General features: G+C 35.7%; 5 protein-coding genes and 1 pseudogene across 5 annotated transcripts; 3 read left to right on the forward strand and 3 right to left on the reverse strand.

Annotated features, from left to right (window-relative positions):
* The first annotated feature begins 19,772 nt into the window (after positions 1-19,772).
* Positions 19,773-22,362, forward strand: LOC104099057 (peroxidase 27-like). Its single transcript, XM_009605934.4, has 4 exons — positions 19,773-20,061; positions 20,704-20,892; positions 21,026-21,191; positions 21,840-22,362. Exons 1-4 carry the CDS (start codon positions 19,840-19,842, stop codon positions 22,244-22,246), a joined length of 984 nt encoding a protein of 327 aa, XP_009604229.1. The 5' UTR covers positions 19,773-19,839; the 3' UTR covers positions 22,247-22,362.
* Positions 22,363-28,076: 5,714 nt separating this feature from the next.
* On the forward strand, positions 28,077-30,519 carry LOC104099054 (peroxidase 27-like). Its single transcript, XM_009605930.4, has 4 exons — positions 28,077-28,306; positions 29,001-29,189; positions 29,280-29,445; positions 29,954-30,519. Exons 1-4 carry the CDS (start codon positions 28,094-28,096, stop codon positions 30,358-30,360), a joined length of 975 nt encoding a protein of 324 aa, XP_009604225.1. The 5' UTR covers positions 28,077-28,093; the 3' UTR covers positions 30,361-30,519.
* Positions 30,520-32,375: 1,856 nt separating this feature from the next.
* Positions 32,376-38,538, forward strand: LOC104099055 (peroxidase 3-like; annotated as a pseudogene).
* A 3-nt stretch (positions 38,539-38,541) lies between these two features.
* LOC104099056 (DNA repair protein XRCC3 homolog) lies at positions 38,542-39,517 on the reverse strand. The gene has a single exon (XM_033656842.2). It carries the CDS (start codon positions 39,409-39,411, stop codon positions 38,566-38,568), a length of 846 nt encoding a protein of 281 aa, XP_033512733.2. The 5' UTR covers positions 39,412-39,517; the 3' UTR covers positions 38,542-38,565.
* A 2,415-nt stretch (positions 39,518-41,932) lies between these two features.
* LOC104099053 (peroxidase 27-like) lies at positions 41,933-43,442 on the reverse strand. Its single transcript, XM_009605929.4, has 4 exons — positions 43,169-43,442; positions 42,894-43,082; positions 42,651-42,816; positions 41,933-42,546 (listed from the first exon to the last, which is right to left on the reverse strand). The coding sequence occupies exons 1-4, from the start codon at positions 43,379-43,381 to the stop codon at positions 42,140-42,142; spliced, it is 975 nt and encodes a 324-aa protein (XP_009604224.1). The 5' UTR covers positions 43,382-43,442; the 3' UTR covers positions 41,933-42,139.
* Positions 43,443-55,538: 12,096 nt separating this feature from the next.
* Positions 55,539-56,330, reverse strand: LOC117273601 (uncharacterized). Its single transcript, XM_033652783.2, has one exon. It carries the CDS (start codon positions 56,328-56,330, stop codon positions 55,539-55,541), a length of 792 nt encoding a protein of 263 aa, XP_033508674.2.
* Positions 56,331-72,089: the final 15,759 nt, after the last annotated feature.

Below are 72,089 nucleotides of genomic sequence, written 5' to 3' on the forward strand. Positions count from 1 at the left end.
CTCTTCTTACTTTTTGGAGCAGCCTCTTCAACGATGTTCTCTCCCATAATCGTTGAATTTTCACATGACTTCTTCTCAGCTATTTTGTTATCTTCCTCAATCTTGACACGAATCACAAGATCCTCTAACTTTATTTCTTTGCGCTTGTGATTTAGATAATTTTTGAAATCTCTTCACGAATGAGGCAATTTTTCAATCATTGCAGCCACTTGAAATGCTTCATTCACTATCATACCTTCAGCAATAAGGTCGTGAAAAATAAGTTGAAACTCTTTAACTTGGGTTCCAATAGTTTTGTTGTCTATCATTTTATAGTCTAGAAACTTGGCAACCACAAATATTTTCAAGCACGCATCTTCAGTCTTATACTTCTTCTCAAGTGTATCCCATAATTATTTTGAAGTATTCATAGCACTGTAGACATTGTACAAATCATCCTCCAAAGCACTTAGGATGTAGCCTTTGCAAATATATTTTCACGCCTCAACAATCATAAACTTTTCATTGTCTGGCATGTCGGCGGCAGACACTAGAGGGTCTTCACTTGTGAATTTTTGCATACCAAGCATGGTAAGCCAAAAGAACATCCTTTGCTGCCATCCTTTGAACTTGGCTCCAGAAATATTTTTCGGTTTTTCGGCCAGTGGCAAAGCAGTTCGGCTTGACGAGACTATTGCCGTTGCCGCAACAGTCGCAGAAGGATTTCCATTTTCAATTGCAATTTCTCGCTGTCAATAACAAAACAATTTAATTAATGGTAGAAAATATAACAGTAAACAGTACTGTAATTAATAATAAACAGTACATTTAATAAACAAAAATTGAAGTTTTTATATATTGTTTCACAAGAAAACGATGAAATTTTTATGTTCTTTAAATCGTTTCTGAATTTTAATACTCCGATGAAGTTTTTATATCTTCAAAACAGAAATAGAAAAATTCAGAAAGAATAGAAACCAGAAAGGTTTTAATCTCTAGAAAATAGAATACAGATTAAAGTATAAAATAATTTCCTTAAGATTTTAATAATCTGTATTTACTATAATATGATGAAACAGTAAATTTTCTGTAGTAGAAAACAGAAACAGAAAATCAGAAGTAAAGTAGAATCTCGAAATAATTAAAACAGAATCGAAAAAATAAATTTTGGAATGAAATCGAGCCCACTGAATGCACAGTGTGTCCTTAAGGAAAAGAAATTATTCCCCTCAAGTATTCGAGGTTTATCCAACTAGGATAGAACCACTTAATGGCTGTAAATCACATTGAAATCCGAAGCCGAGCAACGACAGCGACGACAACGCGAGACTTATTTTTTTTCCAACTCATTTAACTCCAAGAGAAGTGTTTTCTTAATATAAACTCATTCTCTTTTCAATTGCTCTTTCCAAAGTATAAGGGAACAACTCACTTTCCTCTCACATTTCTTCCCTTCATTTTCCATTCACCAACTTTCAATCCCAACAAAGTGTTTCGAAAGCAACTTTACAGCTTCTTCCCGTTTCTGTAGAAATAAATGGAAAAAGAGTGTTGTTCAGATATGAACTACTGCACTTTTTTACTTCTCATGCTGATTTAATTATTCACCGGAAAATTTTCCTAAGAAAAAGAAAACAAAAGAACTATGCTGGCATAAATGACTTTATTTTTAAAAAGGTATTAGGAAGAAATGAACTCGTTTTTAAAGGGTGTTGAAATAGCTATCACCAAGGATTGAAGTCTATTTTTAGAGGATCATTCGTTGATTCACTTTCTTGCTATTATTCGTAGAGAGCACATAAATCAAGATGGCAAAACGTAGCAATTCATACTACTGGAAATATTTCGCGGTAGGACATGAATACTTTGTCGTAGGGATTTAAAAACAAATTGGCGTTAGCATAATAGATTAAAAGAACAATTAACCATAGGGAAATACAAAACTAGCTACGAAGATTGATTGCAAAATAGCATCATGTGTTTCTTTCAAAACCACCAGGGGTGGTCGAATTTCATTAATAAAAGGAAAAAAAGAGAGAAGAACAACTGTTAGAGGATGGACTAGGTCAAAACCCTATGGAAATACAAATAGATATAGATATAGATAGATACCATACACATTTTCAAATCTTTATATACTTGGAATATGTGTAGTTAACATGTACTGCAGAATAGTTACTTCCGAAATCTGTCTCTGACTTCCAAGTAACTCCTGAACAATATTGTATTCGGTGTTAATTAAGATTCATATCCTACAAGATTACTAATGATACTCCCTTTATTTCAATTTAGATGACACACTTTCCTTATTAGTCCATTCAAAAAAGAATGACATATTTTTATAATTGAAAATAATTCAACTTTAAACTCTTTATTTTACCTATTTTAGTCTTAATGAGAAGCATTTATAACCACACAAATGTCATGGCTAAGAAAGCTTTTACCCCGTAAGCTTTTAACACCACAAATTTTAAAGATGTTTTTTTTTTTCTTAAACTCTGTACCAAGTCAAACCACCTCATCTAATTTGAAACGGAGGATAAACAATGAAAGATCTAGACACAAGAACAATCTTTATAGTACTATTAGATCAAGAAAAACATTCGAAAGGCATAAATTAAGAAGTATCTATTATAAAGAAATATGGCATGATATTGTTAGCTTCAAGGTTTCACGCATTGATTTTGATGATAACAAACCAACATAATTATTAATCAAAGAGCATTTACTTGTGCTAATCTTATTCTTCCACAGGTTTATTCAAGAAAGAAGATGCTGGTAAAGATCCAAACAAATATGGAAAAGAGAATATCATGTGATGAATTTATCAAGAAAGATTATTCTCAGAGAATTAATCTACAAGCGTCATGGAAGGAATAATATTTGAAAGTCATATTTTAAATATTGAATGGTTTACTACAATATTAGAAGAAGACTCTACGGAAATTATGGAAGGAAAGTTCTCAAATATCTTGAAAGGAAGGTTGCTAGAATTCTGGAGAAGATCTATTATTTTGTGGAAGGAAGATACTACATGGAAAAGATACTACAAGGCCAATGAAGAATACATTTTCTATGGAAAGAAAATATATTATGGATATAGTACAATCTATATTATGGAAAAAGATTATTTTTTAAGATCAAAAAAGAAATATTTCCAATATAATATGAAGAATATATTTTTTATGGAAAGAAAATATATTATGAATGTAGTACAATCTATATTATGGAAAGAGATTAATTTTCAAGATCAAGAAAGGAATACTTTCCATATAATAGAAGTTCAAATATTTTTTGAGATCTGTTCAAAAGGAAATATTTTATATATTGAAGATCTACTGTCTTATGAGAGGAAGATTGGACAGAAGATCGATACTACAGTTGGTAAATAGTATATTGACAATTACACGATGTATCTAGTTAAGGAAGAAAAATCAAAGAAGACAGTGATACTACATTGTGAATGGAAAGATACTATTTTCTACAGTCAAAGAAGGAAACAAGAGTTATTAGTATATGGGATATTGAAGAATATATCTTTGGTGCTAAAAAAGGAAAAGAAATAAAGAAGGCTCAAGAAAGAATATGAATGTGATATACAGCTGGATGGCATAAATTAAGGATCCTAGAGCATCCCCATCTAGAATTAACAGAATGATTGACAAGATAGGTTTCAAATATTGTTAGTTCCCAATCACCTACTTGGGATGCCCCATTTATGCCGGTATAAAGAAAATTGCTTATTTTGATGATCTGGTCAGCAAGATCACCAAAACATTATCTGGTTGGCATGGGAAATACCTGTCTTATGGAGGCAAAGTAGTCCTTATTAAACATGTATTGCAGGCTATCCCTACATATACATTAGCTGCCCTGACTCCGCCAAAAAGCACCTTTAAGCTTATTGAGATGCACCTAGCCAATTTTTCCTGGGGAGCTGAAAATGACAAAATGAAGTACCATTGGAGTTCTTGGAGCAAGCTTTGTTGTGCAAAGGAGGAGGGAGGAATTGGTATAAGAAAGCTTGAGTAAATTGGCGACGGTTTTGCCTATAAAAGATGGTGGAACCTAAGAACTCAACCGTCCTTATGGTCCTTGTCACGATTCAAAATTTCACTTGTCGCGATGGCGCCTATCTCAATACTAAGCAAGCTGAAAATCTCAATAATCCACCATATCATTTAAATTTGAAAATAAATAATTAAATTCAGCGGAAGAAATCTCACAATTTCAATTATAACACTCCAAAAACTCGGTGTCACTGAGTACATGAGCATCTACTATTAGTACAATGATTGACTGATAAAACCAGTCTGAAAATATAGAACAGTACAATAACTGAAGGAAAGAGAGACAAGGTCAGCGGACACCAAGCAGCTATCTTGATAGTCTCCAACTGATAGTACTCTGAAATCTAACTATATCCGTGTCTAAAAGCACCTAGATCTGCACAAGAGGTACATAGTGTAGTGTGAGTACAACTAACTCAATAAGTAACAAGAGTAACCTCTGGGCTGAAAGGAATGATGAGCTCTGCAAGTACAGTCCAGTAAAAGTAATGGTACAAAAATGTAGGCATGCTTTCAAGTTCAACAGTTAAACTCAGTACAAGTGAAAAAGATCAATACTGCATGATATGAGGAATATGATATCTCAGTAGAAAGACCTCATATAAATACTGGTCACATATTATCCAGTCACTCGGTACCGTTTATGGCCACTCTAGCCTAGGGGTATTCCAACCCGTATATAAATACAAATCGACTGACAGTCAGTCACTCAGTACCATATAAGGCCAATCCAGCCCTAGGATAATTTATCCATATAAATAAATAATACTGACAATATCCATATCCAGATAACTCATTACAATACAAATAAGTAAGGCAAGTCCATACCCTGTGAAGTCCATCCCGAATATCGATGATCATCTACACTCACTAGGGGTGTGTACAGACTCCGGAGAGGTTCCTTTAGCTCAAGCGTAATATAAAGCCAATGTGGCCTACTGCAAACGGGCAGTCCCGATCCGTATAATAACAAAGCCTATAAGGCCTGCTGCAGGCGGGCAGTCCCAATCCATAAAATAGTAAAGCCAATAATGCCTGTTGCAGGCGGGCAACCCCGATCCAGAACAATAATAATGTATAAAGCCATTCTGGCCTGCTTCAAGCGGGCTGCCCCGATCCATTTAATCATAACATATATAGAGCCAATATGGCTTGCTGCGTTGCGCACCTCAATCCTATAAATATACTCACAATGGACAATTATTATTGAGTATGAAATGTATATTTTTGAATAATTTATTCAATAGCAATACGACCCCATGAGTCTCAAAATTTTGGCACGTAGCCTAAATACGATCTTTAATAGGAGCCTCCGCTCAATTTCTTTAACACATAGAGAATGTTCAGATAATAACATGATTCATTAATTTTACAACTTCATAGGATTTATTCAAGACACAATTTCTATGGTGTACGTCTACATGTTTGTCACCTATCGTGTGTGTCACCTTCAAACAATTCATATCATACCATATTAGGCGATTCATACCCTCATAACCAAGTTTAAAAATGTTACTTACCTCAAACCGTGTAATTATTTACTTCGCTATGTCGTTGCCTCGTGAATTGGCCTCCAAACGCCACGAATCTATCCATAATTAATTTGATTCAGTCAATAAAATTTATTGAAATTAATTCCATAAGAAAATACTAATTTTCCATAAAATCCGAAATTTAGCTCAAAAATTGCCCGTGAGTCCCACATCTCGGAACCCAATAAAAGTTACAAAATCGGGAAGCCCATTCAACCACGAGTCTAACCATATAAATTTCACCAAATTCCGACATCAACTCGACCCTCAAATCTTCAATTAAAGTCATTGAAGATTTTTACCATTTTCAACCCAATTTTTACCCATTTGAACTCAACACTCTTTTCATAAACCTTATTGATACGTATAAATAATACTCTTACATGCATGAATCATACTCTTAATCACCCATCATTATCCAAACTCAAAATTGAAGATTATGGGTTAGAACCTTACCTCTTTGATGAAGAACTTGAGGGATTTCTTGTTGGATTTCAAGGCTTGGATAAAAATTTGATGAACAAGATACTTTATCTACTTCCTCTCTCTAGAACACTCCCACTTCTCTCTAAAATCATCAGATAATTGCCCCAAAATATGCCCTAAAACCTATTTATCAAAATGAGGTCGGGTTATGAAAATAGAAAAATTACCCCTCCGAAAATAGGTATGCGGTCGCACAATAGACCGCACAATGGGTATGCGGGTCGCACAATGGACCGCAAAATCACTGCCGAAAACTGGACTGCGCTGGGCATATCGGCGACCATTTTGCGGTCGCACAATGTGTCATTATGCGATCGCATAATGATTTTGCGGTCTCACATCTGACCGCAGAATCGCATATTTTCAGCCTTTGGTAATTTGGTCATAACTTCTTGTAAGAATGTCCAAATGACAAACGGTTTGAAGCATTGGAAACTAGACACATAGACCTTTATTTTAAAAGGTAATACATCATATAAATCTTCATATCAAGAGAGATATGATCATTTGAAATTAAGTCTTGTGCGAACTCACTTGAAACTTTAGTCTTATGAAATTTTCAACTTCTACATTTGATGCCGAAACCTACCAAATCAAGTCCGATAGACCTCAAATTTTGCACACAAGTAATAAATGACATAACGGAGCTATGAAATTTTTCGGAACTGAATTCCGTCTCCGATATCAAAAAGTCAACCATATGGTCAAACTTCCCAAAAATACAACTTCCGACATTTCAAGCCTAATTCCACTACAGACCTCAAAATAATTTTTCGGACATGCTCCTAAGTCCAAAATCATCATACGAAGCTATTGGAATCATCAGAATTAAATTTCGAGGTCGTCTACACATAAGTTAATATTCTGTCAACTTTTTCAACTTAAGCTTCCAACATGAAATTCATTCTTCCCAGCTAACTCTGAAATACCTTAAAACCCAAACCGACAATTCACACAAGTCATATTACCTCGTAGGAAGTTATGCAAGACCTCAAATAGTTTAAAGGAGCGTAAATTCTTAAAACGATTGTCCGAGTCGTTACAATCTCCCTTACTTAAACATACGTTCATCCTCGAATGTGCCAAGAGTTGTTCTTAACCTTCAAATATCTATTCCACCTTACCACGCACATACCCAAGGGTGATCTCACATCACCCTATTCTATATAGGCATGACCACACAACATAACTGAAAATCATTAATTTAACATTAGCCCAAAAACCTTGGAGCCAAATTTCTAACATCCAGAATTCTTTCCAAGATCTAAATATTACACACCGTATAAGTCTGAACAAGTTGTATCAATCCATAGCCATAAACCCAGATATAATCACATTACATACTGCACAACTCACATGCTCGCAACATCATTCTCCATCAGAATCACAGTAATAACTCCAAACCAACCAAGTACAAGTATTAAAACCCTGCATCCAATAGAACCTTATTCCAAAATCTTTGTGCACTGCCAATGATGAAAGAAACAATTAAAAACTCATAACCACTCATCAGATCAACTAACTATGGAGCTCTCTCACCCCAACCAGAACCGTAATCACTTTCTAAGTCGTATCAATATTATACTCCTGAATATACCCTAATCAAACCTAATAGTACCCATTCTAGGTCCAAGGACCTTATTTTATTAAACACAACTATCCTATTGACATGCCACAACAATACAACTCAATCCACAACTGCTCAACCTCGTATCCAAAATGGAAGATGTCTCAAAGTAGAGAATTGTATTGTAAGTTCAACAAGAACCGCCACAACTGTGATGCTATAAGCTTATTATATATAGTGGAACCTATACACACAAGTTTAATAACAGTAACCAGCTCTTCTAGAGCTCACATTAACATCCCTCGCACGGACAACTCATGTGTTATGGTATTAATATCTGGACCTGCACGGACAACTCACATGCCAATAATATCGATAATTTGACTATCAACAATCTATCAACTAAAAGAGTATCGTAATACCAATGAATATCTATAAATCAAAATAAAAAGCCCTTTTCAAACACACACTCTTCTCAAGGATTATCGAGCAACTATAACATTCATCTAAATATATAACACTGACCATTCCGTTCAAAATTTGTGATCTTCCTTTCAAGAATGAATTGCCACATCGTACCTATAAATCTAAATCCCTTACAACACACCGTTATGCTCAAATTTAAATTGTACCTCCCGAACAAGTCGAAGGACATGTGCTCCTTTAGCTCAATCAACACTCAAATAAGTAACCCTACCTTAACACGACCAATCAAATTCATACTTCGTGTGCACTACATCCTTCAAAATAACAACTCACTCATCCCATAATTTTCATATTTTTATAAAGTTCAATGTAACCCGTATCCAGAAATTTACTTACCCGAGTCATCCTCAATCTCCACCTCTGTAAGTCATAACTAACCCACAAGTATGCCTCAAACTAAAACTAAAATCTAACATATATCCATGAAATTGAATTGTCAATAGCGGACTCCCCCACTTGGCTCAAATTCATAGAACAAAACACTCAATAACTCATAATACCCATACTTCATTACTGCCATAATACTGCAGTTAGTTTAACGAAAATTCTTCTCAAGCTTATGCAACACCCATCATAAAATACCTCAATCATCCGCTAAGTTAGCATTTATTCTCATGAAAATCAAGTCAACTTTCTCAACCCGATTCAAATTCAAATCTCAACACATACGCCCCGTTGGCAGAAAAGAAACTCTCTATTCACATCATAAGGAGCACACCTACATAGATTACTGCGCAGGAGACAACCCACCCGCTTAGTATCAAATTGGCATCTTGTTATACCCTTTTTGCAGCCACAATTACTATGCAATCACTTAATCTTTCTGAGTCCAAACTCATTAACCAAACACGAAAATTTAATTTGCCCCAAAATTTAACAACGTAAAAGATCTTTCAAACAATTCACACTCGAGATTGTACGTCACATCAAAACGAAAAAAAAGCACCCAATGCCTTCCTTTACATTTCAAGGAAACACTTCTCATCACATTCGAATTGTCTTAACACATCCCGCAGTTACATCATACTCATCACAAAGTCATTTCACCGCTCATCGAGCCATAAATTTCACTCGTAGGGATATTACCGAACATATGAGTCCAAATGTACAAGTTACAACTGAAGCTACCGAGCCTAAGTTGTGGTATAAACCTAGTCTCAAGTCCTCCAGACTGGACCATCACCAATACACAGAATACAAATCTTGAACCTCGTTCATAGAATCACAAGTCGACGATGCACAGCTGATACCGAGTGCTCATATGTGCATACGAATGCGTGGAAGGAATTCAAAGAGATATGTTTCAAGCTAAATCAGTTACGCACGATAGAATACAAGAAAGTGAAATTTTCCTAAGGGTTTGGCGGCCTCTCGAAAATAAGTACAGACGTCTCCGTACCGATCCACAAGACTCTACTAAACCTGCTCATGACTCGTGAGACCTATGTTACCTAAAGCTCTTATACCAACTTGTCAAGACCCAAAATCTCACATGTCGTGATGGCGCCTATCTAAATTCTAGGAAAGCCGAAAATCTTAATAATCCACCATATCATTTAAATTTAAAAACAAAATAATTAAATTCAGAGGAAGAAATCTCATAATTTCAAATATAACACTCCCAAAACTCGGTGTCACTGAGTACATGAGCATCTAATATGAGTATAATGATTGATTGATAAAAACCATTGTCTGAAAATATAGAACAATACTATAACTAAAGGAAAGAGAGCCAAGGTCAGCGGACGCCAAGCAGCTACCTTGATAGTCACCAACTGATAGTACTCTGAAATCTAACTATCTACATGTCTGAAAGCGCTTGGATCTGCACACAAGGTGCAGAGTGTAGTATCAGTACAATTAACTCAATAATTAACAAGACTAACCTCTAAGATGAAAGAAATGATGAGCTATGCAGGTACAGTCCAGTAAAAGTAATGGTACATAAATGTAGGCATATTTTCAAGTTCAACAGTTAAACTCAGTACAAGTGAAATAGATTAATACTGCATGATTTGAGGAATATGACATCTCAGTAGAAAGACCTCACATAAATACTGGTCATAAATTATTCGGTCACTCGGTACCGTTTATGGACAATCCAGCCCAGGGGTATTCCAACCCGTATATAAATACACATCGACTGATAGTCAGTCACTCAGTACCGTATAAGGGCAATCCAGCCCTGGGATAATTTATCCCTATATATAAATGATACTGACAAGATCCATGTCCATATAACTCATTACAATACAAATAAGTAAGGCAAGTCCATGCCCTGGGAAAATTCATCCAAATATATATATAAGCAGTAAGTAAGGCAACTCCATGCCCTGAAAAGTCCATCCCGAATATTGATGATCATCTACACTCACTGTGGTGTGTACAGACTCTGGAGGGGCTCCTTCAGCCCAAATGTAATATAAAGCCAATATGGCATATTGCAGGTGGGCAGTCCCAGTCCGTATAAGGCCTGTTGCAAGCAGGCAGCCCCGATTCATAAATTAGTAAAGACAATAAGGCCTGCTGCAGGCGGGCAACCCCGATCCAGAACAATAATAATGCATAAAGCCATTCTGGCCTGTTGGATGCGGGCAGTCCCGATCCATTTAATCATAACATATATAAAGCTAATATGGCATGCTGCGTTGCGTAGCTCAATCCCATAAATATCTTCACAATGGATAATTATTATTGAGTGTGAAATGTATATTTTGAACAATTAATTCAACAGCAGCACGACCCCATGGGTCCCAAAATATTGGCAAGTAGCCTAAACACGATCTTTAATAGGAGCCTCCGCTCAGTTTCTCTAACGCATAGAGAATGTTCAGATAATAACATGATTCATTAATTTTACAACTTCATAGGATTTATTCAAGACACAATTTATGTGGTGTACGTCTACATGTTCGTCACCTATCGTGTGTGTCACCTTCAAACAATTCATATCATACCAAATTAAGGGATTCATACCCTCAGAACCAAGTTTAGATATGTTACTTACCTCAAACCGTGTAATTATTTACTCCGCTATGTCGTTGCCTCGTGAATTGGCCTCCAAACGCCACGAATCTATCCATAATTAATTTGATTCAGTCAATAAATTTTATTGAAATTAATTCCATAAGCAAATACTAATTTCCCATAAAATCCGAAATTTAGCTCAAAATTTGCCCGTGGGGCCCACGGCCCGGAACCCGACAAAAGTTATAAAATCTGGAAGCCCATTCAACCACGAGTCTAACCATACCAATTTCACCAAATTCCAACATCAACTCGACCCTCAAATCTTCAATTAAAGTCATTGAAGATTTTTTCCATTTTCAACCCAATCTTTACCCATTTGAACTCAACACTCTTTCCATAAACCTTATTGATACGTATAAATAATACTCTTACTCCCATGAATCATACTCTTAATCACCCATCATTAACCAAACTCGAAATTGAAGATTATGGGTTAGAACCTTACCTCTTTGATGAAGAACTTGAGGGATTTCTTATTGGATTTCAAGGCTTGGATAAAAATTTGATGAACAAGATACTTTATCTACTTCCTCTCTCTAGAACACTCCCACTTCTCTCTAAAATTATCAGATAATTGCCCCAAAATATGCCCTAAAACCTATTTATCAAAATGAGGTCGGGTTATGAAAATAGGAAAATTATCCCTCCGAAAACAGGTATGCGGTCGCACAATAGATCGCACAATGGGTATGCGGGTCGCACAATGGACCGCAAAATTGCGGCCGAAAACTGGGCTGCGCTGGGCATATCGGCGACCATTTTGCGGTCGCACAATGTGTCATTATGCGATCGCATAATGATTCTGCATCTGACCGCAGAATCGCATTTTTCCAGCCTTTGGTAATTTGGTCATAACTACTTGTAGGAATGTCGAAATGATGAACGGTTTGAAGCGTTGGAACTAGACACATAGAACTTTCTTTTGATAGGTAACACATCTTACAACCCTTCATATAAAGAGAGGTATACTCATTTGAAGTTAGGTCTTGTGCGAACTCACTTGAAACTTTAGTCTTATAAAATTTCCAACTTCTACATTCGATGCCGAAACCTATCGAATCAAGTCCGATTGACCTAAAATTTTGCACACAAGTCATAAATGACATAACAGAGCTATAAAAAATTTTGGAACTGAATTTCGACTCCGATATCAAAAATTCAACCCCGCGGTCAAACTTCCTAAAAATTCAACTTCCGGCATTTCAAGCCTAATTCCACTACGGACCTCAAAATAATTTTTCGGACACTCTCCTAAGTCCAAAATCACCATACAGAGCTATCGGAATCATCAGAATTAATTTCGAGGTCGTCTACACATAAGTCAATATCCGGTCAACTTTTTCAACTTAAGCTTCTAACATGAAATTCATTCTTCCAAGCTAACTCTCAAATACCTTAAAACCAAAATCGTCAATTCACACAAGTCATAATACCTCATAGGAAGTTATGCAAGACATCAAATAGTTGAAAGGAGTGTAAATACTTAAAACGACCGGCCATGTCGTTACAGTCTTCTTTTATAATGGCAATATATTGCTCGAGAGTTCATCGAGTAGCCAAATCTGTAAAGACACCTCAATCTAATACTTGGAGGAAGCTGATGCAAATCAAAGATAAAGCAGAAAATAGCATTGTATGGAGGATAATAGAGGTGACAATAATTTTTGGTGGGACAATTGGATTGGAAAAGGTGCCTTGGCCAAGATTTGTGATAATCAGTCCATCTATGCCAAAACTAAAGTTAAAGAGTTCATCCAAAATGGTTATTGGGATTTGGTGAAACTATCTGAAGTACTCCCTAGTCATTTGGTTCAACACATATCGAAGTTGACAATTGGAGATCAATGCAAGGAAGCTTTTGCCATATGGGAACCTGGAACTGATGGTCTCTTCTCAGCCAACTCTGCTTGGCACTATATTACAAAACATAAAGAGAACGATTATATGGCTAGTCAAGTAAGGCATCCTAATCTCACTTTCAAAATTTCTTTCTTGGCTTGGAGGGTAATACATAAGAAATTACCCTTGGATGATGTTTTATATAAGTTTGGGATTAATATAGTGTCAAGATGTGTGTGTTGTCAAAGCCCCAAACTGGAAACAATGCATCATGTATTTGTGGATAGTGCACCTGCTAAACATGTGTGGTTGGCATTCGGGGCACCTCCGGGCATCACAACAATCACTCATTGGTCTGTGGGGAGGACACTGAGGGAATGGTGGAAGACTAAAAATAAAAATGGGATACATAAAATGTTGATACACATTACTCCAATTGTAATTTATTGGGAATTATGGAGACAAAGGTGCTCACTTAAATATGGAACGCAAAGAACTATGTGGTACAGAAAAATGGAACATCAAGTCTGGTGGATTATCAGAATGGCATTGGGACAAGATTTCCCTAATTGTGTGTTAAGGAACACTTGAAAGGAACTATGTGACACTGTAGAGAAATTCAAACCTTTTCCTAGGTGGAGAATGGTTCAATGGATAAAACCTCCACATGGAGCTGGTATTGGAGGCATTGTGAGAGATCAAAATGGTGATATAATTATGGCCTTTGCTGCCTTTGTTCAGTGTGGCAATAACAACCTGGCAGAGGCCTATCCTGCTAAGTTCGGGCTACAATGGTGCTTGCAGCAAGACCTAAGAGACTGTATCCTAGAGGTTGACTCTCTGATCATTGCTAACATGCTGAAGGATAAAGGAACTACTAACCTAAAATTGAAGACACATTACAGACTTTGCTCCAAGTGAATTGCAGCATATATCACTGTCTGAGGGAGGCCAACCAAGTAGTTGATGCACTTTCCAAGTTTGCAACCACCATAGAAGATGCCCGTTTATTCTATGATTGGAAACATATCTCCAGGGATGCGAAGAGTCCTTTCCAACTCGACAAATGGCAATTTCCTAGTTTTAGGATTAGGAATGACAAAGCAAATATTTTTGTAAGCTAACTTAACTTCTACTGTAAGTAATGGCTAGGATAGTGATTATCCTAGCCTTTTGGGTAAGTTCCAATGGACTGATCACTGATACCACTGATGTAAGGTTTTGGCTGCGGGAATAAGATGCACGTCCAATGCTTGGGTGTAATTTTAAAAAAAAACAAGAAAAAGATATTGTAGACAATCAACCATGGAGATCAAGAAACTCCTGCCCATGAATACACCATATTCAAGAAGGATAAGATCAAGGCAAAATTCTATGATAAACAAATAGTACAAATCAGTACATGGTTTCCACAATTAGCTAAACTTTCTCTACGGATAGCAATAATTGTGAAGGCAATCTAAATCCCTTGGGTCATGCACAAGAATGAGCAATGAATACAGCAACAAGAGAAGAACCATGCACGCCAATTATGCAAGAAATCAGGGAACCAAATCAAGGAAGATTGACAACAAATATGGACCAATAGTCAGAACCATTGGAAGCAAGAAGAACAACTATTTAAAGAAGAGTTGAAGACATTTCTAAGCACGCAACATTCTATATAATTGTCTACCCAACTACAAGGTTTTTATTCTACTCTTAACAAGCATTGTAATTCACTTTTAGTAGATTTACTGTGTACACAAAAGAGATAAGAGTGACAGAAAAATATTGGAAAGGCAGTATGTCCTGAGAGGTTGTGTCATTGTTCGTTTCTTTGGTGAGCGAGTAAAAACCAAAGGGTCGTTGTTGGTGAGCGAGTGAAAACCAACCCTTGTTCGTTGTTGGTGAGCGAGTTAAAACCAACCCTTGTTCGTTGTTGGTGAGCAAGTGAAAACCAACCCTGTAAACGTTAGTGGTGAACATTAAAAATCACACAAGTTGTACTTAATCCAAATTACAAAGAGCTCAAGAGATAACATCCTTGCAACCCAAGGAGACTGGATTAGGATGGTGTCATTTATTTTATTGCTCTCATATTTTATTATACACCTTTACTGTTTGTTGTGAGTAGTACTTGTTTAAATTGAAGTACTAACAGTTTTGGTGCAGACTGTCTCCGCATTAGTCGACTAAGTCTGAAGAGTAGTCGATTATAAATTTAAAAGGGTTACAATTCACCCCTTTTTTGTACTTTCAATATAGTTACCACGTTCGGTTGAGTTCTTGAAAGCGTTACTTGAACGATCTAAATCAACTCGTTCCAAAGACAAAGAGTAGTGATGAAGAGTTTAAGAATGAGTAGCTAGAAGCAAATATGAAGAGGAAGGGGTAACAGTGGAAGAAGCCTGTATTTAATAGGAGACACTACGAACACAGACAGCTACATGGTTCTATGGGACTGATTCAATTGAATTTTTTTCGTAGAAAAATTATATTATATAATGAGAGTAACAATTTTTTATATGTATTCAAATTGCTGACTTTCCTTGTCATAAAAAAAAGATTTTACATGTAACGTGTTTAAGGGAAAATGATATTGTATAGTTACTCGCAAAATAATAGTCGAATATATATATATACAATTGTCTCATACCTAAAAAAATACATAATATTACTAATAAAATCACATATTTTTATAATCAGAAATAGTTAAAGCATATATAAGCCATTACAAAAATAATTTACCAGTCCAAATGATAATACTATCATATAAAATTCGGAACGAGCGAGTATTTGATAGTGATGGGAAGAGAAAGGTAAACTTCCATTGTAAATAAGAACTGACAGGATAATTTTATCTTATTACATAACTGGTATCTAGCTAATTCAATTCAGATTAAACAATTAGTAAAAAATTTATTCCCTTTGTTTTAATTTATGTGGCTTTGATAATACACAAAAAAAAATCTTAAAACTTATGGTTTTAAGTATATCATGACATTTATAAAAGCATATTCAATAATGATTTGAGAAGTTTAAAATTAAATTATTTACAAATATAAAAAGGTAGGTATCATTCTAATAAGGAAATAGTGTCACAAATGGAACCGATGAAATTATTTGATACTCAACCACAAAAGTATGAATTTAATATTGAATTTTGTTAATACTCTTTTTTCGTACAATGCGTGAATACAATATATCTTTAATTTTGAAAAAACCTCCAAGAAGCGTCCGAGTAATTAAAAAAATAGCTCTTCATTCCAAAACAAAAAAACAAAAGCTATCCTACTTTCTTTCTTTTATCTGGTGTACCTTTTCTTGTTCTCTGTCTTCCCATTTTTAGTTAAACCATAGTGTATGATCAGGATTTTATTTCAATTCATTTATCAAGGTATTCGAATGCTAGATTATAAAGGAGGTCATAATTTAGGGGGAAAGTGCATATATAGCTATTATTAGGGATGATATTTAAAGATTAGCCACGACTTATTTTGTCTTGAATTTTTAAACTAAAAATTTTAACTTCAGATAATTCAGAACATTTATGTCCTGAAAATTTGAACTGAAAAATTAAAATTCAGGATGTACAAGCTAATATTTAAATAGCAGCCCTTTAGAGTAACTATATGGTGTTATTTCTCTAAAAAGAAAATTAGTGGGGTCAGAAATCAAGCCCAATCCTTTGATGGGCTCTTTAGGAAGCGCTAGTTAACTACGAATACAGGCCCATATAGTTTCTGCAGGCTCATATATCTAAGATCCTGAATGGGCTCTACTCTCAACACCCATATGACTACCTAAACATTTTTGGATTTAATTAAATACCGAGTAAAAACATTTTATGGGAAAATTACAAGACACATCAAATATTTATATTGTATTTATCATTTGTAACTATACTTTCAACAAATTTACCGTTCGTAGCAATATTTGAATTTTATAGCAAATCCATGAAATAAGAGATTAATTGCTTTGAACTAAAATAAGAGAGCAATAGGTCTTGAGTTCGGCTCTCAACATGAACATTTCATTTTCTTGTATTTCTGTATTTCGCCTTAGTTGTATTCGTTGGGTGAACAAATACAGTCAATACATCCTCATTCATGTCTTCAGCTTTTGGTTATTAATCTACATGGTAGGGGTCGATGTCAAACCCCATGTCATTACAAGATGACTTATATATATAAAAAAAAAATATACAGTCAACACATGTTGTATTCATTGTATACACCCATATATACAGTCAATACAAGTTGTATCATTTGTATATACCCTTGTATTTTGCATTGGTCATAGGGCTGCTTATCGGGCGGATTGGGCGGTTAATTACTCTTAACGGTTTGGCTTAACGGTTATCGACTTTTAAATGTATCAATCCGCTAGCCACCCGATAAGATATCGGACGGATTGGTATCGGTTTAGCTCTTATCGGGCGGTTATTGGGCGGTTTATCGGCCTAATTCAATCTATATTGCGTTTATTAATTGTTTGCTAACCGCCTAGCATAAAAATTCAAAATAGGAAATTATACGTTGAGTCCAAACATACATGTCTGTTAACGCCTACATAAGAATGATGTAGTGTGTCATGTGTTGTAGAGTGAAAAAAGATGTGGCACAACACTGTTGTTCTTCTATTAAACATAGACAACATGCATTAGTTTTAAAAAATAAAAGCAGAGGTGAACCATAGACATCAACTTAAACAATCTTGTTGTAGGGTGGGAGAATAAGCTAAGCTAAGCCAAGCCTGTGATCTTCTGATGCATAGTACGTAAGGGTTCTAATTATTTAGGAATTAGGCATTAAAACTTAGAGATAGAGTACTAGAAGAAGTGGAAGGGTTTTTTGATCTTTAATATATATATATATATATATTCTTAACGGGTTAACGGATTATCCGTTAAGAAAATTGAATAACCCGCCCCCAAACCGATAAGTCGTTAATAAAAAAATTTGAATCCGTTCCCCGTCCGTTAAACCGTTAACCCGATATCAATAAGCCATTAAGCTTCGGTTTCGGTTCCGGTTTGGTTTTGAACACCCCTAATTGGTCATACATTTGATACATATTGTATTCGTTGCATGAATGCATACAATTGTGCGAACAAATATAATTGATACACATTGTATTCGTTGTGCGAAGGAATACATTTGACATATCTTGTATTCGTTGCGCGCTTGAATACAAGTTATATAAGTTAGTAGCAATTAAATAGTAGCTACGGATGGTAACTAGGTAAATTATAGTTACTAGGCTCTAAACTATAGTGGTTTATGAAAAGTTCTTTTTTTTAACACTATCAATAAATTTTAATCTACGATTGTAGATCGATTATTATTTTTGCTAGGTTACTAATTAATGTTTATAAAGAAATTTACCAGTAATTATCTTGTATTTAACCTGATCGTTTGATCGGAGGAATTAAGTGGGCTATCCCTATATAAAAGTTGGGATTAAATGATCCTGTGTTTGGTTGAGATTATTAGTTAAAACCAAGATAACTTTTATCCTATATAGAAGGTGGGATCTATTCAAGTTTGTAATGAAGTTGATTGGAAAAAAACGGACTTCTCTACAGAGAATTAGAATTTCGATATGCTAGTGGGTTGCCCGGGATTCGAACCCGGAACTAGTAGGATGGAGTAGATAAGTTACTAACTTTGTTATAATCGTAGTTATGATCCCAGGATAACATGGTTTTAAACAAAGCAACACATTATGGAGTTGTTTTCAACTCTTCCATACATGGCCACATACCTTTCTGGTTAAACGGTATGGCACAAATATATTCGAACTTCATCCACAACTTCTAAATCCTGAAATATATTTTATTTTTTCTTCTATAAAATTAGGAAAGAAGTATTGAAATTGAGATATTATTTTTGAGAAAAAGAAAATACAGATGAAAAAAACACTACCAGATGTATCAAGTATGCATGTTTAGGCACGATGAACAAATGTAGAAGCTCTTGCATGTTCAGACACATGCCTCGATTGAATCTAGAACTGAAATATATCTGATCTAACTCATGTATGAGGCACTAAAACTTAGAAAAATGAAGATTATCCCAACTTAATTAACCTATCTAGGAAAACACACACACACAAAAAAAAGGAATTCATTCCATTAGGCTAATTAATTAATTAATTGGTAGAACATTTCTTTTAGCAAGTCAGAGCTAGGATGTCCTGAGTGCATTCTAAACAGAATGATTAAATACAAGCTGGAGCCTTACTGATTTAAACCTTTAGAAAAATGAAGATTCCTTGCACATCTCGTTCCTGCATGTTTTCTCTAGTAACATGCTAAAGTCAACCATTCTTAACATTTCTCTTTGCACTACCCATTATATATCAATCTGCTTGAAAAGAAAAAGAAAAAAAAGATAGAAATTGCTAATATTAGGGGCATACCTTTTGTCCATATTTTATTTGTCATTTAAGGTTTTTGTACAACGCTTAAGAACGACATTTAATAGCCTTAATTAATCATACGAGTGTCCGTCTAAACTTCTCTTTATCTCTTTAATTTGTTAAATATCTTACTTCATTAACACTAAACTAATTGGAGCAATAAGATTAGATTTGAAAAAAAAAAATTACTTCTTACTTTTTAAAATGTCAATTATTTAACACATTCAGTTTTCTAAAACGACTAATATTTGAGAGCAGAGTTAACAAGTAATAATTTTTGGCATGTTATTTGAATCAAGTCAAGTAGAATATCATCACTGGCATGAAAACTGCTAAGGGAGTAGCTCTATATCTGATTATAAATACCCCAATCTGTTTCACATACCTTCTACATTGGGAAATACAGAAAAACAAATCAACTTTATTTCCTACTTCTAACAATACAATGGCTTTCTCAAGGCATATTGTAGTGCTCATTCTTCAATTGATGCTTGTCCCTCTTGCTTTTAACCTTTGTAATGCACAAGGCTTGAAATATGGCTTCTATAGAAAAACATGTCCTAGAGTTGAATCAATTGTGAGAGAGACAACTGCTCAATACATATCTAAGGCACCAACTCTAGCTGCTCCTTTGCTTAGGATGCAGTTCCATGATTGCTTTGTTAGGGTATGTTTTTATTTCTTTCATTTTCTTGCAGCCTCTTTATTTTTTTCGATTTCTCACTTGGTATCTAGCACTCACATTATTGGAGATCGACTAGTCCAGACTCGCGCCGTGTAAGAGCCTAGTGTAGGGGGAAATGCTCCCTACTAGGGTTTTTTTCTGTACCAAGGGCTCGAATTTGAAACCTCTGGTTAAGGGTAGAGAGATCTTATCCATCCCATCACAACCCTTCGTATCGTAGCCTCTAATATTCATGCTTTATGATGAATGACACTATTATGTAAGCATATAAAGATTTTTTGTGTATTATTATTATTATATATTATTGTTGATGTTGTTGTTATTATCATTATTCTTCATTTATATGACATTCTTTAATTTCATTTTAGTTTATTTAAAAAAGAATGGTGTATTTTTATATTTAAAAGTTCTCTAGTTTTGAACTTCTCATTGTTGCCTTAACGACATGCTCTTGTAGTCATAGAAATGTGTTGGAATGTTTAGGACCATAAGTTCTAAGATGTACTTTTAATACGTATCAAAAGTTTTTATTCTTAATTTCTTATGGATGAAGTAATATTTTTTATTAGAAAATTGTTATTGGAAAGGAATGTCTTCTTGACATACAAAATGTACTTTTTATAGGGATGCGATGGTTCTGTAATGCTAAACTCAACCAAGACTAATCAAGCTGAGAGAGATGCCATTCCAAACCAATCTCTAAGAGGATTCCAAGTGATTAATGGTGTAAAATCTGCACTAGAAAACAAGTGTCCAGGTGTTGTATCTTGTGCAGATATCATAGCCTTAGTAGCTCGGGATGCAGTTTCTATGGTAAAATCTCAGTTGATAATAAGCCCGTCCTTTTACCCTTCTTCACTTAAATAGCAGATTTTATCAATTACTTTTATGTTTTATCACATTGATTTTGAAGTGTTGATTACATTTATATAATTTGATTTTATAGATTAAAGGACCATATTGGAAAGTTCCCTTGGGAAGAAGAGATGGGAGTGTGTCAAACATGTTAGAAGCCTTGAACCTTTTACCAGCTCCATTTGCTAACATCTCTTCTCTTAAAGCACAGTTTGTCTCTCTTGGTTTGAATGCAAAAGACCTTGTGGTTCTATCAGGTAATTGAATTTGACTTATATATCAATGTATTTTAATATGGTGTTACACCTGTTTACTTGTAATTATCTTTTAGGTACATGATATATATTGTGAATTAAATTCCTTGCATTGTTAGTATAAATTAGACCAGTAAACTCTTTTAAATGTAGTAAGATATAACACATTACTCAGTCTCATTATTTACTAGACTTGGTCAGATGTTCCAATTAATTAGGTGCATGAATGAGCATTGTACACTTGGTGCATACAAAAAACTTTCCCACTAATTCTGAGATTATAATTCTGGTACGGTTGGTCAACCGATTAATGTGGCTTATGGGGTACAACAATTATTAGAAAATAATTGAGTTAGAGTTTTAGATATGAGTGCTACATACGGTCTAACGAGAGGAGTGTAAGTGATTGAGACAGGAGCTCCTATAAATGTTCTGGTCGGGAGAGCGACTCTGCGATAAATTTTTAACGTGCTCGGAGAGCCTGCTGAAAATTTAGGGCTTCTAGCTTATACACTTATATTAACTTGTACTATATATAGTTAGTCAGTGTCCAATTCTATTAGGTTACTAATTTATGCTTATCATATAACTTTTCTTGTAATTACTTTATAACTCATGACCTAATTGTGTAAATATTTTTATTGTTGTCAGGAGGACATACCATTGGAACTTCTCATTGTTTCGCTTTCACAAACAGAATGTACAATTTCACAGGCAATGGTGATGCTGATCCAACAATGGATCCAAACTACATTGCTCGTTTGAAGCTAAAATGCAGTCCAACTGATGTGACAACACTTGTAGAAATGGATCCAGGAAGTTTCAAAACTTTTGATGAAAAATATTACACAATTGTGGCTAATAGGAGAGGGCTTTTTCAATCTGATTCTGCACTTCTTGATGATATTGAGACCAAAGCTTATGTTAAACGTCAAGCTCTTACCCATGGTAAAACATTTTTCAAAGATTTTGGTAAATCTATGGTGAAAATGGGCAAGATTGGTGTCCTGACTGGTCAAGCTGGTGAAATCAGGAAACATTGTGATTTTGTTAATTAATTAATCAGCTCTTGTTTTGTAATAATCTTCATACATGTAATTCTTGTGAATTACATGTGGCTTTTTGACTTTTCACGATGTTATATGGATTTATAAATAAAGGTTTTTACATGTTATTTGAGGCTTTCTTTAATATTTTTTCAATATTAGAATGGTTTCCTTTTGTAACATTAAATAACAAAAGATTTCCACGATTCTAATCAGCACAACATTAAAGAGGAACATGGTCAATCAACACCAATGCAAATTTGAGACTTTGGATCGATGTAATCGCTTCATACAGACTTGTGGCTTTTGCACAAAAACTAAAGAGAAATTAAATCATAGCTTCATTGACATTTCTTAACATGATCATCTAAACTTTTAATCAAACTTGAGAAGTGTGAAATGGCCGAAGGGTACCGTAAGGCTGGTGAAGCCATTGCCTTAGGCCCCAAAATACTTAATTTTTATAATTATTATTAAAAAGACATTTTAAAGTTTAATATTTTTTAGTTTGGTTGAGGTTGTATAGATGAGTGAGTCAATGACAGTAAATTTTCTCTCATTAATAAGTATATTTACCTACTTCTTCAATTCTAATTTTTCATTCTCTATGTATATGTCTTTCTTTTTTATGTTTTTTGATACTTCACTTTCTAATTTTGACTATGTTCCTAAATTAGCTATTTTCTTTTATCATCTTTGACTGATCAAAAAATAAGTTTTTTTTGTGTCTTATTATTGTTTGAAATTTATCAAAAGGTTTAAGATGCCTTTTAATATAGTTTGACTTTAAGCCCCAACACCGTTGATCCGCATCTCATGTGAATGCATAAACTATAGAGATAATAGGTGTATAATAAGCAATACATAAATTTTTTTACAACTTGTTTGGATTATTGTTACATATCATTTTATAATGTATCGTATTGTATTGTACTGAATTGTATTGTACATAGTTTAATGAACACAATATTTGGATAGATTATATTATTTACCGTCGTTTCTTTGTGTTACATACTAACAATATGAAAAATAAACTTGCAACATTACTAAGAAAAAATAGGATACATAGTAGCACTATTATATAAAAAAATAAGACAAGGGATAAAATATGATTATATAATAATAAGGAAGGCAAGATGAGAGAAAAAAGTAAGGAAACGACGCCACCACACCAAATCTGTGATTCCATAAAGTGGCACTTTTTGTCGTTACGTAACGGTAGATTTAACGATATACAATAAAATTTAAGTAACAATCAAAACAAACATTATATTTAAAGTAATAATACAATGTAATACAATAGGGTAACAACCATCCAAACAAGTTGTTAGTAACCTAAAAAATTATGTGGCAATAAGCAATAGTGCATTACTTACCATCACCAATCACCACTCACAGAAAGCTAGTTTTTCCGGAACCAGCGATCAGTTTACATATATACAAAAAGGTAAAGAAACTCTTTTGTGTTCATTTAATTTAATTTAGGGTTCTTATTCTTTTATTTGTGTCCTTTGAAATCGTTAATTAACTTTTCCATAATTTTCTTTGGGATCTTTTGCACAATAGCCATCTGAATTTATTGTTCACTTTTAGTGGCTAGTATACATAGATTATATACAGTTATACATATATTATATATTTATTTTTTATTTTAATTTAAATAATTAAATGGACAGTTATTTAGGTTAATTATTTATTTTCTTTTATGTTCGAGCTGGCGGGTTGACTGGAGTTAGGCTGAAGAGGATCCTATTCTAACCACACTCAATAACTAATGGACTCAGTTGAGCCAGCCATTTTTTACGATTTATATCGGTCGGCCTTATTTCTATTTTGTTGCTTTTCAATTACATGTTAATCTTGCAGAAGAGAAGTTGGGATTTCAACTTTATAGATTATATATTTTAGAACGATACTATTAAATAGTTTCAAACTTAATATATGCACATATTTAATGAATTTTTTAATATAAATATAATACTTGAACAACCTATACTTGGTTGCTCGAGCCCGTATCAGGACTTCTACCTTTGCCCCTGAATTCTCCAGTATAAACTTATGCGGTTTCAGAAGGAGTTGATTTCGGACGAAGATAAATCTAAACTTTTAAATTAAAGGGTAAGTTAATGTTGCAGAAGTAATTTTTTTGACAATACATACGAGTTTAAAATGAGAATATATCTTTTAATTTTTGTAATTATATAACTACAATTCAATTTTAAGTTCTATATACTGATGGTATAAATAATATTTATATAATCCGAACACTTAATAGGTAATTGCATATGAATCTCTTAATAAGAATTAATTAGTAATATAATTTAAAATGTTAATTGATCTACTATCACAAATTAAAATTAACCTGTAAAACAACATGGCCTAATGTACAAAAATATCACTTCATAATGAATTAGTATTTTAATGATCCGATAAATTTACAGCAAACCAGCCAATATTCGTTTATACAACTAATCAAAAATATTTGGCAGAATGCTTGACAGCCCCATTCATTGATCTTGTCAAAAATATTTATTTAGACACTTTAACTAACGAGAAATTTAATTTTATTATATGTGAGACACAAATATGACTAATTTGCCGTAGGTTGAAAAGTATAACTTGTTGGCCCAACTAATTGGGCCAAAACAAAGAATAGGTGCCACGTGCTTGTGCTGTGACATCGAATTATAAGGGATCTTAACATATTGTCATTTTTGCTAAGATGGACAAAGATTAATTTTTGTCCGCAGTCAAAATTATTTATATTTGATAGCCGCAAAAATGTATACAATTTATATATTTTTATATATAATATATAGAAAAATATATATACAAATATTAATAATTATTTTCGAATATTATTTTAAAAGCGGCTATACAGTGTCATTTCCCAAAGTAGTTTTAGCAATTTATAATTGTTGTTGGTGTATACTCAGTTTATTTACAAGTGTATAATAAATGTGTAATCAAGTGTATAATGTATACACGTTGATTATACACTAATTAATTATACGCCATATGCTAGCTACCTAAAATTTGTAAAAACTAGAAACTAGGATTCTTTTTTATTAATTATGATCTTTGCTGGGCTGCTGTATAGGGTAAAATCCCCTATTAGTAAGATTGTTGGAGGGGTCCTGATCATGTTCATATTAAAATCTCAAGCAGTTTAACATGCTTTTTCATGTTCTGATGATGTGTCAAATGTGAATAAAATACTAATAAGCAGAGGAGACTGCTGACTGTCTAACAGCAAGTTGGTTTTGTGAATCAATCAACACTGATTAACGTACTCTATATGATTAACATTTTATGTATTAATGCATTAAAACAGAAATAATTTAGAGAAAGGCCAACACTACAAACTTGATAGTCGATTAGTTGAATATGAAGCTTATAAAATATGCATGTGATCACACATTTCTTTCTTATTTATTTTTCTATCTGTTTACAAAATGGACCCTATTATTATGTCTACCAAATCAAAAAAAGAATTTATCAGTCACTATTAGAAGGTCAATTTTCTCCACAACAAATCAACAATTAAAAAGACAAATATAAGATTTTATTTTCATCGTACCGACACAAAGAGAGGGGAGGGGGCAAGGGTTTAAAGTTTTAAACTTTAAAGAGTTGAGAACAGTAGGGTCAATATGATACATTGGAACTCTATGCTTAGGTGATCTAAGTAGGAATTAAAATTATTAGATTACAACTCCAAACTAAATTTTACATAGTTCGCCATTCTTTTGACGGCCTTTTGCATTTTAACAATATTATATCAAAATAAAATTCTCATTTATATGTATTTTCAGCCTGCATGGCGAATCTTTTGCTTCTCAGGTGGTGTAAAACAATGGTGCTTGTATTGCGGGAGATGTCACTCGGACTTGAGATACTTCCCCTGGCTGGCAAGGGTGAGAGTTCATCCATTTGAAGAAAAGACATCGGAGTATACAAAGTGACCCTAATGCTATAATGGGGACAGTCATTCAATTACTCCATTTGAATCCAAATCATTATTTAACATGACTTTTTTGTATGAAACACGAACTATAATTTTTATTTCTGATATCTATGTCTGATTATCGTCTTCCAATTAACCGCTTTAATTTGTTTTGGTTTTTTGGTTCAAAGATGAAATTTTATTAGACATCAATATGCATTGAAATGGGTTTAAGGTTTAGCGTTTAGCTCTAGTCTAACCCCATGCTGGCTTTCGAATTACTTTCAACAACTAAGAGCTGCATCCTACAAACTACATAGTGATGCTCGCTTGAGCATATATAACTACTAGAAATTCGAAAAAAACCGACCAAGGTCGACCGATCAATTTTGGTCGGTCAAAAAACCGACCAAAGTTGGTCGGTTTTTCAAATTTTTTTTTTTTTTTTACGAAACCGACCAACTTTGGTCGGTTTTCTTTGGCGCAAAAATGCGGGAAACTATTTTTGAGTCCCGCGAAATTTATGTTTCAAGAAACCGACCAACTTTGGTCGGTTTTTTAATTAAAATAAATAAAAATTAATATTAAAAAAACCGACCAAAATTGGTCGGTTAATTCGGCGGGTCATTTAAAAAAACCGACCAACTTTGGTCGGTAATTTTACTTTTTAATAAAACCGACCAACTTTGGTCGGTTATTTTCGTGCGAAAATACAATTAAAGAGTATAAATCAAATAAAAGACAGTCTTAAAACAAAATGTACCAATGGTCTAGTGGTAGAATAGTATCCTGCCACAGTATAGACCCCGGTTTGATTCCCAGATGGTGAATCTTTTTATTACATAATTAAAATACCGACCAACTTTGGTCGGAAAAAACCGACCAACTTTGGTCGGTTTTCTTTGCAATATTTTTTTTTTTTGAATTTAATTGACCGACCAAAGTTGGTCGGTAATTTCCGACCAACTTTGGTCGGTATTCCTTACCGACCACAAAAATACCGTCCACAGGTAAATGGTCGCATTTTGGTCGGTTTTTGGCCATTACCGACCAACGTTGGTCGGTTTTTACCGAATTTCTAGTAGTGACATATATATATATATATATATATATATATATATATATATAAGTAGTAAAGGAAAAATAAACACTATATTAAAAAAAGCCATTCATCCAGATTATACTGGCATGTGTTCATGGGAGTTTGGCATTAAACCCTATATATATATATATATATGATATAATGTAACTTTTTATATTGAGTTACTGACTAATAGTAATATAATGAATTCATATTAGCAAAAGAAAAGTCTGTAGGCCCTTGATATCTGATTGACCTTATATACTTAGTGTATTGTATTGTTTGGCGAAGGAAGTTTAGCTGAACCTCCTTCCGTCCACCTTGCTTCATTATTGTATCTCTCACGAGATGAAAGGAAGGATTGACAATTTATCCGTCCATTAAATTCTGCTACTTGTAGTGATCCACTTTTAGAAGGCTTTTTATATTGTTCCAACCATTCTCGCTGGGTTGATACTTTACTGAAACTACTTTTTAACAGTAAGAAATCAACCGCGCAATATTATTGTCCAATATTTGATTAAAAAAGAACTATCTATTTCACAATTAGTTAAACTCTCCGTTGTCTTTCTTTCCTTGCTGTTCTTTAATTTCATTTTGTTTTTCTTGGGGTTGTTTGACGGTCTAGTTTGCATATATTAGCAACGAGTACATTAATTCTTTGATTCGCATGGGGTTAGGTGCTAACTGCCAAATATTATAATCCACTTCAAAAGTACCAGCTTACGAAATCAAAGGACTTATATATCACCAAATTATATCCTTCCAATTTAAAAGGGCCATATATTTGTGTTAGAATCATCAGTTATCAAACAAGCAAGTTAAGAAAAAAATGGCAACCTTAAAATTTCTTTTAGTTGTCATTCTCTGTCTTGCATTTGCCTTCGAGCTTGCTAATTCACAAGGCTTGCAAGTAGGGTTTTACAAGAAAACATGTCCAAATGTAGAAGCAATTGTCAAAAAGGCAACAACTGACTTTGTTTCTCGTGCTCCTACTTTGGCTGCCCCATTATTGAGAATGCATTTTCATGATTGTTTTGTTAGGGTAAGCAAGTGATTTATTGCCTTACTTATCATCTCTGCATATATTATTTGATTTTTTTTACCTTCAAAACACTACAAAAGGATTAGTTTATGTATGGTCACTGAATTACTTGCTAAAACAGTAGAAAGTCTCTGGAAACTAAATTTGTCATAACTAAACTTTATACACTATAATAGTAACTTCGCAAATTTTACTCACATAGTAGTAGTACTTAGTAAGTTTACCTGCTGGGCCTGAGGATCCACATTTCAATATGAGAGCTAATGAGAAGGGATTGGAGGTGTGAATTGAGACATATTTGGAGGGAATGTAATGTGAAGATGTTGGCTAAGCAAAGTCTCGGTCCTGCTCCTGGCTTAACCATCCTACGTGAACCCCTACTGCAATCAGAAAGTGAAAAAAGAATGATAACTTAGGCGCGACGACACCTAGAATTGTTACAATGAGTTAGAGCGTAATGCCTTAACATGTTCCAAAAAAGGAAGTATACGGGTGGTAATTAAAATTTTAGTGACTTTATTATTATGGTAAGTAAAGTTTAATATTTTTAATGTAGTTAAAAGATAGTTTTGTGATTTTATTGATTCTATAGAATGATGATGAAACCCTCTAGCTAACTGAACATCATCTAACTAACAAAGTTCCAAATAAACAAGTCTTCTTCTGAGTTTTTATCTATATTTTGTTAATGTAGGGATGTGATGGTTCAGTGCTACTGAATTCTACAAAAGGTAATCAAACAGAGAAAGATGCAATTCCAAACCAAAGCCTGAGGGGCTTCCAAGTGATTGATGCTGCTAAATCTGCTTTAGAAAAACAGTGTCCTGGCATTGTGTCTTGCACTGATATTTTAGCCTTAGTAGCTCGTGATGCTGTTTCACTGGTAACTAGTTAGTACATTCAGTCCATTTATATATAATTAGCATATAAATGAAGTATAATTTTTTCCTAAACACATTATGGGTTGTTTCAGATTAATGGACCAACTTGGCAAGTAGAGTTGGGAAGAAGAGATGGGAGAGTTTCAATTCTCTTAGAGGCCATAAGAAACCTGCCAACTCCTTTTGACAACTTTACTACTCTAAAATCATCATTTGGCGCTTTAGGCCTAAGTGTAAAAGACCTTGTTGTTCTATCAGGTAAGTTTATGGTTTGCATCAAAATTAAAGTAAAATTACTGCATCGGGAAGATTTAAAGTTCAAGAAACAATAATCTTTAGCTTTTATATTCTTTGGAAATCTGCACTTTTACCCCTTTAAATATCGATAAATTCTAATTTTGGTCCTTGTAATATCTCGCTATAAGCACATTTAACTGTTAATTATTGAAATGAGAACTTTTGATCCCCTTGTTGTAAATCTTTAAACCATTATATTATTTGACAATCCATGCGTTATGTTAAGTTTGTATCGTTACTCTATGTCTGAGGGTAATATATATAATTCTAGAAATAGTCTAAATGTAACATATTTTCTATATAAAGGGACCAGAATGTCATAGTTTTTTAATAAATTAGAGGTATATGCTCAGTCACTTATTACAAGGACCAAAGCTAGAATTTACCAATAACCAAGCTAAGAACCAAAAGCGCTATTATTACTCTATCCTTTTCTTAATACTTTTTTCCTTATTTATTTGATATATAGGTGGACATACTCTTGGGGTATCGCATTGTTTTTCCTTCGGAAGTCGTTTGTACAATTTCACTGGTAAAGGTGATACAGATCCAAACATGGATCAGAGCTACATAGGTCAATTGAAGACCAAATGCAAGCCAAATGATGTGACCACCACTGTTGAAATGGACCCTGGAAGTGCCAAGAATTTTGACACAGATTATTACACTATGGTTAGCAAAAGAAGAGGGTTGTTCGCATCTGATGCAGCTCTTCTCACAAACACTCAAACAAAAGCTTATGTCTTGTCCCAATTAAATACCCCTGGATCAACTTTCTTCGAGGATTTTGGAGTATCAATGGTGAATATGAGCAAAATTGGGGTCCTTACTGGGAAAGCAGGTGAAATCAGAAAACATTGCGCTATTAGAAATTAATTAGAGGAATTTTAATAAGCTATTTCCCTTGCAGAATTTTAGTTTTCGTATCGTTTTGTTCAATGGGAACTTTACGTGCAATTAGTAATTTCTTCTTATTTTATTGTATGTTTTTTACTTTAGTTTGTTAAGCATGTAATTACTACATTAATAAAAGTGTTGTTTCCCTTTTATAACTACCATGCATATTTAGAATTGTCCTTTTGTTTTGCTTTAAAAATATATATATATTAGGAGGATTAGCAGCTTCTACCAGTAAATTTTAGTCATAAGATTCCAAAAAATGACGTTTCAAATAAGTACAAAGGTTGAAGGAGACCTCACAGCTAATATGACAACATAAGATATAGGATTAAACCCTCGCCAGTGACAATTGACTTGAGCCTTGGAATTTGCTCCCTTTCAAGATCTTAAGTTCGAAACTCACCGGGTGCAAACAATTTCTGAGGGCCATCGGACTGGGTAAAAACCTGAATTAACCGTGGTGCACTTGCAGGAAACTCCTTGCCGAGGGCCTGTGCACCCCGGGATTAGTCGGGGCTCAAAAAAATCCTTATCAAAAAAAAGATATAGGATTATTCGAACTAATGACCAGTAAATCTAAATTCACTATCCAATTGATTGCTGTAGGCTGTAGCCGTTTTGAAGCCTTTTTCAAACGAAATAGTTAGGACCCGTTTGGACATAGATTCTCAAATAATTTCTGAAAAAACTGATTTGGATGAAATTTGATTTAAATTGAAAATATGTTTTTTTTGGGGCAAGTTTTGACATGTTAAAAGAAACTTTTTTTTTCAACTAAAAAGTCCCAAATGATCATGATTTGGCCCCAAAAAGGTCTACTATATATATATATATATATATATATATATATATATATATATAATCAAAGAGGCAACTACAGTTTTCTTTCCAGTCTATTGACTTTGTTTTTCCTGCAAATTGGTTATACGCACGTCATAGAGAATATATATCTACTTAAGTACGAAAGAGAAACTTACAAGAAGGAATTAATTGTAGAATTAAACTCTACAATATACAAACCAAGGATCCAAAGTACAATAAATATGGACATCAAGGAGTATAGGAAAATTCTCTCTTCTCTCTCCTGCATGCGCACGTTAGTGGTGAGTACTAACATACGCCATCGCCAGAATGCCTAGAAGGGAGAATTGGAGGACAGCGACCAAGGAGGCAATAACGGAATTGACGGAACGAATTACTGAGGATGGAAATCTAGGGTTGGGATTTGGAAAAGTGCGATCAATTACGGAAATTCTTAGCAAAACACCGGGACCGGAGAAGAATATCGGAGAAATCAACACGCCAATCAATCGGCCGGTACTACGGGAGAAGAATGCAAATGTGATGCCGGTAGTGCTGCAACAGAAGACAAGGACCATACCTAGGTCAGAAGGGGAAAACATGCAAACTACTGTTCGATTGGAGAATTCAATTTCTCCAAACACTGGAACACAACATGGCAGTGCAAAAGCTGTAATTCAAGGAAGCGAAGTGTTTGAAGCAAAAATTAACGAAAAGGAGCCTATTATGGCGGAACAACAGACGGAGAAGGAAAACAATGGAAAGGAGAACAAGAATTGGGTGAACCTGTTTGAAGGGAATAGAATGGCGGCTAAAGGTATGAATCTCACTTTCATTGCTCCTCGAATTCGCAATGGTGTCAAAATTGTGCAACTGGAAAAGGAAGAGGTGGATAGGGAGACAGAGAAATGGCGAAATGTTGTAATAATGTATGTAATTGGGGAAACACCTATAATTTGGGTTGTCGAACGATTCATTGCATCACAGTGGAACTTCACAACCAAACCTAGCTCAATGAAGGCTACTTCATTGTCAAATTCACATGCAAGGAAGACCAGAATGTAGTCCTGTTCTCAGGGCCATACACAATCAATAACAAACCTATAATAACCAAAGCTTGGACTCCAAATTTCAATTTTGATGAGGAGGTATTAAAAATCATACCCTTATGGATCAAACTTCCAAATTTACCACTCAATTGTTGGAGTATGAACTCATTAAGCAGAATAGGGAGTGGACTAGGGAACCCTCTATATGCCAATGATTGTACAACAAAGGTCGAAAGGGTCTCATATGCAAGGATGCTCATTGAGATGGATGTTACTCAACCATTGCCAACAAAGGTGACTGTGGAAGATCCTAATGGAAAGATATTTGAACAGGAGATAACATACGACTGGAGACCATTGTATTGTCCTACATGCTTGCAAGTAGGGTATTGCTGCCAACAAAAAGACAATGTGACCACAAGGAACCGGGAACAACCACAAGCTATGAAGAAGCCTACAAAGCAGCTATGGGTGAAAGCAGGGCAAAGAAAAACTGTAACACAAGTGGAAACTAAAAATGACAAGGAAGAACCAAGCAATAAAGGGAAAGCTAAAGAGGGTGAGGAAGGCTGGACAGAAGTGCGTGGCAGATCAGCTGGGAAGACAATTAAAGCAGGAAAACTAGAGAATACACAGCAGCCGGTTAGCATAAATTGGTTTCATTTCACTCAGTGAAGAAGCAAATCAACAAAGAATGGAACCACAACATGCACAGTATGAAGAAGAGGGAGGAAGTAGCATAGGGGTGGAGGACATGACTCAATTTCCTTTTCTACCAAGAAGAAGATAGTTACTTGGAATGTTAGAGGGGTGAATAAGTTGTATAAACAAAAGGAGACAAAGGAGTTTATTAGAGAAAATAATATTAGTATTATAGCAATAATAGAGCATAGACCTCAAGAGAATAAAGCTGCAAGTATAGTTAATAAAATTGCACCTGGATGGGACTGGATCACTAATGCATCTCATACACAAAGAGGGAGAATATGGTTGCTATGGAACCCCAACCTTGCAATGATAACTGAGCTGGATGTGCATCCTCAATTCATACATGTTCAAGTGAAAGGGATAGCTTTGAATATTAAATATCACTTCACTGCAGTATATGGCTTACAAACTATAAAGGACAGGCAGGTCTTGTGGCAAAAACTGGAGCAAATTGAGTCATGACAGCAAGGACCCTGGTTAATAATGGGGGACTTCAATGCCATATTAAATGTAGAAGACAGAATACATGGTACAGAGGTGCAGGATGCAGAAACAAGAGACTTCAGAAAGTTTATGGTAGAAACTGGGATGACAGAATTACAAACAATTGGAAGATCATACACATGGAGCAATAATCACACATATAGTAGGATTGATAGAGCGATAGTCAACTCAAACTGGATGACTACAATGTCACCTCTATCAGTGCAAGTTATGGATCCTATCTTCTAGGACCACTCTCCACTCTGCATTGAATTGGGCAGACCAGAAAACAGATACAGGAAAGCATTCAGATTCATGAAATGTATAGCAGAACACCCTAATTTCAACAAGGTAGTAGAGGACAGCTGGAGACAAACTAATAATGCATATCATATGAAGGACATCTGGGAGAAGCTGAAGCATGTTAGGAGTGCCATCAAAGAACTGAATGTCAAGGAGTTTACTGGGGTCACAGAAAGAATCAAAGACATTAGAGGCAAGCTTAAAAATGTACAGGAAGACATGAGAACTCCACCACTCACAGGAGTTATTTGAAGCAGAAAAGGAGCTGAGGAAACAACTTGAGAAATGGGATCTAATAGAAGAAAGCATATACAAACAGAAATCCAGGGTGCAATGGCTAAAGTTAGGAGACTCCAACTCAGCATACTTCTTTGCAAGCATGAAGAATAGGAGAGCACAAAACCATATCAAGGCTTTAGTGTCTACCGAAGGCAGAATGCTGCAAACAGAGAAGGGCATAGAGGAGGAAATACTCAAGTTCTACAAGTAATTGCTTAGGAATGCAAATACAATACTGCCAGCATTACAGCCTAGTATAATGAACACAAGTCCTATACTTAATAGAAGGCAGCAACAAGCACTCATTAGACCTTTTGGAAAAGAAGAAGTATATCAGGCACTACAAGGGATAGATGAAACTAAAGCACCGGGGATGGATGGTTTCAACTCATGCTTCTTAATAGCAATGGAATACCTTACTAGGCTGCTGAAGACTCTGAAGAACAATCCTGATTTTAACTATCGCCCTAGGTGTTCAAAGCTAAACCTAGTGCAGTTGGGATTTGCAGATGACCTGCTCCTATTCTGCAAGGGAGAGGTGATATCGGCAAAGCTACCGTATGCTTGTTTTGACAGTTTTTCTAAGGCATCTGGATTAGTAGCTAACCAGGGGAAAAGTTCTGTATAATTTGGAGGAGTTGCTCCTAACATTCAACAGGAAATCCTGCAAACTTTGGGCTTCCAAGCTGGCACATTGCCCTTTAGATACTTAGGTGTGCCTCTGAGCTCTAAGAGGTTATCAATTGGGCAATGTCAACCACTATTAGAAAAGATGACAGGAAGGATCACTACCTGGACAGCAAAACTACTGTCTTACACAGGCAAATTGCAGCTGATTAAGAGTGTTCTTACACCTATACAAAATTTCTGGTCTCAAATTTTCACACTGCCTAAAAAGATCATTCAGGTGATTGAAGCAATTTGCAGAAACTACCTCTAGACATAAGCTGCAGAATATTCCAAAAAAGCTCTCATTGCCTGGGGAAAGTTATGCTTACCTAAGGTTGCTGGTGGATTGAACATAACAAACATTGGCTTATGGAACAAAGCAGCTATCCTACAACAGTACTGGAGTCGGGGGCAGAAAAAAGATAGATTGTGGATCAAATGGGTCCACACATATTATATAAAGGGGAATATGATGAATGAAGTAAAACCAAAACAGACATCATGGGTTGTGCAAAAGATATTCAAGGCAGGGAAATATATTGAAGAGGCTGGGCTAACAGTAGAGGAGATTATGAGCAGGGGAAAGTACTCCATAAGGCAAATGTATAACAACCTGCGAGGAGAGTATTCCAGAGTTCATTGAAGGAGGCTGATATGTAATAATCAAAGTAGTCCAAGGTGGTCCTTCATCTTATATATGGCTGTACAGAATAGACTATATACCTTAGCCTTTGCTCATCAAATGGGGGATGCAGAGTAGTCTGATATGCATTTTATGTGAACAAGAACAGGAAACCACGCAACACTTATTCTTTGAATGCAATATAGCAGCTAGACAAAAACTACTCACATGGCAGGGGGTCAGCAGAGCTGCAAAGGGGTGGTCTGAGGAGATAACATGGGCAATAAACAATGCATGAGGGAAATGTGGGAAAGCTGAAATATATAGAATGGCGTTAGCTGGGAGCATTTACTATATCTGGAAGGAACTGAAAACTATTCCAGAACAAACGAAGATCAGAGGAGGTGATTGTTAAGATGATTATACAAGATATACACTGCAGAGGAAGCAAAGTTCCAAGACTAGCAAAGCAGATGGCCAGCCTAAACTTCTATCCATGAAGTAATAAGGAGAAGGTCTAACCAGGTGTAATGGATACCAAGTAGTAAGATTTCTGAAAGATAGATTTTAGTAGAGGAGGCTAGAGATGCACACTAAAGTTAGGGCTACAAGTCCAACTTTAGGATGATGACATACTTGAGCATTCAGATAAATAGAAAACTTATTTACCAAAAAAAAAAAAAAGTACAATAAATATGTTGAAGTGTTAGTTTCTAGTAAATGTTTTTACTAAGTACGTAGCGGCCTGTTCCAATTGTCCAATATAAGGAAAAAATGAATTGCAAGTAATTGTAACTGGCTGATCTCACCAAATGTACTAGAAATAAAACAAGTAGCAAAACAGCTCGAAAACTTGACTTAACAAAGGATATGCCAAAAGCATGTATATAATTGCTGTCCTGGCTACTAGCTATAGTAGCAGGTATTAGTTTGTTGAAATAAGAACATGGACGTAACATGCACCATAACAAAAATAACTACTGCATGCTCCAAAGAAAATAGAAAAATAAAAATAATAATTAAAAAAAAGGGAGGAAGAGCAAATAGACAAGCTGTGGTTTTTATGTACATACCATAAATTATATTGTTATTTTTCCTATCAGAGCCCAATTTCTGGGTTTTTTCCTTAGTTACCATATGAGAAATCTAACCAATTTTTAGCAATTTATGTTTAAACATTTTTCCTGATGGCATCAGTTGAGAAGGTCGAGGTCAACGTGATTATTATATGTGATCTTACTGGCAAGTATAGGAAAGGGACAGACTATAACTAATCTACTTTTTAAACACTATGTAAAGAGGAACGATAAATAATGGAGTATTAAACTAAACACATTTTAGTTAGACTGAAAAGAAAAGTGCCTATAAATTTGCTCTAACGCATGCTGTTTGAGTACAGAAACGCAACAAAACAAGAAATCTCTTTGAACAATAGCAACACAATGGCTACATTTAGCTCTTTGGGTTTTCTAGTATTGATATTTCTCGGTATCCTGGGGTCTAGCCATGGCCAGTTACAACTCAACTTCTATAGCAAGAGCTGCCCAAAAGCAGAGAAGATCATTCAAGGCTACATTCAGAAGCACATTACTAACGCTCCGTCTCTTGCAGCTGCCTTACTCAGAATGCACTTCTATGATTGCTTTGTCAGGGTATGTATATTTATTGTAATAATTGTCCAAGTTTTTGGATTGAGACGGACTTAAATAGTGTGTTATGAGGATTCATATAACCGACCCCAAATTGCTTGGGATCAAGGCGAAATTACTATTGTTGTTCATATGCAGTAACTTATTTGCTATATTTCATTTTCTGAGTGTACCTTTTGTGATTTATTCTTTCTTTGTTTTGGGTCTTGGCAGGGTTGTGATGCTTCTGTGCTCCTAAATTCCACTAAGAGTACAGGAAACCAAACCGAAAAAGTGGCAATCCCAAATCATACACTGAGGGGATTCTCCTTCATTGATGGTATAAAGAAAATAGTTGAAGCTGAATGCCCCGGAGTTGTCTCTTGTGCTGATATTGTCGCCTTGGTTGCTAGAGACTCTGTAGTAGTCAACGTAAGCACAAGTTTGAGCAAATAAATAATTAACTTCTTGAACCATTTCCTAAGTATTGTTCACATTCTCTTCTTCTTCTTGAAATAATAGGGAGGTCCATACTGGAATGTGCCAACTGGTAGAAGAGATGGAAGAATATCAAATGCCTCAGAAGCCTTAGCAGACATTCCAGCTCCAACTAGTAACTTCACCAGGCTTCAGTCATCGTTTGCCAAGAAGGGTCTTGATCTAAAAGACTTAGTCCTATTGTCCGGTAAGTCAAATTAATAGTACCATTATATATGGTGGTATTTAATTGTGTATGAAATTTAAGTAAGAAAGATTTTGGTATATAAGAAAATTATCTAAAGAAATTGTGGTCATCTTAAAGATGACATGACATTTCTGTAGCTAAACGAACATGTGCAAAATATAGAAATGGATCATTCTATAAAATGAAACAGAGGGAGTATTCATTTCTAGTCCTCTATGTATAGGTTTTTACTTTTTAATAATAAGTACTTTTCTTTCAGGTGTTCTCACACCATCGGAATTTCTCACTGCCCATCATTTTCCACACGTATGTACAATTTCACTGGAACTTTTGGTACTCAAGATCCATCTCTAGACAGCGAATACGCTGCCAATCTTAAGGGCAAAAAATGCAAATCCGTTAATGACAATACAACAATAGTTGAGATGGACCCCGGTAGTTTCAAGACATTTGACCTTAGCTACTTCAAGCTTTTGCTCAAGAGGAGAGGCCTCTTCCAATCAGATGCAGCCTTAACAACAAGTTCTGCAACAAAATCATACATCAACCAACTAGTACAAGGATCACTCAAAGAGTTCTATGCTGAATTTGCTTAGGCCATGGAGAAAATGGGGAAAATTGAAGTTAAGACAGGTTCTACAGGTGAAATCAGGAAGCATTGTGCAGTTGTGAATTAATAGTTGTAAGGACACTTTTCATTTTGGTGCCACGTTTCAAGGATTTTGTATTTTCTGTATCTACTTTGTGTGAATGCTTTGAGGTACATTGTATCATGTTCTTTTGTATCTATTCTGTACAATATCTGTAGCTTGGTGATTTAATTATTTTGGCAATAAAACTGAGGTGCCAAGGGCAGCTTTTTTGTATAAATTGAAAGATTGGTCAGAAATCTTCATGATATAAATCTTTTTCTTTTTTACTATAGTACTAAGTACTAACTAAACCAGCAATGTTTTATCTTTCTAAACCAAAAACCTTTTCTCTAGTAATAACAAACTCACAGTAAGAATCAGGCAGATGAGGAGCAAAAACAACGCGTATAAACCTCCGAGTTTGTGTAGTAAAGCAATCTTCATCAGCAACTCTCTCTTCATTTCTTGACAAGAATAATCTTGTATTAACACAATTAGCCCATGACAAACCCAACGCAGCACACACTTTCCTCTCAGATGTATACAAGCAAGTGGAGTTCCCAATCCTTAAAACATCAGAATCATCAATTACATCCACAACCTGGTTGATTACCACTACCGCTAACCCAAAACGTCTAGCTTGCTCCTTCAATTTGCTTGAAATCTTGAAGAATAAACCCGATCTCTGCTTAAGGTCGCGCGCGTTGTTCTCAAATTCAAAGCGAAATAAAGCAGCAATGGAGTCAATTACAATTAGCTTAATAGGAGGAAAGGAAGGAGGATGGGATAATAATAAAGAGTCTATTTGGGACAATACGTCGAACAGGTGGTGAGCAGAGTGAAGAGGGTGGGTTAGAATGTTACCTAAAGGATTGTGGAGTGTGGGGAAAGAGGAGGAGAGTTGGTGAAGGCGGCGGAGGGGAAAGGGAGATTCGGAGTAGAGGTATAAGGAGGAAGAAGAAAGGCCACCAAGAGAAGTGGGGAGCTGAGCGGAGAGGAGGAGCTGAAGGGAGATTTGGGTTTTGCCGCAGCCGCTTTCAGCAACTAATTCGGTAATTGAATTGCAAGGAATGCCGCCGCCGAGAAAGCGGTCTAGAATTGGGCAGCCGAGGCTGCATTTCTGAACGGGGCTGGGACTAAGATGCTGAAGGAGATCCTCGGGTTTCATCAAATGCGCGCTTTTCTGCTGATTCAAAATGAGTAATGGTTGTAGCTATTGCTAATAGACACACGAAGGAACTTTATTATGATAAAAGTAAGCTAATTAACTTTAGACGTTTGTCGTGTATCTATGACGTTGATGACTTGGAAAACATACGGTAGATGCGGGATGTAGCATCTGGTTCATTTGAACTTATCTTTAAAACACTTCTGAAAGGAAGCATAAATTTATGGATAAATATTTACTAAAATTGTAATAAATAATAGGGCAAAAGTTCAAATATATCCTTGTATTATACGAAATTGAGCACATTTGTCATTCGTTAATACTTTAGTTCAAATATGTTCTTACCGTCACATAGTTGGTCCATATATTATCTTAGAGTTACACAATTGGTTCATATATGTCCTTTTCGAAACGGAATTCACTCAAACTAATTAGCTCTTTCGTTAATTGTATTAAAGTTTATTACAAACATTATTTCCTTTTTATTAGTACTTTTTTTTCTTTACCTTTCTTTTTTCTTTCTTCTTTTTTCTTTTCTTCTCTTTTTTTTTCTTTTTCTTTCTCCCTTATCCGTTTCCTCCATTACTGATGTCTTCTTCATTTTCGTCACCAATTTCACTTGACAAAACTCATGAATTTCAATTACTAAGAAAATTCTCCCATAAGGTAATTAAGATCCAATTCATTGGCCTTCTAAATAAACGAAATTAAATTGTTCCAAAAATTATGGTTTAAACTTTAAAATAATAAAAACATCTCAACCTTTAACAATACTCAAAAGACCAAAATATTTAAATTGTTTCCAGAAAGATAATTTAATGATTAAAAGCATAGAGTTCAAGTTGTCGTGTTATAAATTTGAGTTGTTAGTCTTTTTTCAGCTGGACATTTTCTATTTTTTTTATTAATTATGTAAATTAGGGGTGTACATGGAACGGGTTGGTTCGGTTTTTATCAAAACCAAACCAAACCAATTATATCGGTTTGGATTGTTCGGTTTTGTTGGATTTTTTGAGTTTTTTGTTACATAAATATTATTTCAATCTTACTTTGTTAATTTTTTTAGAACTAAATATATGTTCAGTAAAAATTTAAAAATTGACAAACATATGATTTATAAAAAAATTCTTATGGGAGAATTTTCTCAGTAATTGGAATTCATGAATTTTGTCAAGTGAAATTGGTGACGAAAATGGAGAAGACGTCAGTAATGGAGGAAATCGGATAAGGGAGAAAGAAAAAAGAAAAGAAAAAGAGAAGAAAAGAAAAAAGAAGAAAGAAAAGAGAAAGGTAAAGAAAAAAAAGTACTAATAAAAAGGAAATAGTGTTTGTAATACACTTTAATACAATTAACGAAAGAGCTAATTAGTTTGAGTGAATTCCGTTTCGAAAAGGGCATATATGAGTCAACTGTATAACTCTAAGGGCATATATGGACCAACTATGTGACGGTAATGGCATATTTGAGCTAAAGTATTAACGAAGGACAAATGTGCTTAATTTAGTATAGTACAAGGGCATATTTTGACCTTTTCCGTAAATAATATACTCCATATAAATCCATATTTTAAAAATAAAGTGAATTCAATACTGAAAATTTTAAATATTAAATCCATAAAATTTATATAATGAATCCACCGCTGGTCGTAGAAGCAATAATCTTTTAACATATGAGATTCCTAGTCTTCTTCATTATTGTCATTGAGTGTCGAACAGCCAAGCTCAACAATCCTAAATTTCATCTTATTTTAAGCCCAAAAGCAACCCCTTGGAATTGTCTTCCAAGAGGCAAGAAGAACTATCCAACTGGAGAATACGGTATACGGTAGAAAATTTAGGATGTATGTGATATATATCGCGAATGTAAATTTATATCAGCATTAGTTTTATTAGGTCATTAATTAATGCTTACTAGGTTATCTCTAGATTATTTAGTGCATATAAAAAAAGGTAAAAAGAACTTTTGGTTATAAATTAAATGTTGAATCCCATTGACATAAGGAAAGATTTTAGTGTAGCGGCAAGATGGTTCAAAATTTACCTAAGATTATAGGTTTAAATTCTAGGTGTGACATTTAGTAGAGTTTTTTTTCGTATTTAGAATTCCCTAATGTGTAGTCCTGACTCCGCCATTGATTCTGATACAATATGTGTTTGCTTTTCTTACATTCAAATTCCAAGTTTACTGAAAATCCTCCTAGTTAAATTCAGTTTTTGATGGTTCTGGTCTTCTGGATACTCTGGATAGAAGAGACCCATAGTGATGCCATTATCTGTTGAGAAACTAATAGGCATTGGACAATGAGAGATATGCAATAACATGCAAGTGACATCTTGGTTTCAATTGTCATTGTAGTTCCCTAGCTATTTTATTAACAAATTCAATTTCAATGATTTTTTACTACCATGTAATTATGTGAAAATGTCATATTGGGAATCTTATGAACAAATTAATTTGTGATAAAGCTCATACCCCTAATATCATAAACGGTAAAACAAAAAGGGAAATTCTAATGCATGCTCTACAAAAAGCAACATTTTTATTAGCTTCATGCTTGATGAACTGAATTACAAACTTACAATACAATGAAAGTTTACCACCATAAAATTATGTTCCACAAACTAATCAGAAAAGAAAAGAATATCCACAACAGAGATACCATTATTAAACATAACAATACAAAAAGGATTAAAATTTTGCAAGGGAAATAGCTTATCAAAGTGTCTCTTAGTTTCGGAAGGCACAATGTTTTCTGATTTCACCTGCTTTACCAGTAAGAACTCCAATTTTGCCCATTTTTATCATTGATTCTCCAAAATCTTTGAAGAAAGTGGATCCATAGGGATTTACTTGAGACAAAATATAAGCTTTTGTTTGACTATCAGTGAGAAGAGCTGCATCAGATGCGAATAACCTTCTTCTTTTGCTAACCATTGTGTAATAATCTGTGTCAAAACTCTTGAAACTTCCAGGGTCCATTTCGACAATGGTGGTCACATCTCCTGGCTTACATTTGATCTTCAAACGACCTATGTAGTTCTGATCCATGTTCGGGTCCATGTCACCTTTGCCAGTGAAATTGTACAAACGGCTTGAGAAGGAAAAACAATGTGACATTCCAATAGTGTGTCCTCCTACGAATAAACGAGGAGAAAATAAAAGAATATAAATTTTGGATTTGTTGAATTTATGTAACTCTTCCACATATAGTTGTTTCACGGTAAAATATCAATTTTACCTGATAAAACAACAAGGTCTTTTACATTTAATCCCAAGGAGCCAAATGTTGTTTTAAGAGTAGTGAAGTTATCAAAAGGAGTTGGCAAATTCTTTAAGGCATCTAAGAGTATTGAAACTCTCCCATCTCTTCTTCCCAAGGGAACTGCCCAAGTTGGTCCATTAATCTGAAATAACCCTATAATATGTTAAGTATTTGAAATTATAATAAATTGATTGAATTTACTAGTATTTATTTAGTTACCAGTTCAACAGCATCACGGGCTGCTAAGGCTAAAATATCAGAGCAAGACACAATGCCAGGACACTCTTTCTCTAAAGCAGATTTAGCAGCATCAATTACTTGGAATCCCCTCAGGCTTTGATTTGGAATTGCATCTTTCTCTGCTTGATTACCTTTTGTTGAATTCAGTAGCACTGAACCATCACATCCCTACATTAATAAAAAGATATAATAAGGAAAAACAGTATATCCATAACATAGACATGATACATAAGGCATTCAATCGCGACGGTTACCCTAACGAAACAATCATGAAAATGCATTCTCAAGAGTGGAGCAGCCAAGGTAGGAGCATGAGAAATGTAGTGAGCTGTTGTTTGTTTGACAATTGCCTCTACATTTGGACATGTTTTCTTATAGAAGCCTAATTCTACACCTTGAGAATTAGCAACCTCCAATATGCAAAAAATTTGAAGAATGAGAAATGAAAGAAGTTTTAATGTTGCCATTATTCTTTTTGGAAAGATGATGAAGAAAATCTCACTGACTTGCTTGCTTTAAGTGATGATTGGGACACACAAATGCATGTCCATTAAATAGGAAGCAGATGGTGATATATCAATCCTTTAATTTTTATTTGTTAAGATGGCAGAGCTGCAGGTAGGAAAGTTGATTTTAATATTTAGCAGTTAACACCTTCTAACTGTAGCAATTTTTAATGTTCTTGTTGCTAATATATGCCAAATAAACTCACCAAAAACCAAAATTTCTCTATCAGAAAATCTTTAAAAAATTATGTGGAAACAGTCTTATCTAAAAAATTTGGCATGTGGAAATTCTTTTTGACAATTGTTGGAGGTGAGACTCGAACTCTGGACCTCTAGCTACTTCAATATCATGTTAAACCACATGATCATCTCATCTAAAAATTTTAATTATTTGAGAGATTACATTTATATTTACTTAATTATATCTTAAATAAAAAGAATATTATATATGCTAATTTTCTCTTTTGGGTATAACAATTTATTTTGATAGAGGTTTTATTAAGTTTCAATAGATTAACAACTGAAAGCTGTGTTACTTTTCTCTCTCACACACACACATCACACCTTTGGGTAATAGGGAGCAAAATGAAACTTCTTTACTTTTCCTGTCTTCTTTATCTATCCTGTGGAGAAAACTGAGCTTTAATTCTGCAGTGAAAAATTATTTTTTTTGACAACTTGGCAGTAATAATTAGGCTCAATGTTTTGAAACAGTCAAATAAATAAAAGAGGAAGGTATGATATACTATTATTAAATCAAAAGATCCAATTTGGTGCATAGAATTGATTTTCCTATAATTAGTAATGGCTGTCAAACACATTAGGGGAATCTGCAACCAAATCCTCGGTGCCCTGCAAATAAAAACTGCTAATCAAGTACATTTATCTCTGTTTATTGATTCACTAAACCAACTTGCCTTTGGACACTCTCATCTGCTCTTGAATATTTAATAGAACACGGCCAGAACAGCGATATATGATTCACACAGCTTCAGATTTCATATGAAACTAAATAATACGATACCATACAATACATTATGAAACGATACATAACAACCATCCTAACAAGTCGTAAGTGAATTTGCGAGTCACAAATACTAAGTAAGTCTCATTGACTCTTCCTAAAACATGAATGCATGAGATAATGCAAGGTCATATAACCATTGTCACACCTCCTTTTTCCCTATAGGGTATGGGGATAAGGGAGTTTTTTCAATTTAAGTGACATTATTCGAATTTGGGATTATTTATTTATTTAGAGTCGCCACTCGAAATTATTTACGGTGTTCCGAGTCACCATTTATTTTTAAATCCCAAATCGAGGAAAATTTGACTCCGTTAAAAGTCTGCACAACCAGAAGATCGGGTAAGGAATTCTATTAACCCGAAAGAAGGTTTAGGCACTCCCGAGTTCCGTAATTTTAGCACAGTCACTTAATGATTTATACTTAGCTCATTTTAGTTAATTACTCATTTTAGGACCTATGTGTACTTTATCCTATATCGCTTTTAATTACTCGATTATTCGTATTTAAAGATTTATCTTAAGACGAGTTACGCGTACGTATACCCGTTTAGTTTGGTGTGTCAAAAATCATGTCACGCGTACGTGTCCACAATCCATAACACGTGGTAAACGTTTGGTCAAAGTCGTGTGAACGCGTACCTTGAATTTATTTAAATATTGAGATCACGTCACGCGGACATGTACGCAATCACGATAGTAGTTTAATATCCGTGCCTAAAGCATTTCTACGAGTGTTTAATTAAGGCATTTTATTTACTAAGATTGTTTGATCATGGTCACGCGAACATGTACCTTGATTTGTTTTGGCATCACAACTATATCATTCGTGCGTGTACATAATTGTAATAATTAAGTTGATTATAAATACCTTAAGTTATGCTTATGTCTCTAAGCTAAATACTTTATGTCATATGGCTAAGTGTAAAGGTTCAATACTAGGTGATATGTTTGTTTGTATTAGATGGGGGCAGGCTATGTATTATCTGTCAAGCAAGCCCAGATTTAAAATTTGAGGCCTGATAAGGACTGAGTCCAAATGAACTCTAGCCCAAGACATATATTATTCGTTATTGGGCCTAGCTAATGAATTCAGTTCAAAAGAATTTGGGCTTGCTTGAGTCTAATTGACTCTGGCCCAATGCATATTTTAAGGCAGCTAAATTAATTCAGTCAAAATGATTTGGGCCTAGTGATCATGGAGTCCAAATGACTCTAGCCCAATACCTTGTTATTAAGCATTCAATCAATTAAACACATTTAATTCAGAAAGATCCGGGCATGATGATGAGTCCAAATGACTCTGGCCCAATGATCATTTTTATGGACAACTAAATGAAATTAACTAAAGAAATTTGGGCCTGGTGATAATGAGTCCATGTGACTCTAGCTCAACTCATATTTATTTGAATGAATTTGAGATTAATTTTTGTAATAGCAGTTATGAAATTTTCCTATGTTTTTTGTTTGTCTTTTAAAGTAGAAAACTAAAAGGGGGTTTGGGACGCGAATAAAATAAATCGAAATTCTGTTTTAAATTTGGATAATTTTCCTATTGATTGCCTAAATCTTCTTTTTCTTATATTAAAGTGCTAAGTTTAAAAACTCATTGTGTATTTAAAAAAAATCACTGCCTTTACTTAAATTATCAATTTAATTCATTAGCCAAAATTTTAGAGTACAATCTCATAGACCCAATTGATTTGGGCCTGAAAATGTACCCTGATTGCGATTAAGTTTGCTTGCAGAACCTAGTTTTTCATGACTTAGAACTAATAGAATCAGATTTGTTATATTTGATTGTTTTAAATGAAATGATAAAGCTACTAATTAAACCAGCACATTGTACAGGATAATATAATATAAAAGAAGCTAAATTATTACATTATTGATGACAAATCTATTTATTATTTTAACAATTTTTCGAAAAATATGCTTTTTCTTGTTTCTACTGTCACATGATAAAGTATAGATCTTATGAACATATTGAAAATTTTAAACAATATTTTACAATTTTCAGAAAGAATAAAAAAAGACTTTAACATTGAAGTTAACATAACTTAAGTTGCCTAAAACAGTGTGAATAATTGACTCTTCTATGAATTTACACACAATTTCTAACCATACGACTTTTATTAACATGATTTATGTAATATCTTAGCTTATGCATAAAATCACATTCAAACCAAACACAAACGGTGATAAACATTGAAAGAAACATAATAGTAACAAAATTGAAATTTTACATTGTTGAGAAAGTACCTTGACAACAGCAAGAGAAACAAAATAAATAGAAAATAAATCTCTGAAAAGCTTGAAGCAAAGCAGCAGCAATGAAACCTCGTAAGGTAAGAACAACCGGATTTTAAAATAGGAAAAGAAATGTATTTTTGTTTCTGAAAGATCAAGGTTGATTTTCAGCAGTGCAGAGATTTTCTGTGTGTTTTTGTGTATCTGTGTGAGTAGGTGTATTCAGATATGTTTTTCAGTGTGTATGAATGTGTATATCTTAAGGTGTCTATGTCACGACCCAAAATCCCACCGCAGGCGTCGTGATTAAGCCGATTTTAATTATATTTTGAAGCCATTTTTTTAATAAATTAATACAACCTCCCAAGACTGGTAGTACTGAGTCACGAACTCTAACTGAATACATGGAATGATCACGAGGACCGAATATACAATATTGTTTGATTAAAAATTAACAGTACAATGAAATAAAAAGACTCCAAGGGACTGCGACGACCAAGCATCTCTATCTTGAATCCTTACGATATCGCTTTAACTCTGCTCAAGTCCGATATCTCCAATACCTGGTTCTGCACAAAAATATGCAGAAGTGTAGTATGAGTACACCGCGGTCGGTACTCAGTAAGTATTAAGACTAACCTTAGAGTAGTAGTGACGAGGTACAGTCGAGACACTCACTAGTCAAATAACCTGTGTAATATAGCATGCAAAAATAATAGAAAATAAATAGTAGTAATAGCAACATCAATCAACTAGTGATTTAAACAGCAAGAAAACAGGAACACCATAAATATTGCTCAAACGCGTAATAAATACAGGTACAACCAATTAATCAGGTTCTTCAGAATATACATATTTTATCTAAGTTATTCAATAAAAATCTCTGGAATATAATCCTTTTCAATAAATATATTTCCGAATATAATTCTTTCAAGTAAATATCTTTCGAATATAATTCTTCCAAGTAAATATCTTTCGAATATAATTCTTTCAAGTAAATACCTTTCGAATATAATTCTTTCAAGTAAATATCTTTCAAATATACTTCTTTCAAGTAAATATCTTTATAATATAATTATTTCAAATAAATATCTTTCTAATATAATTCTTTCGAATAAATATCTTTCAAATATACTTCTCTCAAGTAAATATCTTTATAATATAATTCTTTCAAATAAATATCTTTCTAATATAATTCTTTCGAATAAAAGTCACCAAATAAAGTGGAGGCACACATGAAGCAACAACAACTACAAGACACATAGAAAACATAGGTGCACAATAACATCTCAAGATAAGGACATAAATGTATACACAACAAAACGATATCACAATATAATGTATGTCTCTCGTCCTCGCCTGCACGGAAACACCATTCGTGCCATGAATATATGATAACATAAAAATAATTGCACGGCATCATCCTTTGTGCTTTTACTCTCATCCTCACCTGATAATATAAATGAAATAGCACGGCATCACCCTTCGTTCTTTACACTCTCAATGGCACAACATCACCCTTCGTGCTTTACACTCTCAAATGGAATGACATCACCTTTCGTTCTTCACACTCTCAAATGGTACGACATCACCCTTCGTGCTTTACACTCTCAAATGGCACGACATCACCCTTCGTGCTTTACACTCTTCCTTACCAAGCACATGTATATCATTAACAAGCAAGGTAGGAAGCATAAATAACATCAAGGAGAGTGTTTAAACCACAACACAATACAACAATTCATATCGCAATTTTTCACTGACCACAACCAAATTCCAACTATGTAGCAGAATCAATAAATTTGTCAACAAATAGCCCAAGGCTCCACACAACGTATAATAAACCTCAAAACAATCAACATAGGTGAAAAATACTCAGTATAGGGAAAAACCTTCATTAATCCAAATTCTTGATAATTATATTAACTCCTCAATTTAAACTTATTAATAAATATTTGCAGATAAGGGTTCCATCATGGATTTAATTCCAAGAAAATATCAAATCAATAAACACACGGAATTCACGTAAAATTCAAGTGACAATAACACCAAATTTATTAATTAAAATACAAACTTGACAAATAAGGAACGAGGCGTAATAATTCAAGGATTTACTAATGCCAATAATTATCTAATTTAATACATAAGAATGCCTAAAACTTTAAACTAATAAAATTTGCACATATAAGCCCGAGTACGTACTCATCACCTCCCATACTTGGCTTTTCACTTTTCACATTTCACAAATGGCACACAAGACTCGATGCCTAAGGGGTAATTCCCCCACTCGAGGTTAAGCAAGACAGTTACTTTTTTAAAGTTATGTCAATATTTCAAAATCGCATTCTTTCTTGAATTGACCCCCAGACCGCCCAAATCTATCCAAATTAATTGTATAACTTCATTAACATTCATCGGAAACAATTCCATATAATAATTCGTCGACTTAAAAATTTATTCCAAAAAGTCTACAAAAGTCAACGCGGGACCCTCCCCTCGGAACCCGATATAAGTTTCATGAAATCCGAACACCCATTCCGATATGAGTTCAACCATATCAATTTTATTGAATTCCAATAAGAACTCGACCTCCAAATCTTAAATTTTTGTCTTTGGAAGATTTTACAAAAATCTTGATTTATTCCATTAAAATCCGAATTAAACGGTGAATATAATCATAGATTCATGAAATATAAACACTTTAGGATATAGAACACTTACCCCAATCCATATGGTGAAAATCGCTTCAGTCCGAGCTCCATAGCTCCAAATATGTTATAAATGGCTGAAACCTCAAAATATAGCTACTGTCCAAGTATTTACTCTTCGCGATCGCGAAGCACAAATTCTTTCACCCCAAAATTGCTCTTCGCGATCGCGGAAAATCAATCTCGATCGCGAATAACAAACTCCCCAACTCTTACAGACATCCTCTAGTATAATGGTCATAACATTTTGTACAAAACTCCAAATGATGAATGGTTTAACTTTCTGAAAACTAGACTACAAGGTCTATAATTTTAATTTTTTGCACATCTCCCAATTCCTTATAGATTTCTATATATAAGCTTCCAAAGTCAGCCCTATGCAACAGAGATTTCCAAACTCTTCTTGGACAGCATGTAGTGTATCTACCATCACTTTTTGTACACACCTCCAAATGACAAATAGTTTATCTTTATAAAAACTAGACACAAAGCGCTACAACTTTTATTTTTGGATCATCTTCGAATTCCTTATAGATTGTGAGATATGATCTTCCAAAGTCGGGTGAGTGCAGCGGGAGTTTCCTCTACGCGATCGCGAAAAGTCTTCCGCGATCGCGATTCACAGTATCGAAACAACAAAATTGCTCTTCGCGATCGCGACCGTTAGTCCGCGATCGCGATGCATACCTCTGTGGCTAAAAACCAGCAACTAAAAATGGCCTAGAAATGGTCCGAAACCACCTCGAAACTCATCTGAGCCACTGGGTACCCCGTCCGAGCATACCAACAAGTTTCAAAACATATTGCGGACTTTGTCGAAACCTCAAATCACATCAAACAACGCTAAAACGAAGAAGCATACCCCAATTCAAGCTTAATGAAATTAAGAAATTTCAACTTTTATATTCGACGCCGAAACCTATCAAATCAAGTCTGATTGACCTCAAATTTTGCACACAAGTCATAAATGACATAACGGACATATGAAAATTTTCAGAACTGGATTCCAACTCCGATATCAAAAATTTAACTCCCCGGTCAAACTTCCAACTTAACTTCCTATTTTCGTCATTTCAACCCTAATTCCACTACGGACTTCCAAATAATTTTTGGGATACGCTCCTAAGTCCAAAATCACCATACGGAGCTATTGAAATCATCAGAATTCGAATCCGAGGTCGTTCACACATAAGTCAAATCTCCGGTCAACTCTTTTCATTTAAGGTTCAAAAATGAAAATTGTTCTTTTAATTAAATTTCGAATCTTCTGAAAATCAAACTCGACCACACTCGTAGGTCATAATACATATTACAAAGCTGCTCGAGACCTTAAGTCACTGAACGGGACGTTAATTCTTAAAACGACAAGTCGGGCGTTATAGTCCATAATGTGTCCGTCTAATGAAAAAGGAGGAGTGTATTTATAGAGTGAGGGAGTGAAAAGGGATAAGAATTATGATACAAAGAATCTGCCAGAATTCTCTAAAATTAGGGAAAAGGGCATCTTTCTTAACAGATATGGATAGATGTCCAATTTCTAGTACCTTCTTTATCTTAGAAAATGGACAAGTGTCCAAATTCTGGATATTTTGGGATCTTATCCGTATTTTCCTACTCAGTATTGGGACAACTGTCTCTTATTCTAGAGGTTTCTCATGTTTTTCTGAAAAACTTTAGAATTAGAATTTCAAAATTGACCCTTAAGGGTCTTGGAATTACCTCAGAACCAGATTGGTTCTGGCATGAGTCAGGTGACTATGGGCCTAAGGACTTTGGACTCTTAAGCTTTTTACAAATTCATGGGCTTGTCTATTCAGACAAGCCCAATTTATGAGCCAAGTAGAACGGGTCACTTCAGTGAGACCCAATTCTTAACCAAACCAAACAACAGTAAAAATAAAAAAAAATAACGACAATTAATTTAACAAAATAAACAACAAAGCAATAATACTAAAAATAAACGCAGAACTAATAAAGATAAAACATATAATGATAATAAAAGAACAATAAAAAAACAGAAAGCAAAAAAGGAAAAATAAACTAATCTAACACTGTTTTTACTTTATCTTAATTAAGTCCGTTTAATTAATTAATTAATGTAAAAAAAATACTTGACAATAATAAAAATAAAACAGTAACAGCTAAAAGTAAACATATAATATAATAATAAAAATGCATAATAATAATAAAAATAAAAATAAAAAACATTAAGACAAACAGAAAATAACGGGAAAAATAAAACTAGCCGTTAAAAACCCTCATGCCAAGACTCCCATCTGGGATCTGAGATCCTTGATGGGAGATCTTGACAGGAGGATTATTAAACGGGCTAGGTTGGACTTTTGGTTTTTGAAAAAATGAAAAATAGATCTAGGGTTTTGGTGGATTTTTTGGGGATTTGGTTTGTAGGGTGAGGTTCAGGGAGGTGGGGAGAGTGTATGGTATGATTTTGAGGGATTTTGGAGGTCCGCCGCCGCCGTGGGCGATTTCCAGCGGCGGGGCTTGGGTGGCATTAGGGTTCGGCCATTTTTTAGGTGTAGGTTTGTTGGTTGTTTACCGGTTTTTGGGGTGAGGTGATGTTTGGGAGGAGTAAGGGGAGAGAGTAGGGTGGATTTTGGGTGGATTTGGGGAAGTTTTAGGTTTCGCCGCTGCCTTAGGCGATTTCCGGCGGTGGCATGAAAGGAGTATATTGGGGCGGTTAGGGTTTTGGAGTTGGGAGTTAGGGCGACTGAGAGAGAGAGAGAGAGAGAGATGTGAGAAGGGGGGGAGTGTGAAATGAGGGAGGGGGGGGGTAAGAGAGGGTTTGGACATATATATACCAAGTGCCAGGCCAGTTCCGAACCATTGGATCTAGTGAAGATCAACAGCCAGGATCGCCTCGCACTTAAATGACGTCATTTGCTTTTTAATAGGGGCGGACCGGTTCAAGGGGGTGGGCTTGGGTATTTGGGGTTAAGTGTTTGGACTGGGCTTGGTTTTTAAAGATTGGCCCAGTCCTCTTAAGTCCAAATGAACCCCTATTATTATTATTTTTTTAAAATTAATTTCTAAAATCTAATTAATTTAATTAAATCCTAATTAAATACTAAGCTATCTAAATTTGTAAAATTAATTAGCTATTTACTCTTATTATTTAACTAATTAGTCAATCATAAGTTATAAAAAGTAAAACTACTAATTTTAATATTAAAACTAACAATGTCAAAAATAACAATTTTTTTTGTGATTTTCTTTCAACGATATAATTAAATTATATAATTAGGTATTAAATTAAGTTAACAACCTAATAATTCAACATGATGAAGACTTAAATATATTTTGTTATTTTTCACAATTTCAAAATTAAAAAATGCAACTAAAAATGCAAATAATCTTAAATAATTGCCAAAAATCCTAAAATAAATCTAAAAATAAATAGGACTAATTTGTTTATTAATTTTGTAGCAGTGTGTGTTTTTGTAGGGTAAAAATTATATGCTCACAGCTGCCCCTCTTTGCTCGAAAATACGAAAAGTTTTCGGGCAAAGACAAGGTGGTTATGCTGGTATCAACTAGGGAGTGAGACCCTATGTTGGAAAGTCATCAAATAAGGAATGGAAGATCCTATGTTGGTATCGAGTTATGTCGGCATTAACTAGGGAATGAAGACCCTATGTTGGCATTAACTAGGGAATGGAAGCCCTATGTTGGAAAAGGCGCAACTAGGGATTGGAGGCCCTATACTACCTTAATTTTTGAATTATTTTAAACATCATTTCTTCTTTTCTTCCTTTGTTTTCAGAGGATGAGTGAATGCGGAAAAGAATTTGGAGGAGACTTCCCTTTTGAAGTTTTTATGGCAAATCTATTTCTAGTCCTTGCACAATTTCTTTTGGTTGCCCCTGCTTCTTGCAAGGTTGAAAGAATAATTTGTCAGTTCGACACGGTGGTTGGTTTTGTGGCCTTGATTATTTGGTGACTCGATCTTGGTCCGTCTTTTGGACGAAGATTTTGATTGCTTGTTGGCTCGCTGGGGATTGGTTTCATTTCTAACCCTGGCGATCTTGACTTTTCCAAAATCTTACCAGGACGGTTAATCACGTGGGACTTAACCTTCTTTAACTTTATTTTGCCTTTGTGGCATTTTGACTTTAATCCCTTTCCTTTCGGGAATTCTTGATTTCGAAGCATCAGCTATCATGGCCGGTCGAGGTCGACTCAATGTACCTGCCAAGGCTGGGCATTTTTTGCATACTAGCTTGTATCAAATGAGAACCTTATAGATTGGTCTTGCCATCCTTTATTTGTCTCAATTTAGACTAGAATTAGACTGAAAGGGATTGAAAGAAAATAAATGACGGAATGGATAAATGAATTTAGACAAGAGGTATCCCTTTTGGAGAAAGGAAAGAAGGACTTATCTGGAGTGTTGTGGACTTCAATGAACATGACATGCCTCTTGGACTGGATGCCCGATCTGTGCGAACCATCCAACTCTCAAAAATCCACCATAACTTATACCTCAAGATTGAGAAACCTTGCCCAGGACTGTGTCCATATTTGCGACCAATTATCCTCTTTTCGATCAGTGGTGCCCTTTGCAGGTTTTCACCAGCTAACCTCTCTCATTTATCTTCTCATCATCGCCTTGTAGTGCTCTTTGCTAGTTTTCACTAATGAGGCTCTCTCATTTTCAATTTATTTGCTTACCATCGCATAATGGTGCCCGTGTGGGTTTTCACCGATAAGACTCTCTCATTTTATTTCTCTCGTTTGGTTGTATCAGATCTAAGTAACTGTATCCTCCAATTTTGGACATATTTACCGATTGATCGGAAGGACTTGAACATGATTTGGGGTAAAAAGAATTTGAATTGAATTACAACTTTGGAACCTTTCAGGCGAAAACGTCGCCGAACTATTATAAATTTTGCCCCAGTCTCATCTTCGGGGGGAATTTGGATTTTTATTTTGGTGTGACTGAGCCCCAGAGTGAGGCTTCCTACCTATCCTTTCGGAATCAAGTCGAACGTAGTTCAAGGAAATATTTTGTTTTTATTTTGAATTTTTGATTTGATTTATTTATTATTATTTTTTTAAAACAAACTTTGGGTCCAAAGAGGGTGATGAAAGAAGAATAACCGGCTCAAAAGGTTTACAAAATTTGAAATTATTTGGGTAGCGAGTATGAAAGCCTTCATCATCCCAATCGAAGAGTATCAAGACCGCAAAAGGGGTTAAACATAATACTTTTTGACTGCATCTGCATTGACAGCCGTTTCGAGGTTTATTCCTTCAATATCTCCTAAGTACAATGCCCTTTTTGGCAGCAGTTTTCTTATAATGTACAGACCTTTCCAATTCGGAGCAAACTTTCCTTTTGCGTCTTCATGATGTGGGAGAATACGTCTTAGAACGAGTTGCCCCACTTCGAAGTTTCTAGGCCGCATTTTATTGTTGTAGGCACGGGCCATTCTTTGTTGATACAACTGCCCGTGAGAAACCGCGACCATCCATTTTTCATCAATCATAGTTAACTGTTCTAACCGGGTTTTGACCCATTCATCATCCTCGATCTCGACTTCAACAATGATTCTAAGAGAGGGAAAATTTGACTTTTGCAGGTATTACAACTTCAGTTCCATAAACCAATAAGTAAGGCATAGCCCCGACTGATGTGCGCACGGTTGTGCGATATCCCAATAATGCGAAAGGCAGTTTCTCATGCCATTGCCTAGAACTTTTGATCATTTTCCTAAGGATCTTCTTGATGTTTTTATTTGTCGATTCAATGGCGCCATTGGCTTTTGGTCGATAAGGGGTATATTTGTGATGCGTAATTTTAAACTGTTCCCATACCTCCCTCATCAGGTGACTGTTCATTGTCGGTAATGATAGTCTTTGGAATACCAAAATGACAGATAATGTTGGAATGTACGAAGTCCACCACTGCTTTCTTAGTGACGGCTTTGAAAGTGACTGTTTCGACCCACTTTGTGAAATAATCAATGGCAACCAAGATGAATCTGCGCCCATTTGAGGCTTTCGGCTCGATCGGCCCAATGAAATCCATACCCCAAGCAACGAACGGCCAAGGTGCTGACATAGGATGAAACTCTGAAGGCGGTGCATGAATCAGGTCACCATGTATCTGACACTAATGGCACTTCCAGACAAAACTGAAACAATCCTTTTCCATGGTCATCCAGTAATAACCTGCCCACAGGATTTTCTTAGCAAGGACATATCCGTTCATGTGGTGGCCGCATACTCCTGAATGCACTTCGTTCATGATCTTTTCAGCTTCTTTGGCATCTACACACCTCAAAAGATTCAGATTTGGAGTTCTTTTGTACAGAACTTCTCCGCTTAAGAAGAAACTGCTGGCAAGCCTTCTAATGTTTCTCTTTTGGTCTCCACTGGCCTGCTTAGGGTATTCATTTGTTTTCAAGAACCTTTTGATATCATGGTACCATGGTTGAACATCTGGTTCTACTTCAAGTGCATTGCAATAACCATGTCTTTCTCGAATTTGAATCTCCAACGGGTCAATATGGACATTGCCCGGATATGGCAACATTGCAGCTAAGGTAGCTAGTGCATCGGCTAACTCATTGTGGAATCGAGGAATATACCTGAATTCAATGGATTTGAACCATTTACTGAGATCTTCCACATGTTGTCTATATGGGATAAGTTTGTTATCTCGAGTTTCCCATTCGCCTTGGGCTTGCCGAATGATCAAATCGGAATCTCCCTTGATTAATAATTCTTCTACATCCATGTCAATTGCCATGTTCATGCCCATGATGCAAGCTTCATATTCAACAGTGTTATTCGTATAGAATAACCGAAGTCGGGCCGTAACCGGGTAGTGCTGACCAGTGGGGGAAATCAAAATTGCCCCAATTCCAACACCCTTTGCATTTACAGCTCCATCAAAGAACATTTTCCAAGTTTTGGTGTCTTCTGGGATTACCTCAACCTAGTTTACTTCCTCGTCTGGGAAATAAGTGCTTAGGGGTTGGTATTCATCATCAACCGGGTTCTCAGCCAAATGATCGGTCAAGGCTTGGGCTTTCATAGCCGTGCGAGTGACATAGACAATGTCGAACTCTGTAAGCAGGATTTGCCATTTTGCTAACCTTCCTGTGGGCATTGGTTTTTGGAATATGTATTTTAGAGGGTCCAATCTGGTTATGAGATATGTGGTATAGGCCAATAAATAATGTCTAAGCTTTTGAGCAACCCAGGTTAGGGCACAACAAGTTCTTTACAGCAAAGTATATTTGGTTTCATAACCAGTAAATTTCTTGCTCAGATAGTAGATGGCTTGCTCTTTCTTCCCGGTCGCATCCTGTTTCCTGAGGACACAGCTAAAAGAATTCTCCAGGACCGTCAAGTATAAGAACAAAGGCCTTCCAGGCTCAGGCGGAACCAACACCGGCGGATTTGACAAATATTCTTTGATTTTGTCCAAAGCTTCTTGAAACTCATCCGTCCATTTAATCGTAGCATCTTTCCTTAGCAGCTTAAATATGGGCTCACATGTGGTCGTGAGCTGAGCGATGAATCTACTAATGTAATTTAACCTTTCTAGCAAACTCATGACCTCTTTCTTGGTTTTCAGAGGTGGTAGATCTCGGATAGATTTTATCTTTGTTGGATCCAACTCAATACCCCTCCGACTGACTATAAATCCCAAGAGTTTCCCGGATGGAACCCCAAATGCACATTTAGCAGGGTTTAATTTTAAGTCATACTTATGTAGACGCTCAAAGAACTTTCTCAAAACTCGCACATGGCCTTCTTGTGTTCTGGATTTAATGATTACGTCATCGACGTACACCTTGATTTCTTGGTGCATCATGTCATGGAAGATGGCGGTCATAACTCTCATGTAAGTTGCCCCGACATTTTTCAAACCAAATGGCATGACCCTATAACAGTAAGTCCCCCATGGTATGGTGAAAGCTGTCTTTTCTACATCTTCTTCATCCATCAGAACTTGGTGATACCCAGCATAACAATCCACAAAAGACTGTACTTCATGTTTGGCAAAATTGTCAATAAGGATGTGGATGTTTGGTAACGGAAAGTTGTCCTTGGGACTCGCTTTGTTCAAATCCCTGTAGTCAACACATACTCGGATCTTCCCATCCTTTTTTGGTACTAGGACTACATTGGCCAACCATGTGGTGTATCAGACCACTCGGATCACACCTGCTTTTAATTGTTTGGCAACCTCTTCTTTAATCTTGTCGTTGATGTCTGTTTTGAATTTTCTTTGCTTTTGTTGGACAGGTGGACAACCGGGATAGGTTGGAAATTTGTGTACTATGAGATCTTAGTCCGAGCATATCATCGTAGGACCATGCAAACACGTCTTTAAATTCAAACAAGAGTTGGATCAATGCGTCTCTAGTTTTTTCCTCGGCGTGAATGCTTATCATGGTCTCCCTGACCTCTTCTGAATCGCCCAAATTAATTGGTTGTGTTTAATTTAGGTTTGGCTTGCGCTTATTCTCGAATTGTTCCAATTCTTGATTTATTTCCTTAAAAACCTCCTTTTCATCATATTATGGTTCTTGATTCATTATTTCACAGTTAGACAATATTTTAGGATCTAGGCATGAAGTTCACAGGCATTCATGTTATTTAAGTCCGCATTATTAGAACTGAAAAGAGAAAGATAAGAAAAATAGCAAAATCAGAAAGAATAACAGGAAAATATTCATAGACGATGAAATATTGATTTCATTGCATTGAATTTGAAGATATGAGGGTTTACATCGGAATTTAAAAAGAAAATAAAAACTAAAAGCATTCGAGTTACACCCTGAAATGACTCGGAATGCAGAAAAGATGGCAAGACTGAACTACTGGGATTCCAGCCTGACTGGGAATGGTGTAGCCTTCCAGTTTTACAATTTAGCATTGGGCCTCATGTATTGCACCTCAGAGGTGCTCGAGCCTTCACCCGGTTGGATCATGTGGACTTCATAGAGCATTTTCCTCATTGCTTCACAGATATCCTCAGTTTCATCGGCCGTGAAGGCCTCTTCTTCTTCTTTTTCTTCTTCTTCTTCTACTATATATCTTGTCTTAACAAACGATTTGGCGAGGTGTGGGATTGGCTGAAGCAAAACCCTCCCATCTTTCTTACGTTTATCGGCCAATTTTTTGTCTGTATCAGTGTCTTGGAAACCTATGCCAAAGAATTTCTTGTTGGCAGCCAAGGTGACGGGTTCTGTGACGCCCTGTAAGGATACCCCTAGCCCTTTTCCAGGCTTGTACCCACGTTTGATCATTTTTCTGGCGACCATGATTGATGCACTTGATAAACAAGGTTGAGGACATGGGGTTCTTTCCTCGCACTGGTCGGCGAGCACAATTTCAAAGGCTTGGTAGACGATGTGCTCGCTTCCGTATCTTGCCTCGAGGTATGGGACTGATGGGTCCCTGTAGATTGACTGTTCATCTTCTCTATGTACCATTATTTCTTGGTTCTCATGTTCGAACTTGACCATTTGATGGAGATTAGAGGGCACGACTCCCGTTGCATAGATCCATGGTCTTCCTAACTGAAAGTTATAGGAAGTGTCCATGTTCAGAACTTAGAATGTTACTTCAAAATATATGGGGCCAATGGTTAGGATTAAGTCAATCTCCCGTATCATGTCCCTCTTGACACCGTTGAAAGCACGCACGCAAATATTGTTTGGTCTGATCCTTTCAGTCCCAATTTCCATCTTTTGCAATGTTGATAGAGTGCAAATATCGACTCCGGATCCGCCGTCCAACATGACCCTTTTTCACATAATATCCCTCATACTTGACAGTCAAGTGAAGGGCCTTGTTGTGGGAGGCTCCTTCGGGAGGCAAGTCATTTTGGCTGAAGAAGATTCGGTTGACCTCAAAAAATCGCTCTGCCATTCTTTCTAACTGTTCAATCGTGGTCTCAATTGGAACATACACCTCATTCAGTGTCTTTAGAAGCACCTTTTGGTGTTCGTTTGAGGTCATCAGTAGAGACAAGAGTGAAACCTAGGAGGGGGCCTTTCTCAGTTCATCAATTACAACATACTTCGAGGTTTTCATCTTCTGGAAGAATTCCTCTGCTTCTGCAGCAGTTACAGGCGTTTTGAGGGGGAAACGCTTCTGCTTGGTTTTGTTCAATTCTTCTGGGTTATGATACTTCCCATAATTGTTTGTTTCATTCACTTCCCCCTTAACTTCCTTCCCTTTATATGTGACAATTGTCTGATTGTACTTCCAAGGGACGATAGTAGTGTCTTTTATAGGATTTTGTGGCATGCGGCTAATGATCAAATGATCATCCAGCCTAGGTGGAATGACTAGCTTTCGTACCACGTAAGTACCTTTTGGTACATACATTTTTGGCAGATTTGGTGTGGTTTTCCTCTGCTCCAATCTCTTGAGAGGGCTTAACATGAGCTGTCCTTTTCTGGGGGCTCTTCGGACGGCGAGAATGGCCTCTTTGGCAGGTTCTGCCCCTGTCTTTGCTTCCCCATCCTTTTCTTCATTTTGGGGAGTGGAATTCATCTTTTTCTCATCCCTGACCTATTTTTCCACAACTTTAGGTTCCTTCTCTGAATCAGCAATGGCAATAATTGCTTTTAATGCGGGGTCGAATTCTTTGTCTTCACAGATCATCCCGATGACCAGCCCATTGTTGTGGGATGGTATCGGGTTGTTTGTTACATTGGGGACTTTCTTATCCCTTAACACTACCATATTATGTTCGATCAGGTTCTCAACTGCTCTTAAGGGTCTAACAATCTTCAGTGTTATGCCCTTCTGCCCTGAAGTGATAAACGCACCTGGTACCTGGCCTGTAGGATGGAGATTCTGGGTTCTGTCTGTTCGGAGGTACAGGCTGCAATATGCCCATTTGGACTAATTTTGGGAAGAGGCTGGAGTACGACTCACCAATGGGTGTGAAGTCATCTTTTCTGTGTGATTCATGGGGACGGGTGTTATATTGGTAATTATTCTATGATGGACAGGGATTATACGGGGCTTGGTGATGAGGGTTGTTTCTTGGAGATGGAGCTCTGTTCTGATTGTAATGTTGTTGTGGCAGGGTGTATGGTTGAGCATTCATTACTGCATACGGATGAGGGGCCATAGCATAGGTTGCATCCTAGTGGGGGTAATAATGCTGCGGGGCCCTGGAAGGTGGACCAGAATAATCCCGGGGTCGCCGAGAGTTTCTTAAGCTCGAAGCCATCATAGCTCCCTCTTCGTTTTTCTTCTGGCTTACTAAACCTCCCGAGCCGCTCTGAATGGCTTGGGAAGTGGCTCTTAGAGCTGATCGACTTAAGATGCAGCTTGTTTTTAAGCCGCTTTCTACCATTTCTCCAATTTTGATGGCCTCTGCGAACGGTTTGCCCATTGCAGACATCATGTTTTGGAAATAATCAGCCTCTTGGGCTTAGAAGAAGACACTGACCATCTCGGCATCATCCATCGGGGCTTTTACCATGGCCTCTTGTTCTCGCCATTTGATAGCGTATTCCCAGAAGCTTTCCGAGGCTTTCTTTTTTAGGTTGGACAAAGAATTTCTGTCCGGAGCTATAGCCACATTGTATTGGAATTGCCTTACAAAGTCGTTGTCCAGGTCATCCCATATGTGCCAATGGGAGATATCTTGGTCTATATACAATTCAGAAGCAATTCCGGTAAGGCTTTCTCCGAAATAGGCCAATAACAGTTCCTCTTTTCCACCAGCGCCCCTCAGTTGGTTACACTATAGCTTTAAGTGAGCAATCGGGTCTCCATGCCCGTCATATTTTCCAAACTTTGGCATCTTAAAGCTCACAAGTAAATGCACGTGAGGGAACATGCACAGATCAACATATGACACACTCTTTTGGCCACTCAGGCCTTGTATATTTTTGAGGCTTTGCTCAATGCTTTTCATTTTTTGTGCTATCTCCTCTTGTTCAGGATTCCTCAAGACTCTCTCCTGTTCTACGGGAGATTCAGATTGTGGGTGTTGAGGATAGGAATTTGGGTGACCCGAGCGGTGTCCAATTGGAACTGGGAAGCTTGGAAAGTGAAGGTGGATGGTTCAAAGATTTGTCGAGGCAGAGTTAGTTGTGCCATACTAGAAGCTGGTGGTGCTGTGAACACGGTAGATGGTATTCCTGAAGATGGTGCCTGGGGGCGAACCTCAGAAGGCATTCTAATGAAGTTTGTTGACATAGTGGGGAACCCAAATGGCATGAATGGGTTGGCTAGTGAGATAGGGACATTGGTAGTGCCTCCCGTCCTTGGGATCAACTCAGGGAAACTAGGGATAATACTGGGTGGCTCCCTACCATTGGACCATGCATCCCACATTTCTAGCATGCGGCATCTTAACCTCCTATTCTCCTAAGCAGTTGCTGACTCAGGCTGTGGGATAACTAATGCAGGGCTATCTTCGGGCTCAACGATAGGTAGATGACTCTCTGAGGCCATAGCGATACTTCCTTTAGATCTCGTGAAATAAGGGTGTGAAGCCACAAAACCAACTACCTAAAATAGAACCTGTTCTTTTAAATCACACACAACAAACTTGTTAGTTTGAGACATTTAACACATAGGGAATCGCATATTGGGGATGTAATACACCTAAATAGTTAAACGTTTTTCTAAGATGCTTTGCGACAGATGTGTGTTTCATCCCGACTTTATTGTCTCCCTCTTTTATTTTATCAACTATTTTCTTTTAGGTTTATGATCAAATCCTACGTGGATTGCCTACGTATCATGACGTCGCATGAATCGGATCATTACGTAGTTTAGGGAATAGATATAAAGTAACAAAGTACATTTTTTCATTTTATTAATAAAGATATCTCTTTTTGGTTTTTTCATTACAGGGAATTAAAGTACGGACAACTATACAGACTCAAAACAACGACAAAACAATTTAAAACTCTAGAAAGTAGTAAAGTACAGACTCAAGAACTGGATGATCAAAAGTACATGAGAGCTTCTACTGGTCTTCTTGGAGCCTATGGGGCATTGGCTGGTCTTTGCGCGGGCCTTCGCGCAATGTCTTCTTGGAGACGGTCCAAATCATCCATCACCTGGTAGACAAAGGTCATCATAGAAGCTAAAAACATGGACCTAGTCATGTCTTCACACTCGTGACATTTCATCACGACATAGTCAGCTATTTCCTTAATTCTAGTTCTGATGACTCCTTTCTCTTGAAGCAGACGTCCAATTTGTTGTGCCCGGGCTTCAAACACTTATGCACTTGTATTGTTTTGGTCCTGTAGCTATTGCACGCTTTCTTCTAGCTGGCAAATTAATATGTAGCAGTGCTCTTTTTCTGTTTTAAATTCTTTGGTTTGCTGGACCATTTAATTCCGAAAGGCAAACAACTTTTCCTTTAGAATTGTTATTTCTTTGTCGTATTTATGTCTCAAATGGTGGGCATGTTCTTCTGCTCCCTTAGCTAGTTTTGTTTAAGCATTTAGAAAATCCCTTTCGGTTTTTATCGAGTCAGTTGCATAGTCGTGGACCTTCATTCTTAATTTGTTGATGATTTTTTCATCCTTCTAGCTTCTTACAAGCGTTTTGGCGGCTATCCTCATTTTCTAGAGTTCGGCTCAGAGCGCCTCGTTCTCTCGGGTTAATTTTCTCTTTTCACCTTCGGCTACCTGTGACTGTAAGTCATTATCAAAGGTAATGTTCCTCAACTTTTTCTTCCAAAGCATGGATAATGGCTTGATATTTCTTTTCTTTTTTTCCCCAAGCCAACCGTTCTTGGATTTTGTCACCAAAAGCTTGAACATGAGGCCTCTTGGCGGGCCTTTCTGGCTCAGGCTCTAGTTCCTCATCAATGCAGTTTCTTTTTTCGAACCATGCGTCATAGCCCGGATATACTTTGCCTTTGGCAAGATTAGGTACTTGGGTGTCCTCACTTATTCCAGATTTGTTGAATTAAAGCTTCGGGAATTGGGGCTTCGGGATATAGCTCAATAACTTGGACACTCAAGTCTTCATCCTCAGGCACTACTTGATACCTTCTCAATTACCTCAGAACCCTTTGGGGTGCATATGGTTGGACACTTCTCAAGTCCATTAATAGAAAATAATTCTTTGTGGCTGACATATATATAACTTCCCTCACTAGGAGCCATCCTAATGTCCACTTAATCTGATCTGCCTTTAAAGTTCTCAAGTGGGCGATCCAAGCTTCAACCCCTTCCGGGGATTTGTAGTCTTTCACTCTTTCTTCATAGCTTTCAATAAAGTTTTTCTTGGTTGGACCGTAGTTCATAAATTTCAGATGAAGGCGAAGATGTTTAATTAACAACATTTGTAGAAGAATGTTTCAACCTTCGAAGAATGTCGCCCCCGATTTACACCGCGTCAATTCACGATAGATATCCGACAATATTAGTGGAGCGAGTGTGTGATCTTCCTTGTCAGTTAGGACTTGTGAAATTCTAGCCATACGAATATCAACTGTCCCCTTTTCATTTGGGAAGATCATGACACCCAGAAATGCCACTATGAAGGCAAAACGACGGTGAACTTTCCAAGTATCTTTGCTTTGTTTTTTGTTCAAACCTTTTTCATGCGTTTCAAATCCCTCTAGATGCCCATACCGGGAGTATAGGAAATAGAATGAGCAGCAGCCCTCGTTCACATGGTTCTTTCTTATTTGCTTACTGATGTTCATGATATCAAAGAAACGGCGCACTGACATGGGCCTAGGGAATATGAGCTGTTGATTTCTAAAATCCCGACCAAAACCTGTATACCTCGTTATTTCCTCCAAGGTTGGAGTGAGCTCGAAGTCTGAGAAGCGGAAGACATTACGGACAAGATCCCAATAGGTCACTAAATCCTTGATTGGATCATTTCGTGGCTTAACTTTCATGATATTGGTAAAAGCACCCAGATGTTCGACTACCCAGTCTTGACCCTCTTTGTCAAAATCATACCACCACATTTGGAGCTGTAGCGGAGCTTGCTCTACGGCGTTCAACGGTGGATTCTGGACGGTATTCATTATGTACCTGTGAGCAAGTAGGATTAAAGGTTGTCTCTAATTTTGAAAGACAAGACCATCAGACTCTTTTTACAAGAACCAATTTTCAAAAAATCACCTAAAGGATGGCTATTTGTGCAACATCGACCAGAACGGTCATTTTTGCAATAGTGGGCCCTTCTTACTCTTGAACAAAGTTTTGAGGCCGAAGTAAGACACTTTTCTGGGAAAAATATATTTTTGTTGACAGACATGTTTGTTCTTAGCGAAAACAACCATTTGACAATGTAAGGTGTTCTAAGGCTATCCCGGTAAGAACGACGCAAGACTTAACCAAAGCTGGGTCGGTTTTATTTTTTGACCAATGGACATACTTTATTTATTTGTTTGGAAAAATTGGGGTCGGTACCGATGAGGTTTGCTTACGTATCTCACATCCGGTGAGAATCAAACACGCGTAGTTCAGTCAGTTTTCACATAATTGGAAAAAGCATGATATTGACTCACTTTCATTTTTGAAATACATTTTCTTTTTCTTTCTCTCTTTTTTTTTTCAAAACTTTTGGTAGAGTTTCGGAATTTTTCAAATACCTAACTCTCACTCTTTTTCTTTTTTTTCTTTCCTAATTCTAGAAGCCAGTCAATAAGCGAGCGGAAACAAACAGATGCGCAAGTAGCACGTAAGATGCATCAGGATGGTATTTAAATTTGGGTACATTTGTCCTAGCTAGACCTAACCCTTGTGTTGAGTCCCCAAAGTCAAATGCAAGTGATGTAAATAAACGTTCCTACTAGGGATCAGGCATGAGGCTATGTTATTCTAAGTTTAAACCTGGGGTATATTTTAGACATGGCTTACCCAAGCGGACAGCTTGAGCCGAGGTGGGAGTGATGTAACGGGAGCAAGAAAGTCTACCCGACCTAGTGGCTGATCCATCCTCGTTCTATTTGGTATGACCTCTAACAGAAAAGTGGGTCGTGTGCACCATATTTTTAGAAGACTCAGAAGGGAGGCGTAAGAATACAGTTTAATACAGTTCAAATAATATCAAAGCGGTAAATGAGCGACAATTAGCACATTAGGCCCAGGAAAAATAGTAATATCAACAAACAATAAAGCCAAGTACAGATTACATTACAAGCTCGAATTTTAAACCCTAAACCAGAGATTCTGGGTTTTTGTCCCCAGCGGAGTCGCCAGAGCTGTAACACCTCCTTTTTCCCTATAGGGGGATGGGGATAAGGGAATTTTTTAAATTTAAGTGACATTATTCGAATTTGGGATTATTTATTTATTCAGAGTCTCCACTCGAAATTATTTACGGTGTTTCGAGTCACCATTTATTTTTAAATCCCAAATCGAGGAAATTTTGACTCCGTTAAAAGTCTGCACAACCAGAAGATCAGGTAAGGAATTCTGTTAACCCGGAAGAAGGTGTTAGGCACTCCCGAGTTCCGTAATTTTAGCACAGTCACTTAATGATTTATACTTAGCTCGTTTTAGTTAATTACTCATTTTAGGACCTATGTGTACTTTATCCTATATCGCTTTTAATTACTCGATTATTCGTATTTAAAGAATTATCTTAAGACGAGTTACGCGTACGTATACTCATTTAGTTTGGTGTGTCAAAAATCATGTCACGCGTACGTGTCCATAATCCATAACAGTGGTTTATTAAAAAAAAAGTTTGGTCAAAGTAGTGCGAACGCGTACCTTGAATTTATTTAAATATAGGGATCACGTCACGCGGACATGTACGCAATCACGATAGTAGTTTAAAATTCGGGCCTAAAGCATTTCTATGAGTGTTTAATTAAGGCATTTTATTTACTAAAATTGTTTGACCATGGTCACGCGAACATGTACCTTGGTTTGTTTTTGGCATCACAACTATGTCATGCGTGCGTGTACATAATTATAATAATTAAGTTATGCTTATGTCTCTAAGCTAAATACTCTGTCATATGGCTAAGTGTAAAAGTTCAATACTATGTGATATGTTTGTTTGTATTAGATGGGGGCAGCCTATGTATTATCTGTCAAGCAGGCCCAGATTTAAAGTTTGAGTCCTGATAAGGACTGAGTCCAAATGAACTCTAGCTCAAGACATATATTAGTCGTTATTGGGCCTAGTTAATGAATTCAGTTCAAAAGAATTTGGGCATGCTTGAGTGGCCCAATGCATATTTTAAGACAGCTAAATAAATTCAGTCCAAACGATTTGGGCCTAGTGATCACGGAGTCCAAATGACTCTGGTCCAATACCATATTATTAAGCATTCAATCAATTAAACATATTTAATTCAGAAATATCTAGGCCTGATGATGAGTCCAAATGACTCTAGCCCAATGTTCATTTTTATGGACAACTAAATGAAATTAACTAAAGAAATTTGGGCCTCGTGATAATGAGTTCATGTGACTCTGGCCCAACTCATATTTATTTTAACGAATTTGTGATTAATTTTTGTAATAGTAGTTATGAAATTTTCCTATGTTTTTTGTTTATCTTTTAAAGCAAAAAACTAAAAGGGGGTTTGGGACACGAATAAAATAAATCAAAATTCTATTTTTCAAATTTGGATAATTTTCCTACTGATTGCCTAAATCTTCTATTTCTTATATTAAAGTGCTAAGTTTAAAAACTTATTGTGTATTTAAAAAAGATAAATCACTGCCTTTACTTGAATTATCAATTTAATTCATTAGCCAAAATTTCAGAGTACAATCTCATAGACCCAATTGATTTGGGCTTGAAAATATACTCTGATTGCTATTAAGTTTGCTTGCAAAACCTAGTTTTTCATGACTTAGAACTAATAGAATCAGATTTACTATATTTGATTGTTTTAGAAGCTAAATTATTACACTATTGATGACAGATTTATCTATTATTCTAACAAATTTTTGAAAAATATATTTTTTCTTGTTTCTGCTATCACATGGTAAAGTATAGATCTTATGAACATATAGAAAACTTTAAACAATTTTTTGCAATTTCCAGAAGAAAAAAAAAAGACTTTAACATTGAAGTTAACATAACTTAAGTTGCCTAAAAGAGTGTGAATAATTGACTCTTATATGAATTTACACACAATTTCTAACCATACGACTTTTACTAACATGATTTATGTAATATCTTAGTTTATGCATAAAATCACATTCAAACCAAACACAAACGGTGATAAATAGTGAAAGAAACATAAACTGTGTGTTTTTGTATTTCTGTGTGTGTAGGTGTATTCAGATTTATTTTTCAGTGTGTAAGAATGTGTATATCTTAAGGTGTCTATAATGTGTTCGTCTAATGAAAAAGGAGGAGTGTATTTATAGAGTGAGGGAGTAAAAATGGATAAGAATTAGGGTACAAAGAATCTGCGAGAATTCCCTAAAATTAGGGAAAAATGGCATCTTTCTTAACAGAAATGGACAACTGTCCAATTTCTAGTACCTTCCTTATCTTAGAAAATGGACAAGTATCCAATTTCTGGATATTTTTGGATCTTATCCCTATTTTTCTACTCAGCATTGGAACAAATGTCCCTTATTCTAGAAGTTTCTAGTGTTTTTCTGAAAAACTTTAGAATTAGAATTCCAAAATTGACCCTTAAGGGGCTTGGGATTATCTCAGAGCCAGATTGGTTCTGGGCTTGAGTCAGGTGACTCTAGGCCTAAGGACTTTGGGCTCTTAAGCTTTTTACAAAGCTATGGGCCTGCCCAATTTATGAGCCAAGTAGAACGGGCCACTTCAGTGAGGTCCAATTCTTAACCAAACCAAACAACAGTAAAAATAAAATAAAAATAACGGCAATTAATTTTAAAAAATAAACAACAAAGTAGTAATAGCTAAAATTAAACGCAGAACTAATAAAGATAAAACATATAATGATAATAAAAAATAATAATAAAATAAAATAGAAAGCAAAAAAGGAAAAATAAACTAATCTAACACTGTTTTTACTTTATCTTAATTAAGTTAGTTTATTTAATTAATTAATCTAAACAAAATAACTGACAATAATAAAAATAAAACAGTAACAGCTAAAAGTAAACACAGAATATAACAATAAAAATGCGTAATAATAATAAAAATAAATAAAAAACAACATTAAGAAAAACAAAAAATAACGGGAAAAATAAATCTAGCCGCTAAAAACCCTCATGCCAAGATTCCCATCTAGGATATGAGATCCTTGATGGGAGATCTTGACAGGAGGATTATTAAACGGGCTAGGTTGGATTTTAGGGTTTTGAAAAAAAATAGAAAATAGATCTAGGGTTTTTGGTGGGGTTTTGGGGATTTTGTTGGTAGGGTAAGGTTCAGGGAAGTGAGGAGAGTGTATGGTATGAGTTTGAGGGGTTTTGGAGGTCCACCGCCGCCGTAGGCGATTTCCGACGGCGGGGCTAGGGCGGTGTTAGGGTTTCGACCGTTTTTTAGGTGTAGGTTTGTTGTTTTTTTACGGGAGTTTGGGGTGAGGTGATGTTTAGGAGGAGAAAGGGGAGAGAGTAGGGTGGATTTTGGGGCAGTTTTAGGTTTCGCCGCCGCCTTAGGCGATTTTCAGCGGCGGCGTGGGAGGAGTATATTGGGGCGGCTAGGGTTTTGGAGGTGGGAGTTAAGGCGGCTGAGAGAGAGAGAGAGAGATGTGAGAAGGGGGGGAGTGTGAAATGAGGGGGGTAATAGAGGTTTTGGACATATTTATACCAAGTGTTAGGCCAGTTCCGGAACGTTGGATCTAGTGAAGATCAATGGCCAGGATCGCCTGACACTTAAACAACGTCGTTTGGTTTTTAATGGGGGCAGACCGGTTCAAGGGGGTTGGGCTTGGGTATTTTGGGTTAAGTTTTGGGACTGGGCTTGGTTTTTAAAGACTGGCCCAGTCTGGTTAAGTCCAAATGAACCCCTATTTATTTTTTTATTTTGTTTTTTAATTAATTTCTAAAATCTAATTAATTTATCTAAATCCTAATTAAATCCTAAGATATCTTAGTTTGTAAAATTAATTAGCTATTTACTCTTATTATTTAAATAATTAGTCAATCCTAAGTTATAAAAAGTAAAACTACTAATTTTAACATTAAAACTAACAATGTCAAAAATAATAATTTTTTTGTGTGATTTTCTTTCAACGATATAATAAATTATATAATTAGGTATTAAATTAAGCTAACAACCTAATAATGCAACATGATGAAGATTTAAATATATTTTGTTATTTTTCACAATTTCAAAAATAAAAAATGCAACTAAAAATGCAAATAATCTCAAATAATTTCCAAAAATCATAAAATAATCTAAAACAAAATAGGACTAATTTGTTTATTAATTTTGTAGGAGTATTTTTTTTGTAGGGTAAAAATTACATGTTCACAACCCTGTCACATACCACATACATGATGCATCATACACATGAATATCAATCAACATATCACACATCGATCTGTAAAACTAGTTTATGCCTCATATACCTTTTGCCAGACCGTCCATTGAGCACAAGCAGGTATTTTGGCACGGTATGTGTTTCAATCCGACCATCCATAGGTGCCAATACACTTAATTTCTTAGTTGAACTATGTGTCGCTTCAGCCGGTCCACAATCAACTATCAACTTATACTAAGTTGAATTGTGTGGGCACTAGACCATCCACGGTCAACTATGTCACTAATCTGATCGTGTTTCCTAAACTTCTAAATCCAATTCTATAATCATAGTCATAATTACAACTCTTTTCTTTATAGTCATGGTGTCTGAGCCAGCTTGCTCGCACCTCAACAAATTTTCCAGCATACTTGCTATCTCCCACAAGTAACAAGATACCAAGTAACTCTATCTACCAATGCTTGGACAAATTACCTAGTATTTTTGCCTCCGCTTATAATCGAACTTGAGATCTTATGGTGTTAAATCTCAGTAAATTTCAATGATGCAAAATAACCAATTACTTCTTATGTGCAGGAAACGATTCTGAGCAACAAAATGGAGGAAATGAATCCAACAAAAAAGGAAAGAGAAGCGGAAAAATCAATCAAAGAAGATGGCAAAGTTAATTAAAAGAGATATTATAGGAAGGATCTAAATCAAAGGAGATTACAGGCACGAAATCATCCGCTAAAGATTCTCCCACATAATAGCGTCAATCGAAGGCATCAATCAAGGGATTTGGCAATATGAATATTCTCTCATTTAAGGAAGAAATCACTCAAGATCGCGAGTCAAGACAAGTCAGCAGAAAAATCAATCTACGAATCTGTCTGAATACAACTCCCTTGGGTTCGCAATATCTCAAAGAGATGTACAAGTGTGATGACCCGATGTGTCATTTTTAATTTTAACCTTTATTTATGTATTTCGATACCTCTAATAACTTCATCCATCCTTCCACAATATGCGTGCGCAATCCATATCTTTTTCCGGAAAATGTTATGTGAAAAACCAAAGAAAATATGAAATTTTGCCTTTAAAACTCATTTGACTTGACTTCGGTCAATGTTTTGAACAAACGGATCCGGATCAGTGTTTTAAAACGTATCGTGATTTGGGACTTGGGCATATGCCTGGAATCAAATTTGAAAATCCCTAACTTGAATTATCGCCATTTGACGAAAATTAGAAATTTAAAGGTTTAAAGAATTATTATATTTGGCCATAGTTGGATTTTTGTTGATATCGAGTCTCGATTTGGATTCCAAGAGTTTGTTCAGCTTCGTAACAATATTTATAACTTATGTACAAAATTTGAAGTTATTTCGAGGTGCGTAGGCACTTTTTCTGTTAGTTTTTGAAAAACATAAAATAAAATAAAAGGTTTGATTTTATAAAGCTTGACTTTCTTAAGTTTGATCGGAGTTTGACTTTTGAGAAAATGACTCCGGAATGGAATTTTGATGATGTCAATAGCTTCGTATGGTGATTTTGGACTTAAGAGTGTGTCCAGATATTTATTTGGAAGTCCGTAATTGATTTTGGCTTGAAATGACGAAAGTTGAAAAATGGAAGATTTTTAGAAAGTTTGATCGGGAGTTGACTTTATTGATATTGGGGTCGAAATTCGATTCTGAAAATACGAAAAACTCCATTATGTCATTTTTGACTTGTGTGCAAATTTTAAAGTCATTCCGAATTGATTTGATATATTTCGGCACAAGTTATAGAATTTGGAAATGTCATTAACTTATAAGTTTGATTCGAGGTGCGATTCGTAGTTTCGGTGTTGTTTGATATGATTTGAGGCCTCGACTAAGTTTGTATCGTGTTTTAAGATTGGTTGGTATATTTGGTTGGGGTCCCGGGGGCCTCGGGTGTGTTTCAGGTGTTATCGAATCATTTTGGGCTACGTTGGATGCTGGTTTTCTGATGTCTGATGTTGTTCTTCGCATCGTGAGGTGCCTCTCGTGTTCGCGAAAAAGGATTTGGCTTCTGGGATTTTGTTCTTTGCGTTCGCGAAGAAGGAATTCCTCATGTATGTCACCCGATTTCGGAAGCTTATATCTTGCAATCTCTATGGAATTTGGAGATGATTCAAAAATAAAAATTGCATCCCATTGTGTCTAGTTTTCGGAAATGTAAACCGTTTGGTATTTGGAGTTGTGTACAAAAGGTTATAGTGGATACACTGCAGGCTGTCTGGGAAGAGTTTAGAAATCGCGAAGAAGAAATTTCTGCTGCACAAGGCTGACTTTGGAT

Source organism: Nicotiana tomentosiformis, chromosome 6 (assembly GCF_000390325.3).
Source record: "Nicotiana tomentosiformis chromosome 6, ASM39032v3, whole genome shotgun sequence".
Lineage (NCBI taxonomy): Eukaryota > Viridiplantae > Streptophyta > Magnoliopsida > Solanales > Solanaceae > Nicotiana > Nicotiana tomentosiformis.

Bases quoted from the DNA above. Each gene is read 5' to 3' on its own strand.
- LOC104099057 (XM_009605934.4), top strand. From the start codon at position 19,840: ATGGCTTTCTCAAGGCATATTGTAGTGCTCATTCTTCAATTGATGCTT. The intron at 20,062-20,703 runs GTATGTTTTTAT...TACTTTTTATAG, and splicing joins TCCATGATTGCTTTGTTAGG to GGATGCGATGGTTCTGTAAT. The intron at 21,192-21,839 runs GTAATTGAATTT...TATTGTTGTCAG, and splicing joins AGACCTTGTGGTTCTATCAG to GAGGACATACCATTGGAACT.
- LOC104099054 (XM_009605930.4), top strand. From the start codon at position 28,094: ATGGCAACCTTAAAATTTCTTTTAGTTGTCATTCTCTGTCTTGCATTT. The intron at 28,307-29,000 runs GTAAGCAAGTGA...TTGTTAATGTAG, and splicing joins TTCATGATTGTTTTGTTAGG to GGATGTGATGGTTCAGTGCT. The intron at 29,190-29,279 runs GTAACTAGTTAG...GGGTTGTTTCAG, and splicing joins CTCGTGATGCTGTTTCACTG to ATTAATGGACCAACTTGGCA.
- LOC104099056 (XM_033656842.2), bottom strand. From the start codon at position 39,411: ATGAAACCCGAGGATCTCCTTCAGCATCTTAGTCCCAGCCCCGTTCAG.
- LOC104099053 (XM_009605929.4), bottom strand. From the start codon at position 43,381: ATGGCAACATTAAAACTTCTTTCATTTCTCATTCTTCAAATTTTTTGC. The intron at 43,083-43,168 runs GTAACCGTCGCG...TTATTAATGTAG, and splicing joins TTCATGATTGTTTCGTTAGG to GGATGTGATGGTTCAGTGCT. The intron at 42,547-42,650 runs GTAAAATTGATA...GTTTATTCGTAG, and splicing joins AGACCTTGTTGTTTTATCAG to GAGGACACACTATTGGAATG.
- LOC117273601 (XM_033652783.2), bottom strand. From the start codon at position 56,330: ATGTTCTTTGATGGAGCTGTAAATGCAAAGGGTGTTGGAATTGGGGCA.